The 60,948-nt window shown below is 35.0% G+C and overlaps 3 protein-coding genes and 1 pseudogene across 4 annotated transcripts; 1 reads left to right on the top strand and 3 right to left on the bottom strand.

The window, feature by feature from the left end:
* Positions 1–4,441: 4,441 nt before the first annotated feature.
* LOC143542368 (BTB/POZ domain-containing protein At5g60050-like) lies at positions 4,442–7,459 on the bottom strand. The gene is made up of 2 exons (XM_077034969.1): positions 6,843–7,459; positions 4,442–5,454 (listed from the first exon to the last, which is right to left on the bottom strand). The coding sequence occupies exons 1-2, from the start codon at positions 7,443–7,445 to the stop codon at positions 4,519–4,521; spliced, it is 1,539 nt and encodes a 512-aa protein (XP_076891084.1). The 5' UTR covers positions 7,446–7,459; the 3' UTR covers positions 4,442–4,518.
* Positions 7,460–11,206: 3,747 nt separating this feature from the next.
* Positions 11,207–21,421, bottom strand: LOC143542367 (phototropin-1-like). Its single transcript, XM_077034968.1, has 22 exons — positions 20,682–21,421; positions 20,259–20,439; positions 19,956–20,138; positions 17,610–17,701; positions 16,527–16,785; positions 15,771–16,026; positions 15,370–15,440; positions 15,028–15,134; positions 14,899–14,948; positions 14,334–14,438; positions 14,195–14,254; positions 14,028–14,117; positions 13,782–13,943; positions 13,623–13,703; positions 13,391–13,494; positions 13,076–13,125; positions 12,824–12,930; positions 12,218–12,352; positions 12,090–12,141; positions 11,896–12,008; positions 11,554–11,694; positions 11,207–11,468 (listed from the first exon to the last, which is right to left on the bottom strand). The coding sequence occupies exons 1-22, from the start codon at positions 21,232–21,234 to the stop codon at positions 11,367–11,369; spliced, it is 3,054 nt and encodes a 1,017-aa protein (XP_076891083.1). The 5' UTR covers positions 21,235–21,421; the 3' UTR covers positions 11,207–11,366.
* Positions 21,422–34,448: 13,027 nt separating this feature from the next.
* Positions 34,449–39,082, top strand: LOC143542365 (cell division protein FtsZ homolog 2-1, chloroplastic-like; annotated as a pseudogene). Its single transcript, XR_013136889.1, has 7 exons — positions 34,449–35,118; positions 35,339–35,638; positions 36,180–36,270; positions 37,465–37,589; positions 37,833–37,925; positions 38,035–38,102; positions 38,917–39,082. The product of XR_013136889.1 is annotated as a cell division protein FtsZ homolog 2-1, chloroplastic-like (transcript).
* A 290-nt stretch (positions 39,083–39,372) lies between these two features.
* Positions 39,373–46,022, bottom strand: LOC143542366 (putative serine/threonine-protein kinase PBL5). Its single transcript, XM_077034967.1, has 5 exons — positions 45,697–46,022; positions 44,439–44,689; positions 43,275–43,464; positions 41,968–42,359; positions 39,373–39,758 (listed from the first exon to the last, which is right to left on the bottom strand). The coding sequence occupies exons 1-5, from the start codon at positions 45,800–45,802 to the stop codon at positions 39,474–39,476; spliced, it is 1,224 nt and encodes a 407-aa protein (XP_076891082.1). The 5' UTR covers positions 45,803–46,022; the 3' UTR covers positions 39,373–39,473.
* Between the last annotated feature and the right edge of the window lie 14,926 nt (positions 46,023–60,948).

The following is a 60,948-nucleotide window of genomic DNA, read 5'->3' as shown; positions in this document are numbered from 1 at the left end:
AATAAATAGTTTACTAGCAAAGCTTGAAAATCTACTAACGAGACAAACTTGAGTTTTGAAAATAAAGTTCGAAACGAGCCGAGCTCAGCTCCGTATAAATTAAACGAGCCGAGTTCGAGCCTAATCGAGCTCGGGCTCGACTCGGCTCGTTTGCACCCCTAACCTTAAGTAATATCACAAAGCAACTTCAAATGGTAAAAATAAGAATATAAGGATATTGGATATCTCTATTAATAAATAAATTATCTTTTTTCAGCGACGTTTTCATTTTTATTTTTTATTTTGCCCTAACGAGTTTACCCTTTGAAAATACAAAACCTGATTTAACTCTTTGATACCGGTAAGCCAAAGATCTATTAATTTACAACCATGGGTGCTCTTTCCATTTTGACGCCCATGTTTAAAGATTGTGAAATGGTCCTGGCGTGGGCCCATACCTTAAAATTAGGAGACATGTGTTGAATTCTGATAGCTGAGACAATAATTCTTTTAGCGCCTAAAAGTAAATGTAAGACTCGTGAATTAATGTCTGATACAAGATGTAGATGAGGCACGAGTGTTAGTTATGTGCATTATATATTACTGTTTCTTTTCAGAAAATAACTATCCATTATTTTGGAGATGCCATGAATAACATCTATTTCTTGTCTTCCAACCCCCCTATTATTTCTGGACCCGCATTCTTTATAACTTCACATTTTCCAATTTTTTGGTACCATAGTTTTGTAGGCATTTGTTTGTACAATGTTTGTATTTATGTCAAGAGGACGTACCACAAATAGTTTATTACAAAAAGTTTTTGATAGATGCTTTATTTCCTCTTTTTAGCCCAAGGATTTGTACATAATTTCATAATTAATAATCAAATTTCAGATTGTCCGTTTCAGTTATTTTACGAACTTATAAACGCCATAAAGTTAATTAGAGTATGTATATATAAGCATTAAATATGGTTTGTCGAGTTTTAGGAAATCAAAATTTAAAAATTTCTTATAAATAAACCTCAACGTGCTCATCACTCGATTAGTTTTTGATAGTTCCACAAGAAAAATACTGATATTCATTTGTGGCGTATTAAAAATCTTCTTCATAGATCTACTAAATAATATTATTGATACTTGGGATGACGTTACTTTAGAACTAAATGATGTAATTTAGGAGTAGTGTATAGTTTGCCGTCAAAAAAATTTAAAAAGTTGATGGATTCTCAATTCTTCATATGGATCATATATCTGAAGATGATGCTATATATGTTTGTATTAAAAACACTTCTTCTTCTTACCATTTTCAAAAAGTAGGCAGTCAGTTAAGTTCTAGCTAGTCCACAATTATAACACAATGATAGCTAACTGTGCCTAATTTATGTAATATGTAGGTGAGCACAAAATGATTGAAGATTATGCTGATTTGAGGATGAGACTTTTAGGTTTTTATGAGTGAGTATTAAAGTATTTAGTACTTAGCAATCTTGTGATACAAAAAGTTTTAAGACAATCTTTCAATGTACATCATGAATGTTATGATCAGATTTAATTATGTTTTGCACTATATCTATTATTAAATTATAAGATATTCGTGTTTTGTGACATTTTTGTGTATTAAAATCTTTTTTTTTTCCTACTTTTATCTCATTTCCACGTCATCGCTGTGTAAAACAAAAATCATAAATTAAGAGCTAAAAGTTGTTCACTGAGTTTACTTTTGTTTCTCCCTTAAAAAAAATAAGAATAAGAATAAAAAAAATAAACAGGACTAAACTCTTTGTCATGTACCATATATGACGATGAATTTATAAATATGTGATTATGATGAGTGTGTTAGGACAGACAACATGACATGGTGTTATTGAAGGATTGACAGTAAGAATTAAATGAGAATAACAATGCACCTTAATTACCTCCATCATAGTGTCTTTTATTTAGTTTTCATTATTTGAATTCCAATCCATAATAATGTGGTTGAATACTTGAATTTGAACATATTTAATCTGTTTGGACCACTTACCTTGGAATTATAATCTTCGTCTATATAATTGATTAAAAAACATATTTACTCTTAAATCTATTCACCTTTTAGAAACCTAAAACATCCGATTCTTAATATATAGCTTTAATTTTATTGTTTTTAAACAGTTATTTTCTTGTGTTTAGACTACAGCACACGTCAAATTGAAGAGTCATGTTGTCTCACTCTGACAATCCTATGTTATTTTAACCGGGTCCACGCTGGCTTCGAAGTTTGATTTGGGCATTCCTCCGAGAAATTATACCTTCGGCTGCCACTTAATAGTCGATGTGTCAGCACAAGAGCATAACTCTATGACCTAACACACAGTGGGACGAAAACCTAGGTGGGCTCGGGATTCGAACTGACAACCTTGCACAAGGCTTATATCAAATTCTTCATTATTATAATCTCCCCACCAAAAGTGATACAAGTGGTGATCGAACTTTGGTTTCCACCGAAAAACCCAAATCTCCTACCACTAGCTCTATTCAGTTAAGTAATAATTTATGTTTGTGTGTATAGTGTTAGGATCAAATAAAAATGGTCCATACCCTACGGCTTAATACCTGGTCAAAGGAAACAACACACAGTAATATTTTTGTAAATAAAGTAATCACGCTACAAAGAATTACTCAAGAGTAATTATTATTACGCTAGGCTTTTAAGAGGGGGCGGGGTGGTGCGTGAGCCGGCCTCATCACCTGTGATGGCAATTTGCACACCGCCGCCGGTCATTGCTCACGCGTGATTGGGGATGGTTGCGTGATAGCCATCACGCAAGTGAGGGGGTGGAAATCGAGGAGGGAGCCGTTGGATGGAGGTAGCCGTTGAGGGGGGGGGGGTCTAGAATGGAGGACTGTCGCCGAAATTGATGGAGGACCGTCGCCGGAATTGATGGACCACCGAAAAAACAGGGAAGAAGGAGATACATCTGGAATTTAAACAGGTAGCCGTTGAGGTCGCCGCCGTCGCCGGAATTGATGGGCCGCGGTCACCGGAATTTTTTGTGTATTGGAATTGGTATTTGGGTGTGGGTTTGCAAGTGATACCGGCCGGAATTATACCAATTTGGGTGTGGGTTTGCAAGTGATGCCGTCGCCGGAATTGATGGGTCGCGGTCGTCGGAATTGGTATTTGGGTGTGGGTATTGGAATTGGTATTTTGGGTATTGGAATTGGTATTTGGGTGTGGGTTTGCAAGTGATACCGGCCGGAATTATACGACGGCAAAGTGGGTTTGGGTGGGTGTGGGTTTGCAAGTGATACCATCACACAGCCACCCCTACCAAATTCCATCAAAATGTGATGGATTTGGGGTTGGTGATGTGGCACACCACAATTGGGTGCGGTGTGTGAGGAGGATTGACCACCCCCCCGCCCTAAGTAGCGAAAAAGTTATCACGCTACTTCAATTTGGATGTAGTATTACATAACTAAATTACTCTAGAGTAATAGGTTTTTTGCCACTTTAAAGCTTTAACGTAATAATCTTCCTGTATTTCACACACATAGCAAGTTAAAACCTATTTGGTGTTTTTATGGAAATACATATAAATCCGTGTTAGCATCACACTCGGCACAAAATTGTTATGGACCAATGGGATTTGTGATAAATAACTCGTTGAGTGAGTCAATCTCTAAGAAAATAAAAAGGAATCTAGAGAAGAATTTAGAGAGTTGCAGAAGAGAATAAGATGGGACAATTTTCTAATATATTCCATAATGCAAACAAGTACACTATAAATAAGAAAACAATGAAAACTAATTCAAATCTAGTTCCTAACAACCAGGAAGAGAACGTTGGCATCCCATTATTCTCTCTTGGACTTGCTCAATTTATTATTCAAATAAACAAAAGAAAATAAACGTGCATTTAGCATGCATGCATGCAAGCAATTAGCCAATGGGCTTCTTGGGCTCAAGCAGCTTGTTGGACTCATGAATATCATCTTTGAATTTCTTAGGAAATGGCCCAGGTACATAACAAAAATATAACCAACAATTAATTCACACTTCACCATTTACTAAGTAAACAAAATAACCTACTAATAAGCAAGAATGCAAGATGAAGCAAATCCAGTATAACAATTACATTTTCTCTTTAGTAAAAAAAAAAGGTCAAAAACCAGGTCGAGTAAGAACCGGTTTCGGGTTTTTATTGGTTTTCGGGTAGGGTCGGGAGGTTTTGACCGGGTATAGGTGAAACCGGTTCCAGCGGGTCTGCACACGCAGGTCGGTTAGGGTCGGGTCAGGTCCAGAACCGGTTTTCTTTTGCTCCTCTATCATTAGGTGTTAGATCTCCCAGTTCCTTCTCTTCTTTCTTTTTCCTCATCAAAAGAATATTGCTGGATTATTTATAATTATAAACAAAAGTAGACAATGATCTCCATAACAGACCATAATAAAAATAAAATTAATAAACAATGTAAAACAACAAACTCATTATATGTACAAAATTATTTCTCAACACCTACAAAAATCAACACAAAACTTACAAAACCATTAACCATAATCAACTCGGGTAATCACACACGGTTATCTGCAACTGCGGCTCCGCCACCGGCTGCCTCACAAACGCTCTCCTCCACCATATCTCAAACGCCCGTTGTATATTCGGGCAATCATCCCCCTTTTCAAGAAACCGACTGAACCAACTCATCAAAAACGCCTCTTGTTGCAATAACGGTAACGTAAGAATAATATTACTCAACCCCTCTTCAATCATTCTCCGGTGCACCGTTCTTGAATCACGTTTCATCCAACCAAAATCATCGTATAACGCGTCCAACCACGTCGACAACAAACTCACACGTGTCTCTTTTGGTAATAAAATGTTACCTCGACCAATCGCGATACATAATTGTGCAGTAATACGGCTTATCTTATGTCTATACATTATTGGAACTTTTGAATGAAGCGTCGCAAGCTCATTTTGCTCGGACCATATTTGAACAAACTCCTCGCTTATTTGCTTTTTGATTAATATATCGACAACCCATTCGAGATTATCGGCTACACGACCTATTTCACTCATGACTCCTCGGTTTTCATCATTAGACGTCGCTTCAAATAAGCAATTAATAAGGGAATTAAGACACTTGTGACATATGGTGTAAAGCGTTTCTTTCGAGAGATTATTTTGGGGATAATTTTGATCCGATTCTTGTTTGAGTAATCGTGAAACTAGGGTTTTCATTTCTTTACGGGCTTTTTCGTCTTTTGCGTGTATGACTCCCGTGACGAGCCTCGAGAAGATGTCATCGAGTTTTGAAGATGTTGAGGGGTGTAATGGTAATCTTTGCAAGACTTCATGAGTGGTGTGAAGATGAAGTTCACTGAGATTTGATATTATTCTCTCTTCTTCTTCTTCTTCTTCTGACCATGGTACTGCTTCTAGATATTCTAGACATGATGATATTCCATCATCAAATTTTAATGCATCACATACCTATAAAGATAGTAACAGATTACCAATAAGGGTAAAACGATCATATCACATCGACCTAACTCTAATGCATCATACTTCACACGCCTACAAACATCGTCAAATTAAGCAACTGGTTGGCAGTTGACTTACTGGGTCAAAATAGATCATGTTCGGAATCTAAGTTAGCATGAATTGTGTAATTCTGCACCTAAATTATACAATTCTACATCAATTTGAACAAATATTATCTCTATCATGAAAACTAACTTCGATGAATCACATATCCATAAAGATAAATAAGAGATTACTAACAATTAACAAAGGTAAAACAGTCATTCCACATCGATGTAGCCTGAATCCAAATTTCTCAAAATATTTCTCTAAACATGTTAATTTACCATATTCTTATCACAATTCACACCAGTGTTATAAACCTGTTAGGCGCTAGACGGGCAGTAGAGTACCTCTTTATACGTAAATTTTCAAACTTATCACAATTCACACCAGTGTTATAAAACTCACTAGGCGCCATACAGACAGTGGAGTACCAACAACTGACAAGCGATTAATTGGATTGGAGCTTTATATGTAAATTTTCAAACTTTATATATAACTTTTCAAACTTATTAATCGAATTATATTAATAAGTGAAATTTCAAATAATTTATAGATTTTGACCGGTTTTGACCAATTTTGACTGCCTTGGACCAATAACCAATTTTAAAGTCCGATAAGTTGAAATCTCATTGGCAGCCCAGCGATTAATCGCCACCAAGAATCGATTTTTACAACACTGATTCACGCACCTACAAACACGATCAAAATTAAACAACCTAGTTGACCTGTTGGGTCAAAACAGACCATTTTCAGAACCTAAATTAGCATGAATTGTGTAATCCTACACCTACATTATACAATTCTACATCAACTTCAATAAAAACCCTAACTTTCCAATCAAATCTCAACTAATCAAACCTAATAATAATAATAATAATAATAATAATAATAATAATAACAAAATCAAGAAACAAATAATTTTCAAATAATTCAACGATTTTGACCGAAAGTGGCTGCAGTTTTACCAATTTTGACAGCCTTTAAGTTATTACAATTTTAGAGGCCGACTAGTTGAAATCGCACCAGCAGCCCAGCGATTAGCGATTATTTGCCACCAAGAATCGATTTTTACAACACTGATTCACACACCTACAAGCATGATCAAAACTTAACAGCCTAATTAACTTCTAGGGTCAAAACAGACCATACTCGGAACCTAAATTAGCACCTACATTATACAATTCTACATCAATTTCAATAAAAAACCCAAACTTTACAATCAATCTAAACTAATCAAACCTAATAATAATAATAATAATAATATCAAAATCAAGAAATAAACAAGCACGTACCTTTAACAACCCCAGTATCTTAACCACACCTTCACCCACCATCTTCTTAACCGGGTCATCACAATACATCAACACCAGTGTTTCCAGATACACCTCCACGTCATCACACTCACATATCTCAACCGAGTGGTGGGACCCAGATCTCCTTCCCAGCTTCTCCTTAAAGAACTGACTCCGTCCAATTAACACATCCCGGTGCACATCCATCGACACACTGAACCCATCTCGAGAGCTAATCGTAAGCTTCACGTCACCATACCCTAACCCCGAATTCCTAGGGTTTTGAAACGGAGCTGTTGAGAGTATGTCGGATACCCGTTTTTCTATCTGGGTTCGGGTCGATTGGACCAGATGGGTCGGTTTGGATGAGAGGGTTTGTTCCTCGGACATCATTTCGAAGAGGGTTGGGCTGGGTCGGGTCTGGGCGGGTCGGGTCGGGTCGGATGGGGAAGATGGGTAAGAAGGTGATGATTGGGTTGGTGGTGGAGAGAGGAAGTAGTCGGAGATGAAGCCGTGCTTGAGCATCGTGGAGACTGCTTGCTGTTTCGATTTCGTGTTGGTGTGGGTGTGGTTATTATTATTATTATTATCGGAGGATGCCATTAATGGAATGGAAGCTGTTTTGATTGATTGTTTGAAGGTGGAAGAAAGAAAGGGTGTGACAGTTGGAGGCTTTTGTGTGTAGGTGTTATATTATTGGTAAAAAAATGGTGACATAAGATATGAAGCCATATGTGTGATTTTCTATTTACATGTTTCTCTATATTATTGGAAATAGAAAAAGGTAACATAAGTGTTAAAACTTTACCGTATTTAACGGATCTAAAAGAAAAGTTCAGAAATAACCCAAAAAATGTTGACAACAGGTTTCGAACTTGCACAGGTAACGTTCAAGTATATGCACTTCGACACTTCCAGATAGAGTTATTAAACTACCAAAACAATATACATACTGGTTTCCTAAAATTGCTAAATATCTGCACTTCGCTGACAAAGTTGAGCTTGGGCTACCCCTCAAGCCTCTTAAATCTGCCTTTGAGAGCAGTTGATTATTTAGTCTAATGACACGGGTAATGAATGACAGAGCTTGGAGTCTTTGAGGTTATAATTTTGATCGGACTCCAAGGAGTTTTACCATAATTGTGTGAGTTTTCTCAAGAACTAGGTGATGTGGTGATGATCAATGCACTGATATACGACATTTTCCTATAGGGATGTGACAGTGTAACACCCATACATTGTGGCCGTGCGACTTTGTCGTTATAAAAAAGTTTAAAGTTAAACTTAAAGTATAGAATGTTACACAATCTTCTTATACAAGGTTTGAACTTATGTTCAATAGCTAAATGAGCTTTATGTAATAGACGAGTTCGAAAACTTAACATTTGATTTTGTTTTTCTATCTACAACTAGATAAATATTTAACCTTTTTTTAAAAAGTTTGTTTTTTTATGTTTGGATACAAATTATACTTAAATTTAAGTTGTATTCCAACTAATGTAGTTTTTTATACTGTGGGATTGAAAAATAACTTGTGTCGAATATAACGGTTTTCAATAAAAAAAAATTATATCGAAATGTAAAAAAATGGATATTTAGTTTTTTAGAAAATATATTTAAAAGGCATCCGGGTATTGTGAGAGTTAAACATGTACATATTATTAAGCAGGTTGTACCATTTACTCTATGCACCATACTCTTTACCCACGTATACCTACCTTGACGTGTAAGCTATCACCACCACATATCTCATTAATAAACCGACTGACGCGTCTCTCTTTCTCCTTCTCATTAATATAACAAATAAAAATAACCCGTCGATCGTCTCTGTGGGTTTTTATTTCATCTGATTGCTAGGGTTTGAAGCTCTACCTGAGTAGTAATCGCTGAAGGATAGAGGGTGTTCCATCACGGTCGTTGCTTCAACTGATTGTTGTACATTATGATGATGTTACTGTTGCCGGGTGTACTTTAGGAACCCTAGGCGGCGGTGGCAAGAACGACGGATGTCGGCGTCCAGTCGTTTCTCATGTTTAGGCAACGCGTATTGATGACCAGTGATATACGTCTATTTATGCTTCTCGAATCCCTTGTAAAGTTATGTTTATTTAATGTTTTAAGTTCATTTAAGTTCGAGTTTTGTAATCTTTTATTATTTAAGGTTTTGAGTCAAGTTTTATCTATTTATTATGTTTTATATCTTTTGGTGTCTTGAGTGTTAAGCTTTAATTCTTTCTATCATTTCATGTGAAGGTTAAGTTCGCGTTTTGTTCGTTTTACTCGTCAATGACTACATGATTAGTTCACTTAGAGTTTCGATTTGTTTTCATGTAGATGGTGGCTTTGGAGTCAAGGAAAAGAAGTTCTAGAAGTCTCATCGTTACTTGGAGTTCAAGAAAGGGACTTAACATGAATAAACAAGAAATAAAAGCATAAAACGAAAATTCCCTAAAAAGGGCGCCGCGCCGTGCCTAGGCAAATGCCTAGGATGCCTAGGCCGGGCGCCTAGGCCTTCTGGTCAGCCAAAAATTGCAAGCCCAAGCCCATTCTCGCTTATATAAACATCTTCATTCCCTAGCCGATCCGAAGCTTTTTGGCAGCCGATTTCAAGAGTTTTTCCAAGGTTTTGAAAGTGATTTAAAGCTAGGAACTAAGGAGGATCGAGAGAGCTTTCATCCGGGTGTTCGAGGATCAATCGCAAAGGGTTTTATCGCTCTAACTTTCGTTCCTTGTTCATTATTCTTGATGTCTTTCCTTTTTGTTTTTAAGACTTGTTTAGGATTGTTTTTAATAATGATTCTAGGCTAGACTTCATGTCTATCTAGGTTTGAATGAACATGTTTGAGACTTGATTCTTGCTTTGGACTTATGCTTTGATTATGGTTTGTTGATTTAATAGTAAAAGACTTGATTTTGCTTTCACGATGCATATGAATGTTTATTATCTTGATTGATTGTTAATTATAGCTTCACATAGATCTTTTATCTTTTGATTGTGTTCTTTAGATTTAGGGTTTATATTTAAATCATTACTTGGTGTTTTGATTATTGTGATTAAATGGGCCCATTAGATCATAGAAGCTTGTTGGTAGTTGGTTAAGGTTTTAAATGTTTTACTAAATTCCAATAGCTGTAAGGTGAGGAGTTGTTCATGTGTCTTGGTCAATTGCATGCTAGGATAGTAGTGACAATATTCTTGCTTATTGTGTTGATCCATGTTCATGATGTCATGTTAGTTTATCAAGTTATTTAGGGTTTAGTGTTTCGTAAGATTGCTTGCTTTAGATACTATTAATTAACCCTAATTGATGACTTTGCGGAAATCAATTCAACTGATTGCTTAATAATCTAATAATTGTTCTTTGGGATTTCATTTGATTCAGTCAAAGGTCCTTAGGGTTAGTTAGATGAACACGTTTAGAAATCAGTTTCCATAATCATGTTATTTGTCCATTGCTTGATGATTGTTGATGCATGGGATTCTTACCTAGGTAGATTCCTTCTCTGATTGGTTTCAATCTTGTGTTTAGTTGCTCGTTTCTCGTTAACTTGTTTATTTACTTTCTTAGTTTAATCTTAGTTTAATATTAGTTTAAAAATCCCCCTTTAAACATTAATAATAAATAGTCGTGTCGTAAGTCGAGTCTAATTAGTTAATTACGTAATTTATAGAGTCCTGTGGGTTCGATATTCCGGACTTACTTAGCTTTAGTACAATTGACCGGTTCACTTGCCCGTGTTTTGTGTAGTTGAGTCTTAAGTCTAGTTTTTATTACTTGTTAATTTAGTTAATATTTAATTGACTGTTTTAAGCACATCAACCAGTCATTTCAGAGGCTTTAAGGCTGTGATGATATTTATTATCTGAGCCCCCTTTCCGATTTTCCTTTCAGATGAGGTGTTAATTTTTTGTTATTGTGTTATTTATTGTCTTTGTTAACGTTATGCTGCTGTGATGTTGGGTTCAATTTAAGTTTGTGACATTTCAACTTTTTTAATTGTTTGGTATTCTAACTGCTTGGGATGTTTACATGTAAACTTGATGGCTACATATCTGTAGGGTTTAGGGTACAAAAACTCTAGGGCCTTTTAACCATCGAATGAAGTCACAACCTGTTTTTGAAAAAATATACAATTTGGCTAACCATGAGTATATATATGATGCAAATTAAGATCAGTACTGAATTTGCACTTAACATTGTACGTATGTATATAAAACTAAGTTCCGGCCAACTTACTGACATGGCTGCTCCAATAAACAAATGACTATATGAACACCTCTAACACAAACTAAGCATGGCATCAACTCGGCCCGCAGCAATGCGTGGGTTCGATTACTTGTTAATATGAAAAAGCCAAAAAAATACAAAAGATTACATTATTGCTTTCATTTATTTGTTTAAGCTATGAATTACAAACTAAAAATACCAAGAATACAAAATTCACAATTTGAACCCTTGTTTGAGTGTCATTTAGAAATAAAATTAAGCAAAGGTTAATACACACAAAATGCTTCCACAAATCTCAGAAAACATTATTCACCAAGTCTTCAAGTCCAAGGTCAACCTCTTTGACTTTTCCATTTTCATCTACTCCAAACACAGGAGTCTCCAGATTAGGAGGGGTCTGAAATCATTCAAATAAAATGTATGTTACAATTTAATTAACTCGGTTTTTAAACGCGTATGGGGGATCCATGTTGTCTAATTACCTGACACCGAACTAAAGCCCAATTGACACCACGAAAGAAGTGGTGTCGTTTAACTTCACTCGCACCTTCTCGTGAACCCAAGCGGTTCTTGGGATCTCTATGCAACAATCTATAGATCAACTGTTTGGCTGGAAGGCATACCTGCATTACATCCAAAATGCTTTTAGACTAATTTTGTTATCATAGGTCCTTTTAATATATTAAGACATGAAAACACTAGAGGTGACAAATGGACAGTATGCAAAACATTTTTTAACATCCGACCCCTCATACCAATCAATATTGTTTGTTTTGTTAGTGACAAGTTCACAATAAGAGCGCACGTATAAGAAAAAGACATACCGATATGCTACCAGAAAACTTAAGATCCTTATGAAGAACGTTAGCAAACGTTCTTTGCCTCGTCTTCCCTCTAAACGGCGTGTACCCATAAAACATTTCGTATAGAAGAATACCTAAAACCACAACCAAGATGTTGCAAGTTTTATAAAACTATACAAATCTAACCAAAAATATATACAAAAGTAGAAATATACCAAAAGCCCACCAATCTACTGCACTAGAGTGTCCAACACCACTTATAATCTCCTGTGAAAGTAAATAAAACATCTTAAAATTATTGTAAACTTAACAGGAAAGTTAGGAAAATGATAACCACACGAACCGGTGCAATATACTCTTCGGTTCCCACGAACGAATTTGAGGCCCGAACCGGTTCGGCCATGAATATTGGAGGTTGTTGACCCTTTTTATGCTTTCTCTTTTTCTTCTTCTTGTCACTTACTTCAGGAATTAATAGCTGAAATAAAGAAAATAGAACTTAATTGTATAGTAAATTAATAAAACACAATCTAGATTAGTTCTAATGATTCTTTTCAGCTTCTAGTAGCAAAGTCAATTATAATAATTTTGTGTATCTTGTAATATTTAGTTTGGCATGTGAAAGAGTTGTAACTATATTGTGGTGAGAATATAATTTCACTACTTAAAAACCGAGCATTAGTGACGGAGTGCTATTTAATTAGTCGCTAATTTGCGACTATATATAAGTCGCTAGTTTAGTTCCAAATTCGGCTGCTAATGTCAAATGTCCGGTTTTCTGTTTTTTTGTTTCATTTTATTTGGTTTTAAAATTTTTCACTCAAAATAAAAAAAAATAAAAAAAACATAACCAAAAACTGAATTACCAATTCAGTTTCGGCTTTCGTCTAATCAGTTTTAAACCGAATAATTACGTTAGAAACTAAAACCAAAGAGGGATTAGCGATACCTGAGGGTTGCAAGATGTCAAGCAAGAAAGATCAAAATCTGTCAACGCTATATGTCCGTTGGTTTGTATCAATACATTTTCTGGCTTTAGATCTCTGTATATTATACCTGCATTGCCAATTTAAGATTCAATATATATCGGCTTTAGAGAACAGTTCATATTGGTACATATAGTTCATATGTCCGTTGTTTGGTCGCAAAATGAAAGTTCATGTTTCATTTCACATGCAAATGATAATACACTATGGTCTACCTTGACAATGAAGGTATTCTAACGCCACAAGTACCTCCGCAGCATAGAACCTGAAGTAAAGAAGAAGAAGCAATTTATTTTGGCTTTAGTTAATCACGCTATACGCAAAAATCTTCATTAGCGACAAAAGACTTAGCGACTTATTGGTGACCAACTTTTGTATTTGGTCACTATTGGTGACTACCAATTTTCAGCCTTTGGTCACACAACAATTTAGTCACAACAGAAGATTAATTTCTTTAGTGTAGCTTCAAAAAGTTTGATATAATATATAGTGACCAATCATCAAATCTAGCTCAACTTCAATTTGTTTACCTCACAGCGTCTTCCTTCAAGACCTTCATCGGTTGCCTGTCTAGAACCATAAACAGTTCTCCACCGGGACAATAATCAGTGATCAAACAAACATGAGTTGGTGTCTGCAAAGATTACCATTTGTTACGAATTTATGAGATGTCTGTAAGCTAAAGAATTCTTAGAAAAATGTAACCTTGACAATGTTTTTAACACATGAAAGATAAAAACTATGAAAACTGTCGCAAATAACCTGAAACGAAGCGTATAATGCTGGAAGAAAAGGATGGTCCAAGACATCAAGGATCTCTCTTTCCGCACATGCTCTATGCACCTATTTAATTTATGACGACGTTTATGTCACAAAGTTGTTTTTTTTTTGCGACCAAAAGAACAAATTCTATGTTTTTACCTTGTTTCGGTTTATCATGACACTTTTGTCCATTGCTTTCATCGCGAAAAATTCCCCTGTTCCACATAACTCGACCAAATGAACATTACCCGTATCACCAGACCCAAGAGGCTTTACGGGCCTAAAATGCTTCAATCCCAACTCTTCTCCGCTCTCAATGACCTACAAAAACCGCAAATCAAATCATTATGTTTATCAAATGAACATGTAATTTTAAAAGTCTAACACATTTTAAGATTATGTTACCTTTAAAATGGCCTTCCATGCTGATGTCTCCCTTCTATGAGGCTTTGGGTGAACCCTATTCGAATGTTTCGCCCATAGATCATTCGGGGACTGTATAATATGATAAAATTCACATCAATTATATGTTTTTACACGCGAATAAATTGAAAATGTGCTTTTCTTGTTACCATATTAGCATCTGGAAGTTCTCGTACAGCTTCATCGATGTTTTCAGCGGTCTCTTTCACCTAAAATGGACAAAACGCGATACTTTATTAACATGTCTACGAATACAGCAATAAGTATAACCTTGAAAATTATAATTACCAGAATTGCACCATCTTTAGCAGTAGTTTCAGGGATACAATTTTCTAATGGCTCAACATGTTGACTTCCATCTAATTGTACCCCAATGAAGTATTGTACTTCTCCCTACACAAAAAAGCGCATACGTCATTATATTTATCTTCTTGAGGACGAGTTTAAAATTACGGAAATGTCACATAATAGTAACCAAGTTTCATTTCTCTAGTGTCACTTGAAGTTTTTTTTCTCTAAAGTCAATCAACTTTCTTTTATAATTTTAAAATTTTTAAAATTAATTGACCTGTATGAAACATATATAAATCTTGATTATTATTTAGTAATATATTTTTGTCATAATTTGACTTAAATTTTGTAATTATGAAATTTAGTACTGTTTAATTAACTTTTTGTTCACTGAAGCCTCATATGTTCCATTTAGGTTATTTTAAAAATTGCTACACTTTAAAGAAAGAGTAAGTTCAAAGTAACAAAAAGGTCTAGTAACTTTAGTTAAAACTTGGTTATTGTTGTGCGAACTTTACATAATCTAATGATACAATTTTTGCGCGTTTCTCTTGAATCGTACCTTTTGATCACGCATAGGTTGAAGATGAAACAGGTTCCAAAACTTTTTGCCTGATTAATTGTCACAAAATAGATTTAGCAGCAAAAGTTCAAAGATAGACATTGTATTTGTATATCTAAGTTCATATACCGGTTTTCGTATAATTGATAAGTTGTACGGTAACCTCTGTTTGGTTATCGATTGCTTCTCTGATTTTCTTCACGGTTGACGGATCAGTTTCAGGCCCTTGAAGAAACCTTTAGTAAATATAACTGAAGGGTTAAATACACAAATAGTAATGTACTTGCAAAATTGTTTTATTTAGGTATCTAGTTTTGTCGCTATTTAGTCACTAAAAGCATTTTGCTTTTCCTTATTAGGAGTTAATAGCATATAGTTTTGCATTGTTTCAAAGTACAATTGTATTAGGTATATTAGATCATACAATAGCAACTGAAATTAATTAAATATAAATAAATAAATTCAATGTACCTGCAATTTCTTCCCAGGATTTCTTCACGACTATACTCAGTCAACTCTAAGAAGCTATCGGATGCAAAAATCTAGTGATGAAGATCGTTAAAATTTTAGAAAATTTTTATTTTGTTAAACGTGGTAAATTGTACTATATACAAAGTTGTTTGTGACGGCCATACCATCGTAAAAGTCTAGCCAAAAATTTTTGCCAAAACTGTCGTCGCTAACTTTGCGACAAAACACTGTTGTTAGATTAGCTATAGAACTCTGTCGCTAATTAACAGCAGTTTTTTAATCGCGATTTGCGACAGTACTTTCATTGTTAACATCATTAACATTGAACTAATTTTTTTGTCTATTTAGCAAAGAAATTATCATTAATGATTTTCTTCTAATAATAAAGGTGCAAGACTTACAATGGGATTATCGGGAAGTCGTGGATCAGTAATGACAAAGTTTTTCTCAATACGTTCAAGCGTTGTCGCTAAATCGATACCCTTTCTCATTTCCTTCTTTCGTACTTTGTCGTCTAAACTTTCCGGCCTCGAATAATCCTTTTTATCCTCAAAATCATCCTCATCGTCACCCTCACCATCAGTATCCTGAATGTTAACGTCTCCATCAAATCTATCATCAAATTCTTCGCTACTTTTTCGGTTTTTCTTCTTAATCCTAAATCAAAATCATGTAAATTAAACATAACATTCAGGTACGTGTAGTCGTTTCATCTGTTCAATTTTTAGTTCGGTTTTTAATTTTATTTGGTAATAATTAAAACCGAACCAAATAAGAATTTGGTTCAGATTTGTGTAAATAACCAAATAAAGTGATTTCAACTTAATTTCATCTAATTGACTTTTTTAGCTAAAATATAAAATTACTTCTTTACTTATAAATATTCTCTAGCTAGTTTGTAATATATAAAGATAAGTTAATTTGGTATAATATTTTTTGTAAGTAACTAGTTAAAAAATTTACTACATAAGGATAAGTTAACTTGGTATAACTTTTTCTTAAGTAACTAATATAATTAATTTAAAGTACTGTACAAGGATTAATTATGTTTGCCTTTTATTGGTTTCGATTAGCTTTGGTTTTCTGATTGTTTGGACTCAAACCAAATAAAAAACACCCCTAGGTCTACTTTCACTATTTAAGATATTTCTATGTACCTGATAAAAGAAAGTCGTTTTGTTTTATTCGGCTTCTTTTCTTGGAGCTCGGCTATCGGCTGCATCATTGTGATGGTTCTGACACCGGTGTGTGAGTTTCGTCTATTAGGTGGTGGTGGCCGAGGAAGCATAGTTTCTGCTGATTTTCTGCGGCCTAAACTTAAACCGTCAGATTTGTCTTGGTCACTAAACGATCTAGGTCGTTTCACCGCATCCACTAGCTCGACTACCGAACTAGTTGCCATGTCTTTTTGCCTGGCTGCAAGATTTCCATCAAATCTCATCAAACAAATTTACTAAATTATAAAACACTTGTTTATGGGGCGACCAAACGACAGATTTTATTAGCGACTGACTGCATATCTAACATATCAATATGTAGGGGTGTTCAACGAATCGAATTTCGAATATTCGAATTTATTCAAATCTAATTATTCAAATTTTGAAATTTTGAAGCTGGATTCGAATTCGATTCGAATTCTAAATAGATTCAACAAATTCGATTCGATTCGATTCGAATTTAGAATAGCAAATTCGAAATTCGATTCGATTTGATTCGAAAATGAAGTTCGAATCGATTCGAATTCAGTTAAAAAATATATTTCAATTTCAAAACCTTTATAAATTTAAGTTTTTTAACAACAAAAAAGTACAAGTCTATGAAATAAATAAATCATTTAAAGTTATCACATCATAAATATTCAAAATGGTAATATCCAATTACATTAATTATTAACCAAAATGATAAACTTTCTATTGTTAATCTCTATAACTCAAAAGATTTATGTAGTTTATCTTTACATAAGTATGTATATATATAATAAAAATAAAATGTATAATTTGAATTCGAATCGAATACGAATTTATGATTATAAATTTGTATTATTCGAAATTCGATTACTAAAATCGAGTTCGAACCCAATCGAATTCGAATGACTACAAATCGAATTCGAACCGTCAAATTCGAATGCGAGTCGAATCGAATTTCGAGTTATTCGAGTCCGATTCGAATGCTGAACACCCCTATCAATATGTATACACTTTTTTTTCAATATAATTATAGCCAGAAGTTTAAAGATGTACCATCGTATCGAATCAAGGATTCAGGCAACCCGTTAGGGCGTAGCAGTTTCTCTTTTGTTCCTTCCGTATGCTTGCTCACCTCCACCAGCATTCTACATATAGAACACAAAAATAACGGAATATAACCAGATGTGCTATTCAATAACAAGATCAAATGTATAATTAAGTTTGTATTAGAGTAATTTAATTTTACATTTATTTGTTGTATCGAACTATCTTAAAAAGGGCAAAAGCAAAGGACAAGTTGTCGCTATAGACAGCTTGCAACGGACAAGTTGTCACAAACCATTTTCGACAAACAAAATCGTCGCGCAATAGCTTCGACAAACAAAACTGTCGCAAAATGTTTTCAACGAAAAAGTCGTCGCAAATCTGCTTTCAACAAAGTCTTCGTAAAACAGTTTGCAAAAGCAAGTGACAAGCTGTCGCGATAGACAGTTTCCAGCAAACAAAATCGTCGCAAAATAGTTTACAACAGACAACCATTCAGATCTGGAGAAGACAAATACCATTCTCGCTAATAACCTTTTGCAGTTACAGGCCTAGAAAAATACCCTTGTCGCTAATTATACGTGATGGTTTTGCTAGGGTATATATATAGTTTCATACGTTTTATTTCATATCACAACACTAAAATGGGCCGCGCCCAGACGAACTGTCGCAATTGTTTGTCGGACAGTTTTTTTCAACCATTTGCAACAATATTTATAAAACTAAAGTAGGTTGCTTTTTATCCATGTTAATGCCATTGTATGTTTTTCCATAAGCTTTTTATTCCCGGGGTTCTCAAGTTCGAATTCAACAAATTGATCTATGATCGAACTTGTTATGACCCTTTGAGAGAGGCATCACTGTCACTAAACTCACGCAGTTAAAAAAGAAAGTTTCTTGTTGTAATAATATGCTTTTCTGTACAAAAGTCCCATTAGTTTTGTTTAGTGATCATAATTTGCAAGTCAAGTCTAGACTACTGGACTTATTGATCATCTAAACATCAAGTGCACGTGGCAATCACGTGAATGGAACAGTAAATAGGATAAAACAAAATAGTCACAAAAACATTATTATAAAGTTGAAACAAAAAGTAGTTGCACCAAATAGAACCACACGGGAAACAAAGACTAGACCCAAATACTTGGCCCATGAAGCCATCAATACCAATCACTTGTAACATCACTCACAAATGTGGTTCAAATGGTCCATAAAAGATAGGACCACCATGTCCCTCCCACATCCCCTTAACTAATAAAACAAAAATTTTTGAATTATATAAAAGAACTCGATAAAATTATGAGTACGGGTGGATCTGGTTTGGATAGCACGTCGTGTCAATCACCTCGCGCTAGTTGTCAATAGATAACGCTAGCGGGTATGTTAACTAGTGTTTTTGGATATAAATCTTTTATACGACAAAATGATGTTGATTTATGGTGGGATGGACTTGATAGGACATGACTCTAGAGCAAGAATTGCTCTGGATCAACTATTGAATATGAGGTATCGGCCATGTGTTACAAATATTAACGGTTTATTCATGTGTCACAATCATATACCCGATGATAAACAATGTGTATGGTATCTAGATCTAAAATGATCAAATTAAATGACCTATATAAGGTAGATGCCACATATATCCTCTAAAATACCCTACCCTTGAGGTGTACACATCAAAAGAGGTCATAACCCGGGACCAAAAAAAATCTTCATAGTAGAGAAAGGTATAATAGTTATTTTTATTTTAAGAAATATCAGATTCAAAGATATGATCTTCAGGTCAATATGTTTATAAAAGGACTCAAAATGGTGAGAATAAACGCAAATCCTAAAACGACCCAAAAAGCATTTAAATTTCACAATTTATTTTATAAGCCGTATTAAGTATTTATTTGTAGGAACTCAACCTTTTGCCCTCATATTTAAATCGACAAAAAAGATCTTGTAAAATTTTAACGTAGTTAATCAAAACCATCCATATATTACATATGTGGACCGGAGTCAAGATAATATATACTTTATATGGATTTAGTTAGCTTTTTTTGTTCTTGCTAGAACCTAATGAAAAATTATAACGTCCGACTCCTATAGGGATGGATGTATAAGAATTCACTTATCCCAATAACAATAAAAAAATTTGACTTTACAAAATCAATACAACCAACTCGGTTTATATATATTATAAGTTTATAACTACTATACAAATAAGTATCACTGATCAATATTTGACAGAGTCGTCAGTGATCGATACTCAACCATTTTGTAGTGGATGAACTAACAAAAACCTGTTATAAAATTTGACTGTTTTGATGAATATTTTCAACCTTTGACAATCAAATAAAAGAAACATACCCGATGAATTTAAGGATGTTGCCGGATTCATCTTTGATGGGAGAAACAGTGAGAAGGTTCCAAAATGGGGACCCGTCTTTCTTGTAATTGAGGAGTCTGCCACAATATGTTGCACCCTTTTGCAAAGCTTCCCTGATTTTAGCCACATCTTCCGGGTCTGTGTCTGCACCTTGCAAGAACCGGCTGCAACCCGAGTTAACCAAGCTTAAATGTTGGACCAAGACGTTTACGAGAATACAATCTCTAAACCCTAAACCCTGAACCATAAACTGAATAACAACAAAAGTAGTTGTGAAGCGTTACCAGTTTCGACCGATTACTTCTTTAGAAGTATAACCCGTCATCTTGAAGAATCCCGCACTTGCGTACAATATCGGATAATCCGGTCTTGTGGCATCCGAAACCACAAATGTTTGTTGAAATGTTGATAATGCATCCTTCAAGTCCTCAGAAACCCTTGGGAAGCCTTTTTCTTTACCTACATCTTTGTTTTCACTCAAATATATCAAATATCTCATTCTAATTCAAATTTGATTAAAATTAATAATCACTTTATTACAAAATTAAATCATTTTTTTACAAAAAAAAAAAGAAAGAAAGAAAATTCTCAAATAGACATGAATAGGTTTTGGATCAATAAGAATCCTTAATTCATAATTAAGGATTGGTTAAACGTACCCCAATTTAGGATGAGGTACGTTTAGCAGAACCTTTAATAATATTTACCTAATCCTTCTTCCGAAATATCACTCGAACTCTTAGCCGAGTTACCCGAATCCCTTCGATTAGCACCCGGTTTAGCATTCGGATCCTCACTGGAGGTTCTAACTTTAACCCCTTGCGGTTTCCCCGTCTCGGAATCCGTTTTCAAAACCAGCCCCCACTCAGCCGCCCGTTGCTCCGCCACGCCCACAATTCCACCAGGGGAAAGTGGGGCTGCCCCAGTCGCTTTTGAACTCTGACCAAACAAAGGCGACTGGGGCGGCATCATCACTAGCGGAGCATCATACGAATTAGGATCTTTCAAAGCCATCCATGACTTTATTTCATCAGTTGGAAGTCTCCCTGAATGAGAAGCTGCTAGGCTAACGTTGACCTCCGTTGACTGTGGCGGTTCGGGGTTGTTTTGTGGCGACTCGGCCCAGCTTCGCCACGTCGGTTGTGACCGGAACGTGGTGTCATAGGTTGTTGGGTTGAATACTTCAAGTGAACCTCGGATGTCTCTTTGAACTTGTTGGAAAACCGGTGATGACTTTTGTGCATGTTGGTTTGACTCCATATTTTGATCACTACATGATCAACATGCAAATATTGAATTTGATATATGATTTGATGGTGTGTATAAATATGTCTAATTGAAATATGTGAAAGAAATTAAATACAAATTTTTAAGGGGATAATGAGACTTTGAGGAACTGAAGTACACGACCAGAGTGAAAGATATTATAGGATTCGAGGCTACATATGATGATGGTAACATGAAGTGAGAGAGTGTTAAGAGTACAAGGGTAGTTTTATCATTTTACAAGCAAAATATGTTTAGGGTTTACTTGAGGACCATAATATTTTCGAAAGAAGTAAGGATAATTTGAGAAAATACGTTAAAAGACAAAAGTGTCCTTCAGTTGGATCCACTCATACATGAATCGAATTGCAAAGTAAGGATAATTTGAGAAAATACGTTAAAAGACAAAACACGTTATATGGAAACTATTAATGGATCGAATTGCAACAAATTCAGCACTGTCATACAGGGGCATTGTTTTCGGGGATCAGAATTGTAGGTTTTGTGGAGTATTTGCGAAATCATCGGAACATCTTTTTGTTCACTGTAGCGCAACTAAATGGGTATGGTCAATCATACATGAATGGGTTAAGCTACCGAATTTGACCAACTTTGATTCGGTAAAGGAGTTGTTCGAATTCCCAAGTAAGCATTAAGTAAATAAAGCAGAGTGTCTAGCAGTTCAATCCATCTCAGCGGTTACGTGTTGGATGATTTGGAAATCAAGGAATGATCTCATTTTCGATGGTGTCCCCTTCTCAGAATCTAAAGTGGTGAACAATATAAAAACGGCTTCCTTTTTGTGGGTAAAGTATCGAAGCAAAAGTTCTGGCCTCGATTGGGAAAAGTGGTGTAAGTTTAATTTTGTTAATTTTCCATTGTAATTGTTCTCTTATATTGTTTTTGTTTTCCTTGTATGGCTTGGACCTTTGCTTCTTGTAATGGTCCTTTTGGTTTTTATTGATATTGGCTTTTCAAAAAAAAAAAGTTGGATTCACTCATTGGTAGCAATTTCTTGATCAGTCATTTTAAATTTGTCTTCTGTAAACATACAAAGTATATATTCGTGAAACTGTGTATATAAATAGAGAATGAAAGTACATTTTTAGTCACAAACAGTGAATATTTTATTTGCACGTGAATAATATTAGCTAGGTATATATTGAACTTATACACCATATCCATATGTAGCATATCAAATGAGATTAAATCATTGTTGACAAAAAAAATCATGACTAAAAATAGATATGCGACTATTAGTTACCTATCTAATGGCAAAATGGGTATTTATTCATTTTTGGATTTTTGTAATTATAAATATCTCAGCCTTCTATGTAACTCACTCAATCAACCAATAAGATAGTGTCACCTTAAAAGTACACAAATCCATATACTAACTATTAAACACAAAGAGGGAGGCGGTTTCTCGTGTGTATCAGTGTACTCGACTCCACTACTTAGACCAAGCGAATAAACGAGCCCGTCCCCTGTCATAACTATATTAATATATACACTCCAACGACAAAATAATGAAAGTTAGGATCACATACAGTCATATATTTAATTCTTTCAGTTGTAACATTTAATATGAAAAATTGTCTATAAAATTATTGAAAAGCCTAAATCTGCTCATTTGAGGGTAGAGTACCTTCTCTTTATAGAAAATGGATAAATGATTCTTTTTATTAATTTTAGAAGTCGGTTTGTTCCAAACTTTAAAAAACTATAGAAGTGAAAGTTAACTTTAAATAAACTTGTGACCTAATTAAATATGGTTTATTTTATAAAGTTGTTTACAATTTAATATTTATGATACATGATCATCTTTCTCACTAATACAGCGGTCGCAAGTATGTCGCAAATTAATTAAATGTTTTTATCGTTAATTTTATGACAGTTAGTTGTGTTAACTGGTTGTTAAATTTGCGATTGTTTTGGTTTTGTAGTAGTGTCTTCATGTCAATCTTCTATATATGGAAACAATAATATGACAATATACTTCTGAATTTGTAATAATGAACTTAGAAAAGAATATTAAAATAGTTATAAAATTATAGAAAGCAGATGCTACTATTATTTGCGTGTACAATAAAGTTGCTACAGGCCATGTGTATATGCTACCCTATGAGATTGGATGTGAGTATATGAAATAGAAATTGGATATTTTAAACTTACATGAGAAATCATATTTATTGAATCTTTTATTATTATTATTAATTGAATATATAGAAATTGGATATTTTAAACTTACATGAAAAATCATATATTGAATCTTTTTTATGTATATCCGAAGGACACCCGAATGTGAATGTGAATGTGAATGAGCATAAAGGATTAATTACGCTTATCAATAATTTGTTAAATAATATGCACATAATGTAAAAATTTTCTTGTAGACAGTGCCGGATGTTGAAGTAAGACAAGTAACACGTAAATTTTGGATGAGAATGGTAGTCGAGGATCCAGAACCTTTTTTATGGGATTATCGGAAATTTTAAGGTTGACTGTCTATTGCTATAAGTGATAACATTTTTCAGTTCAATTCGGGTCGAATCATATAATAAAAAGGTAAAGTCAAATCAAGTAACAATTTTAAAAACATATATGATGGATTAAGAATCGTGGCATGATCAATTGATCATCGATATTTTGTTACAAGATAAATTCAGATTTAATTTTTAACAGTTTTCAAAACCCAAAACTTTGTTTTGAGCCCCAAACCGACCTTTCTACACTTTCTTTTACATTTTATATATACATACACACCAGATGTTGAAGTAAGACAAGTAACACGTAAACGCTAAAAAGAAACTTTTACGAGTACAACCAAAGTGAAGATAAACCAAAATATATATATGAAAGTGAAGAAAGCAGTTTACCTGTACAAATGAAAGTGGACGACTTCCAAGTGAACTTGGATTACTGATCACCTTTATCTTGAGTAGTCAATATCTCTTCAGGTGGTTTATATGATCACCAGAAAGAGTTTTAAAATGGAGAAAACGAAGAGACATAGATATGAAAGAAAAGGGTGGCATAGACATACAAATTCACATGCTTCCTACGTACACCATTTCCAATCCCATCCATCAATCACTCTTATCTTCTACTAAAACTATCAATGATCCACACACGTATACATAAGCATTCTTTATTCTTTATTAAGCGGGTCAAGTACGACACGACATGATCAATATGGTTGATGGATATTAAACCCAAACACAACATATATATTTTTATAACTAATAAATGCGTGTTGTTTAATATGTAAATAGGTTACACGACACGTGTAATATAATTACATTATTATCTGTAAGATGGCGTCGTAAATCTAGAAAAATCAAAACTTATTTTTGTTTTAAGTTGGGTCGTTTCAAACCCGTTAATCATTATAACTAAATGATCTAGTTACATTAAAACTTGTTAGGTAACATTAGACAGGATAATTGGAACATGAACATATGTTAAAGAGACCCCAATTTTGTAGTCTCAAAATTGGGTGTCAATATCACATGTATAAGTTTGGTTCACATTAATCCTTGACCGATAGAAAATATGATATATGAAGTAGAGGTGTACAAAAAAACCGGTTTCACCCGAACCGGTTTCCAAACCGACCCAAACCGTCAGTTTCAGGACCGGTTCCCCTTCAAATCTATCAAACCGGTTTTAAAACCGAACCGGTTTGGGAAAAACTGGTTTGAAAACCGGTTTAAACCGGTTTGAAACTGGTTAAAACTGGTTTGAAACCGGTTAAACCGGTTTATAAACCAAACCAAACCGGTGTGACCAGGCCGGCCTATCTTGCTTCTAAACCGGTTTATAAACCGAACCGGTTTGAGTCAAACCGGTTTTGACCAGTCGTTGACCAAACCGATTCGGTTTATAAACCGGTTCGGTTTGGATTTCAAACCGGTTTTGTACACCTCTAATATGAAGCCCGACACAATCAAATGAAAAGAAAGTTTAGGTCAAGCTATGGTTAACTTGCTTGAGGTGAAATTCGTTCGTTAAAAAACTATTTTTTATGGAGGGAAATGATTTAACATAAAATGAAACTCGTTTAGATTGATGTGGTGACAATTTCATAATATTGCCACTTTCTAAATAGGCTCTTTTAACATCTAAATAGGAACTTGTTTGTAAAGCCCTTCAACTTAAATGGGGTTACCTTTTTTTTTTCTTGAACGATCGAATTTTATTAACGAGACTAGCAAGTCACTAGTCGTAATAAAAAAACACCAAGTTTACACCCAATTACAGCCTAAAACACAAAACTACAACCCAAATTATTCAAATTGAGAAAGAGCATCACATCTCCCGATCAAACCCAAACCATTTTACCCCTATTTTTCACCCATAAGAACGAGAGTCGTTTTATGTCCTCTTTGATTCAATGATACTACTAATTGACACCCGTGAGTAATTGAATACATACTTTATCGCATTCCCTAGACACCAACATGCTGAGAGTATATTATTTGGATTGCTCGCCTTTGTCCGCCGTGTTCTTTTATGCGAAAATGTATTTTTAGTAGAGTCTTTACCCCGAATACATATATCGATTGAATACCGCACCAACGACTAATAAATGCAACATAACCAAAGCAACATAGCAAGATATTAAAATATGATCAACCAACTCCAATAAATCCTCGCATTTATTAAATGGGTATATCAAACTTGTTATTATTTATAAATTAGTTCTTAACTTTTTTTATATAATACTAATAATGGTGTTTTTTTAAATATTGATTGTTTATAGAAATGATGATCTATAAATAAGCTCTTAATAAAAAATAAATTACTTAAAAGTAAGTACTCGCATAAACAAAAGATTTTACGACTTTTCTATATGTATTGTAAACAATAACATAATGGTTGAACACTATTTTATATACATATTTTTAATATTCTATATTGTTTTGTTATGACTTATGAAAACAACCTTACTACACATAGCAACAATGATATCATACCAAATAAACAATAATATCATACCAAATCTGAAAGGGATTTTCTGATATCATTTGGGATTATTGAAACTTGATGTTCACAAATTTGAAATGACATTATCTCCACATGCCCTATGTTGGGCCACGTAAAATACCATTTTAACCATTTGTACATTGATTGCCTTATTGGCACAAACACATGAATCCTTATCGTCATTTAGTCATTCACATTTACACATTCGAAAAATCCTTTGGACCACCATGCCACCCTTGTGTTTCTTTAACAATTTCACCAAAAAATTTTGATTCTTGTGTAAAAATTTTCATACTTTAGTTTATACATCAATAAATGATATATTTTCACTTGTCTTTTGAGTAGACTTGATCTACATTTACAAGCCCTCTTTAAAATTACTATTGAAAGTTAAATGCTAAAAGTTACAAATTCAGATTGTCTTTAATTAGATAAAGACGAATGTGTTTGTTTAAAAGTCAAGTTGAGTTATATTAGTTGTTGAGTTTGATAAATGAATCGACATAGCTATCCTATAATCCCATTGCGTAAACATTTACATGTTATGATTCACCCTTTTGATGCAATTAACGAATAGGGTCGTCTAAGGGTTGGGTTATACGAACATGCAAACCCGACAAATCGCTAATGTAAAAGGACATGAGCTAATGAACTACGTGTCTCATTAATTTATAACTTCTATATATATATATGAAAATCAGACCAACTTGTAACTTTGTTAGTATTCGGTGTAAGAAAACATAAACTAATAATTTATTTACAAAAGGAAATTTTCATATTTTCTTTTTTGAAACACTATAATATGTCATATTTACATAATTAATATTCATGGTCTTTTATAACCGTGAAACAATATGTATTCAATTTCTTGTTTGAAACGACATGATCGGTTTATAACCATGAAATAATTAATATTCATTTAGCTTACCCACGAGACGGCCCTGCAAATTGAGTTAGATCTTATTACTCCCTAGTCCCTCCTCTTTGATTATACATATCAATTCTCTCATAGTTTTAACTAATTTTTAACGTTTAATTTACGTAAAGTTGTCATATACTCATATGAACTTGTACTTTCAAATGTTGTTATTTGTATAAAATTAAAAATTGATATGTATACTTGTATAGTAAATGAAGGTATTTAAGTAACTATTTTTTAGAAAATAAAAATAACAAAAAAGAGTTATTATATATATTGGTCGTGAGGCAATCACATCAGTCCCCAAGCCCGTGCTGGATTGCTGGCCGTTTTCGTTACTTCCTTTTCTTATGTACCCCACAGCCACCTCACTACCCCTTCTTCATATTAAATATAGGGTCATGCTATGCATACACCAGCCCCTTGGTGTAGGAATAAGGCTATATGGCTCGTATAGGCCTATACGAGTCGTATAGCCCTAATTTATTGACCTGCGTACGGACGTGTCAGTGTGGCAGCTTTTTGCAGTCTATACGAGCCGTATAGATTTTCCAGCTCGTATAGCCTACGTAACTCGTCTGACCTAACAAGCCGTATAGGGTACATACGACTCGTATATACAGCATGTACTTTGACCAGAGATTTTTAATTACTTTTCTTGTCTATACGACTCGTATAGATAGTATACGACCCGTATAGACCAGGTATCATATTTTCTTTCTCAAACCATAACTCATATACGTGTCAACCAAAATGGATTGCATTACCACATCTAAAAAGTCGTTACCCCGAAACGCTCATGTTGTACGTATGTTGTTATGTATATTTTTATTTTGTAACCAACTGGGTGTTGCTTTTAATATTTTGTAGTTTTAAAATTGAAAAAAAAACTATACGAGTCAAATACACCCTATACGAGTCATATAGTCCTATACGAGCCGTATAGGGGCTATACGATATAAAAGAATAAAACCTGACACTTCTGCTTGAAAATGACTTGACCATGTACCTATACGAGCCGTATAGAGCCTATACGACTCGTATAGGCTACCCTGGTGTATGTATAACCCAAGCCTAAATATATTGCTTTCTTTTTCTTTTTTTTTTAAATAAAAAGATAGCTATTATTATGATTTATGTAAATTACAAACTTTTCTTTAATTTTTTTTGGTGTAAATCACGTTATTTTACTCTCACGGTAAATCATTTATGGCTTTTGTTAGATTACAAACTGAACTAGTTATGACTGTTTTGAGTAAACATCTGGTTTAAGTTGTTAACTACGGTTTACGGGTTTAGAAGAACAGCAATCCTAATAACCAATCATTTTATTCGTTTATAATATTTATTATTGTTTTAGAGTAATTTTATCATTTATAACAAAGTAAAGTGACATTTTTGTCCCTGGAGTTTGGTTACTTATGTGAGTTTGGTTAATATCCTGTTTAGTTGAAAAAAAATGTGAAATTATAATATAAGTAACTCCTGTAAATTCTCTTGTCTATAGGAAGTTAAGAATCTTCCCATAAGTTGGTGGGAAGTATGAATTCTTCCAACTTGTTGCATGTCCTTATAAACACGTCACACTCACCCTTCAACTCCCCCCCCCCCCCCCCCCCCTTTTCATTCTTCATTCAATCATTCTTATCATGCAAGATGTAAGTGATGAGAGGCAGATAAAATCGCGAACTTGCTAGGCCACAAAGGTTCAGGCACACAAGGTAGAAATCATGATAGTGTTCGCCTAGGACAAACTCATGATAATATGTTTGCATATTTGGGTTGGTGTAAGTTTGAGTAGTCTAGGTTTAGTTTTAGTGCGTTAGCATTACCAATCAGAGTACCTTCAACGATGGATTTATCCATCGGTGGTCTCTCAATGAAGGTAGGATACCTCGACAGTATGTTGGTGAAGGTTTGTGAGAAATGATGTGGATAAGAGTCATAGACTTCATCTAATTATGTAAAACAATTACCAAGAGATCACCGACAAATAACTCTGGTATATCAGTAAAGGATCAACCAATTAACGAATGATTTTCACCAGTAGACTAGTTTTCCCCTAGTTTTCCATAAGCTTTCATCATGTTTTAGGAATCCCTAGTGTCTCCTCCCTTACATGTTGATTCGTTTGCATCTTAGTGATTTGTTTTTGTAAGGCAGTAATATACAATATGCATGAGGTGTTAAACAAATGATTTTCAGTTTGTTAACGATAAAAAATACATTATACAAAAAGAATACTTCAAAGAAAGACTAGGAGGTCAATATCTCCCAATGTTGTAGTTGTCGGGATCACCAACAACGGCATAATGGGAATCACGAATGGTTCCATCCCCACCTCTCTGCTCCACAATTTAAGTGCAAATTTGTGATTGTGAAGACGGTTGAGTTGGTATTCTTTCTTGGTCGGGTGACTACAGTTAAAATTGTCGATACAGAGTTTTGAAACATCAAAATATTATATTTGTGAATTAGTTCCCCTATATTTTTAATTTCTATGCATTTTGTGAAGAAAATACATTTATGTGCTTATGGGACATGCCACATGCAAGTGACATGTACACGAGACCATAAATAAACTCATACAAACTAGGATATTCGTCTCTCATCATATTAATCTCATTGATTGTGTTTGATTCTATCGTGTAAGATTAAATATTGTTAGGTGCAAAAGGCCTTGGATAAGTTTGTACATGAAGTGTGTGTTTGATTTTGGCCCAATTTGCACCAAACTTGTAATGGATAATTTAAGCACGTCACTACTGATTATTTATCACTATAATATGAGACTGGATCTTAAACATATTACACCAAAATTTACTGGTCTAGATTTATAAACAGGCATGTAAACAAATCGAATAAATATATATTGGGTATTTTGAAAAACTTTAATCAAAACAATTGATAGAAGAGGAATTAATGAACATGTTTTCTTGTTCACATTCATTCCTTAAGAAATGAACGTGTTAATGTTCGTTTATGTTTATTAGTTAACAGTGAAATAAACAGTTCATGAACGTAATCGGATGAACATAACTAAACATAGATGGGCGAACAATTAATATTGATCCAAAACCTACTATAAGAAAATGTAAACATGAAGGTGTTGGGCCTAAAAAATATTAACAAACGTAAACTTATAACATAAATGAACGTAATTGAACAAACTAGACATGTGTTTATATACATCTGTTTAACAAAAAAATTGTCCTCATGTTTGTTTGATTATTAAATAAACAAACATAAACGAACTTCTCATTGTACGGTTCACTAAACATATGGTTTGTTTACAAGCCTATTTATAAAATTTTGGGTTTGTCATTGCAACGTGCCAAATTTTATCAACGTCTTGATATAAATTTTCTCGAAACCAAGTCATCAGACTGGCCACTATGGTGAGGGGCTTCGAAACCCCTCCCCAGCGCCACGTGTGCACTAGGGGGCTTCAAAGCCCCACCCCAAAGATGCCCCTCAATGGTGACGGGGCTTCGAAGCCCCTTAATTTTTTTTTCTTTTTTAATTTAATAAAACTAACAAACTTAATATAAAAACCTAAATAATAAAAATCAAACTTAATTAAACTAAAATACATAAAAAAAACATACAAATAGAAAAAAAAAAATACAACTAATTTTCGGCGTCCGAGTCCTCGTTTGCGTATTTTGCCATTATCTTTTCTTTCTTTTTCTCCAAAAACGCCCGCGTGGCCGGATTTAGATGCAAGAGATCCTTTGCGAGGAGCTTGAAGTCATTCTCTCGTTGTCGTTCTGATTTAGCCTCCTTTCTTTCTTCATGCATGGCTTTGTATTCCGCATGCATCGTTTTTCTTTCTTCGTGTATTATCTTGAGTTCCTCTTTCGAGTGTTTTTTTTTCCTCGCGAAACTCTTTAAGTGCAAGCTCCAAGTTGTCAAACAGCGCGCTCGTCGTAGGAACTCATCGAGGATGCCGTTCTAGACGAAGACCCCCCGCCTCTAGCCGCCGCCTTGGCCCTTTCTCTTCCTACCGGACGTGGCAACTCATCCGGTTCATCAAAAAGAAAATCGGGATCACTCTCGTTTAAGTTAAACTGAGAACGAGCATCCGACGCAGCTTGAGACGGCGATTGATCGGCCAAAGTAGACGTTGTTTTTGACCGTTTGAACGGTCGCGGTGAAGATGTCGGGATCGGATACCACTTTGGCGAGCTCGTGCATTTCTTCCAAATTTCAAACATCGCCATGCCGAAGTGGTGACCATGAAGGCCCTTGTATTGTTTCAACATAGCCTCAAGAAGGTCGGCGTCGTTCGTGCCGCTTTTTGTGTTGTTATTAAGGTGAGTGTGAATTGTGGAGAAGTGGTTCATTTTTAAAACCATTGCCTTCCATTTGTTGGAGACGGAATCATCCCCGCGTTAGCGACCTTGACCCGTTATCTCAAAAAACTTATCACGTATTTCTGCCCGAAATATCGCGGTGCGTTTACCGTCACCTAACACCGAGTCTCCGGATGAGTCGATCCACGCTTGCGCCAACGCCGCTTCCTCATCATCTTCCCACTTCTTCCTGTCGTACAATTTGGTTGGTGTTTGAACGGCAACAACCTTCTTTTTATGGCTTCACTTGCAACGAACTTGGGGTTCGTCGACTTGGCTTTCGGGAATTTGGGTTTCCACAACTTGGGTTTGGGGTGGCGGAGGCATAAACGACATTGACATTCGATAAAACATATCGTTTGGAGGCATTGCGGTTACATGCTAGTTGGCAAAGTAAGGGTTGGTAGGGTCATTGTTTGCGAGTAAACTAGCCCACCACCTTTGAGACGGATCCCACGGGTTTGGGTTGGTGTTCGGGTTTTGGTTAGGGTTTGAGCTCGAGCTCGTGTTCTGGTTTGGGTTTGGGTTTGGGTTTGAGCTCGAGCCGGTGAAATTTGAGAAAGGATTCATGGTAGAGAGTTGAGAGTTTTTTGTTTTGAAATTTGATAGTATTTTGTATTTGTTTGTGTATAGAATGATAAAATGAGTTAGTATTTATAATAAAATAATTAGTTTTTTTTTTTAAAAAACTAGCCGTTCAAAATGAAAGTTGGGGGGGGGGCACCAAAACCCCACCAAGCGCGCCGGCCGTTTGAACGCTGGAATCAACGGCGCCCAAGGAACAACCGCGCCCTACGGCGGTGTTTCGCTCCCATCACCCCATGCCATCTCAGCCAACCCCGCCCCATAGCGTATAGTCTAAGGCCATCCTCTATGGTGAGGGGCTTCGAAGCCCCTCCCCAGTGCCACGTCAGCGTCACGTGGGCACTGGAAGCCCCACCCCAAAGATGCCCTCTATGGTGCGGGGACTTCGAAGCCCTTATTTTTTTTGTTTTTTTTAGAAATTTATATAAATATAAATAACTTAAAATTCTCACCCTTCACTTCACCTAACCTCAACCACACACTGTTCATCATCATCATCATCATCATCATCATCATCATCGCCGGCCGACTCCGACGGCCACCTCCACATCCTTCGCAAACTCACACCCTCTCTTGAAGCTTTCTCTCTCTAAAACCCTCTCTCAATTCCTGCCCCTCGTCGGCCGCCTCACCACCGACTCCGACGGCCACCTCCACATCCCTTGCAACGACTCCGGCGTCGAATTCCGTCACGCCACCACCACCCAATACCATGTTGACCAGATCTTGTTGGACTCCATCTAATTTGAAGGGAGGGGGCCCATCAAATTTCTTCATCCGCGCCGGCCGTTGCAACGACCGGATTGTTGGCGCCCACGTTCCAACCGCGCCCCACGGCGGTGTTCCGCGCCCACAGCGCCCAGAAAGACCACCCCACCGCGCCCCATAGCAGGTGGTCTAATAAGTGATACATAAGTAATTGAAGCACAAACATACATGTTATTAAAGCCACCCCACATGTAGTTCCTTTATTTCTTTTTTTATAAGTTGACGTTGTTTACCTTTCTTGTTATTCTAATAAAATAACATAACGTCTCAAAAAAGTTCCAAATACACCCTTGTGCTGTCCTTATTTTTATCTACCTTTCGATTAAAATTTCTTCAAAATCGAACAGGTCAAATATAACTAACTGATATTTTTCGTTCTTTTCCGTCACGCACTGAATCAATATCCTATCACAACTTTATTTCTTGAGTTTTATCTTCCGGTCCCTATACCATGTGTTAATAGCATACCTATACCATAATGAATCAAACGGATACCGACCGAATCATAAACTTTAACAACCTAATCCCAACTTTAACAACCTAATCCCAAACCCAATTCCCAAACACCCCCAAAATCACTAAAGTTGTCCATTTTATTTCTTTTTTGACCCATTTTCTTTTCTTCTTTATTCTTATTCATTCTGTAAATGGAAATCGGTGCAAGTTTCTGTTAACTACGTTTTACTTCATCGCCAATTATTATTATTGTTCTACATTTAGGTATGTATGTTTGTTCTTTCAACTCCTGTATACATACATACATACATACCCATTTATCCCCATTATTATTGTTCTACATTTAGGTTAATTTCTGCTTTTAAGTTCAATACATTGTTAATTGCTTAATTTACAGTCCCATTTGAGCTTTCAAATTGCTAATTTTGGTTAATGTGTGCTGGTATTAGTAATGCCACATTTGGGGGTTTTACTGCTTACAGTGTATTTAGGTCTTGAATTAGTTTAACCCGAACACGACCCGTATTTATATTAGTGTTAAAAACATCAACTTTAACGTGCGCACACTTAAAATTGTGTAACCCGAACACGACCCATGTAACCCATTTAACGGGTAGGCGGGTACTTATCAAGTTTTTGACTTTTCAATCGGGTTGTTAAAATACTGGTTAAACGGGTCAGTGGGTCGACCTGTTTAACTAAACGAGTAAAACTTGTTAATGGGTTGGCGGGTAATAATAATCAAGTTATAAACTTGTTAATCGGGTTGGTGGGTTGTAAAAATATGGGTTAAATGTATTGTAAATTGGTTAGTAGGTTGACTCATATAACTAAACAGATTGGCAGCTTGACATGTTTAACTAAATGGGTAAAACAAGTCAACCCGGGCACAACCAATTACCCATTTATCTTAACGTATCAAACGGGTTGGCGGGTAATAATCAAGTTGTAAACGTGTTAATCAGGTTGGTGGATTGTAAAAATATGTGTTGAACGGGCTAGTGAGTCGACCTGTTTAACTAAACATGTGTGGCGGGTTGAACCCTGTAAACAAGTCAACCCAAACACGACACACTATTAAACTTAGGTTCAAGATAAATAAGTTAAACTGGTTGTATTCAAGATTCAAGATTCAAAATTCAGTTTCTTTATTTTGTTCTGCAGGTAACCCGTCTCATTACAATCGCGTAACACAACTACCTTTCGGTTTCCAAAGTCCATTTCTCGATTTGAAACAATGACAACATGCACATTTCCATTATTAACACCTTTAGAACCTCAAAACCTTAAAAGACCATCAACCTTAAAACAAACCAACATTGTTTCATACACCCCCAAAAACATAATCAAATGTTCTTCAACAAACAAATCCAACAAAAACGACCCGTTTCTTAACCTACACTCGGACGTTTATCTTCTCAAAGGTGATGGAAACAAAACCATTATTAGTAATAATAAAAATACTACTAATAATAATGATATTACTGAGAGCTTGAAAGATTCAACGAGGCCCGTTGGGTACAACGCTGCCAAGATTAAGGTGATTGGCGTTGGTGGAGGCGGGTCAAACGCTGTCAACCGTATGATTGAGAATGCTATGACGGGTGTTGAGTTTTGGATAGTTAATACGGATGTTCAAGTTTGAGAATGTCGCCGGTTTATCCGCGTCAACGGTTGCAGATTGGTCAAGAGTTGACCCGAGGGCTCGGGGCGGGTGGGAACCCGGATGTTGGGATGAATGCGGCTGAAGAAAGTAGACGTTTGATGGAAGAAGCTCTTGATGGGTCAGATATGGTTTTTGTTAAGGTAAGTGTTTTTTTGTTATAATATGTATATGTTATTAGTTAACTGGTTTCGTGCTGTTAATTTTTAAAATTTTTTTTCATATTTAATCTTTCGTGAACGGTTTAACGCTCGAAAGTAAAAGTTTTGATATTTGTTTATACCTACCGTTTTAGTTTCATTAGATGTTCAAATTTTGTGATTTTTATAATAATAACACTTAGTTTGAAAAATATGTGTGTAGGCCGGAATGGGTGGAGGAACAGGTACGGGTGCGGGCCCCGTGATTGCCGGGATAGCAAAGTCAATGGGTATTTTGACCGTTGGTATCGTGACAACTCCGTTTTCTTTCGAGGGTAGGCGAAGGGCAATTCAGGCACAAGAAGGAATTGCATCGTTGAGAGAAAATGTCGACACGTTAATTGTCATTCCAAATGATAAATTATTGACCGCAATTTCCCCATCTACCCCTGTAACCGATGCGTTTAATCTAGCCGACGATATTCTGAGACAAGGCGTTCGTGGCATTTCAGATATTATCACGGTACAAAATTCACAAGCAAATTGTTAAAAAAATTGGGTTTGGTTTAAACGGGTGAACTTCTGACACGACACGAGATACGTGGGTTTGGTATAAACGAGTTCAGGTTGAATCATGAACTTGCTTAGTATAACAGATCGTGTTTGTGTCAAAACCTGGCAGGTTCGCGAGTTGACCCGTTTAACCCATTTATTTATTTATTTTAAACGTGTTTTATTATGTAATAAATTAAATTGGTTGGGTAACTTATGCCAAAGTTTAAAACTAAAAAATAAATTGACGTAAGATTTATAGTTAAAATGTAATTGTTTAATATACGCTTGTATCTTTTGTTGCATAAATGTGAGTATAAAGTTATAGTATGTGAAAACAATATAGTTTGCGTCTGGATACGAGTGGGATATTACTGGGTGCGTTTATTTGGTTGTTGAAAATGGAAACAAATGTAAAGTTTGTTTCTATTTCACAGAGTTCATCCTATAGCACGTCTATATACAATCAATGAATCATGATTCTTGTAACACGAGTTATGTTAAAATTGCAGATACCAGGACTGGTTAATGTGGATTTTGCTGATATTCGAACAATTATGGCGAATGCGGGCTCGTCATTAATGGGGATAGGAACTGCAACTGGTACGTGGAAAACATTTACTCGGTTTATAATATTGGGATTTCATGTTTCTTTAGAGGGTTTTGATTGTTATAGAACTTTATTACTCCATCTGTCCCATTAAAAGTGTCCATATTTCCTTTTTTGTTTGTCCTATTACAAATGTCCACTTTCAAAATTTATTAGCCAATTTACAAGTTTACCCTTAGACACACACAACTAACATTAATTAACAATATTGATGGACCCAATTTCCAAGGGCATTATTGTCATTTGGTAAGCAAAATAAGTATTCATTCAATCTACCTTGAACTTTGTGTTTTTCAAACCATGACACTTTTAATGGGACGGAGGGAGTACAATTTTTTACGACATCATTATAACCAAGCTTCAAGCCTCCAATTGTTCATTGGTTTTGAATTTAAATGTTAAATTTGATGTACATATATTTATGGTTGATATTCAATAGTATGATGCATACGTTTATAATTAGGGGTGCTTGGATGCGCGTTTTCAAAGTGTTTTGTCAAAATCAAAGTGACTAAGTGAGATAATAATTCATTAAATCACTAACTATCCAACTCTAGCTATATACGTAGGGGTGTAAGCGGGCCAGGCCGGCTCGTGAGCTACTTGAGATAGGCTCGTTAAAAGTTCCAGTCGAGCCGAGCTTAAACAAGCCCTAGCCTGAGTCTGAGCTCGAGCCTTAAAATAAGCTTGTTTAATAGAAGCATAATTTATATATCATTTTTATATAATGTAATAAGTAATATTTATAAATAGAAATCAATTAAAAAAAGTATATACACTAAATAATAAATGAGCCGAGCTAGAGCTCAGCTCGTTCCCACCACTATCCATGCGTGTACTAGGGCTGTATATGACTCGAGCCCGAGCTCGGCTCGTTTAACTTTTACTCAAGCTCTGCTCGTCAGTAGTGTCTCAAGCTCGATCTCAGCTTGTTTATTATTTATTAATATTTTTATATATATTGTTATTCTTTTTATATGTATTTATAGTTTTATATAATAACAATTATTATGCAAATATATATTTAAAATATTAAATAATAGGCTCGTTACACCCTTTACATATGCGCTTCACCAAATCTAAATATTTGGACATATAAAATTCAAAACTCAAAAACCAGAATCAGTTTATCTGCACATCCAAACACCCCGAAAGTTTGAATTCAATTGGTGTGTGTTTGGTTACAGGGAAAACAAGGGCAAGAGATGCTGCATTTAATGCAATTCAATCACCATTGTTAGATATCGGTATCGAAAGAGCTACTGGAATTGTTTGGAATATCACTGGTGGCACGGATTTGACTTTACTTGTGGTCTCTCTTTGACTTTTTCTTTTTTAAAATTATCAATATTAGTTATTTATTTGGTTATCCAAATTTAAAAGCTCATCTTTTATACATTTATAATTCCTAATATCCCGTTACTGTAATTATTGACATCTTTAAAAGATTCATTATCAATTTTACACCTCTAACTAACCTGTTTTGACTTTTTAAAGTCAAAGTCAGTGTTCATTTTGGAGTTTTTGGTCAACTAATGGAATTATGGAATTGCAGGTGAATACTGCAGCTGAGGTTATATACGATCTTGTGGACCCCAGTGCAAACTTAATCTTTGGAGCCGTGATTGACCCGTCAATAAGTGGTCAAGTAAGTTCATGTTTTAATCTAATACCACAACGGTTTCAAAAGTGAAAATTTTTTTTAACGCCTTTTTATTATTTGGTTCTAAAAATTTGATAAATAAATGTCGATTTAGGTGAGCATCACCCTAATAGCAACCGGATTCAAGCCACAAGAAACTAATGACCCGCCTCCCCAGGTAGCGTTCAATCTTGATTTAAAAAAAATGTTCATTAGGACTTAGAAGTAGTGGTGGCTAAATGGACGGGTCAAACATGTTGGGTAATGGGTCAAAATGAATAGATGTTTGGTGCAGGTCAGGTTGGGCTGACCAGAAACTCTTTATCCAACATGTCAAAAATGTTCACAGAATATAAGGGTAGCATTGTCATATTATAAGGTTAAATATAAAATTCTAATTTTTTTTAAAAAATATGGGTATAATTGTCATTATAAATTGTTTTTAGTGAAATTGGATATATATGTTTTTAATGTAGTGGGTCAGGTTGGGTTGACCAGGGTCTTTTTATTTATTTATTTTTTTTGTTGTTATTTTAAGTAATAATCGCATTTTAAAATAAAATGATAAAATAAGTGGGATCGGGTATATAACGGTAGAATTATCATATTATAACTTTTTTAATGAAATAGATTTTAATTAGTTTTTAGGGGTAATTTTGGATAATCAGGGACTATCCGTGTTATTAATTCTTAAATTTGAAATTGTAATCTGTACGGTTGGGTTGACCAGGGTCTTTTTATTTATTTATTTATTTATTTATTTTGTTGTTATTTTAAGTAATAATCGCATTTTAAAATAAAATGATAAAATAAGTGGGATCGGGTATATAACGGTAGAATTATCATATTATAACTTTTTTAATGAAATAGATTTTAATTAGTTTTTAGGGGTAATTTTGGATAATCAGGGACTATCCGTGTAATTAATTCTTAAATTTGAAATTGTAATCTGTACCGAAAAAGTTCAATTACATTTGTCAATTTGGTGTAGCTGCAGGCCGGGTTCAACTGTAACCAACCGTTGGTCAACACCTTTTTCAGAAGTCAACTCAGTGGAAATTCCTGAATTCTTAAGGAAAAAAGGCCGGTCCCGCTACCCACGGGCCTAGTATATAAACCGCAACATGGTTGTAAAATTAGAATATGCTACGGGCCAGGTTGGGTTGACTCGATAAGCGTTTCGTTTAAAACATTTTTCTTAAGAAGTTATTGTGCCACCTGATTTTTGAAACAAACAAAAAATAAGAAACAAAACTGGTTCAAACCGCCAAACCAAACAGTTACCTCTGTAACGGTTTGGCCTAAAACTTTTATAAAAACCAGCCGAACGAGAACACAAGAACATTGATAAAGCAAAATTCACAAGAACTTGATAAAATTATGTAAGACTTTATTTAACATAAACTTAAAGAAAAAGAAAATATTACTATATATCATATCATTATTCACCTTTTCTATCCTAAACAAAGAAACCAATGTCAAAAGTTTTATCAACGACCTCGTTTCGATGCCAAAAATAACCCGAACGCCATTTCATATGAACAAAAGAAAAAACTACCCCTCCGTTTCTACGGGTTCCTTTTTATCCATGGACCGTTGACCACGAGAAGGCCTTCTAGAAGTTTGAGCAGGGTTGGCTGAGGGATCATAAATTTGTGAAGCAAGATAATTGAGTGCGGTGACCACATCAGCAATTAGTGGTCTCATATTGGGTTGTTCTTGAACACACATTGCAGCAATTGCTAGTGCTTGATACAGTCCTCGTACCGGATATTGACCTTCTAAAACCGGGTCCGCCATTTGCCAAAATTTCCGTCTGTCTTTAAATAACGGTCGGGCCTATACAGAAATTATTCATCAATTATTATTGGAATTTCGAAAAAAAAAAGACAATTATTGAGTCTATTATCTGAATAATAATTATTTAATATATATATATATATTAATAATACAATTATTGTATATAAGTTTTAATGAAAACACATAAATTATATAATATCATATGTCATATATAAAAACTATAATTAAAATATATGTATAAATAATAATTTCCGTCTGTCTTTAAATAACGGTCGGGCCTATACAGAAATTATTCATCAATTATTATTGGAATTTCGAAAAAAAAAAGACAATTATTGAGTCTATTATCTGAATAATTATTATTTAATATATATATATATTAATAATACAATTATTGTATATAAGTTTTAATGAAAACACATAAATTATATAATATCATATGTCATATATAAAAACTATAATTAAAATATATGTATAAATAATTATAAATGTATGGAGATTAACTGACATATAATAAACAAGTGCATCCCGGGCAAAAGTGCTAAAAAGAACAAGACGGCTTGTGAGCTACTCAATATCGGCACGTTAAAAGCTCAAACAAAGCCAAGCTTAAACAAGCACAGGCCTTAAAATAAGCTTGTTTAATAAACAAGCACGAGCCAGAGCTTCTCTTTTCGAGCTCAATCTGGCCCGCAAACCTAAACAAGCCTATTATTAATATAATTTTGAATCAATATAAATAAGTTTATATAATATACATAATAATGATTAAAAATTAACTAAATAACATATATTATGTTATATATAAAGGTTATAATTACAAATAATATAAAAAATAGTTAAAAATGTGTTTAAAGTAAATTTATAAATAATAAACAAACTCGAGCTTGAAAACACTACTCACAAGCTGCGCTAGAACTTCAACAAATGAAAAGCTCAAAACGAGTTGAGCCTCTCGCAAGTCAAATGAGCTAAGCTCAAACCATAACGGGCCGAGGCTCGACTCATTTACACCCCCTACAGATTAAAAGAAGTTCTATGGAATGTAGCAATACAGGACACTCAAACTTAATTACTATTTAGTGACAACTTCCTCAGATAACGTACTACTAAGGTTGCGGTTAACAAAACTCAATACAAATTTAAAGTTAGCTTATTACACATAAAAATTTATTATCGTTTTAGGAATGACAAATGTGACTTGTTTAGCTACAAACAAGTATTGCAGGTTGTGCTTGGGTAAAATGGGTTATAAAACAAAATGATGAGCAAAAATTTATAAGTTAATAATAATTCCAAAAAGTACAAAAACAAGCATCAGATGCTTCAAATAAATGTGGCCCCAAAAACCTCGTAAGTTTGAGAGTGAAATATTTGGATCCCTTTAAATAAAAACAAATCACAAAAAGAGATTCCCAACGGATAAACTTTTTATCAACTTCTTCCAAAATTTAAAAAAACATAAAAATTAAATTTCATGACTTTGTTTTCATTTTTTTATAAATGTTTTATTTCTTGTTTCATTCAAAAATATATTTCATGATATTATACATTATTGTTTCTTTGTTTTCATTTTTTTAAAAAAAATAGAATACATACTTCATGAAAAATATTGTTTCTTTGTTTTCATTTTTTAAATATAAATAGAATACATACTTCATGAAAAATATATTTATTTATTTTTTCACTTAATACAAAACAAGAATACAAACTTCATGAAAAATGTTTAATAAACTACTTTATACTCCAACCAAGTGCGCATCCGGTTTCGTTCATACCAAAATTTGCATCACTTTTTGATCATTTAATAAACTTTTACTCAACAAAATAAAAAAATTAAAGTAACCAAGGTACTTTTCTTTTTCAAATAATTTTAATATATATGTAACCGAATTTGGTAACAAGAAGCCAAATACATATTTAGGTATCCCCCATTTTTTATCAAATTTATTCCCTAAAAGGGATAAGAATTTATTCTAAAAAGGTAAAATAAACTCCAATAGTAGTATTTCTTTCAAAAAAGCATCTGAAATTTTAAAAATAATAATAAAAAAAAAAAGAAACCAAATACATATTTAGGTAGGTATCCTTAATAGAAGAAGTTAGATTTTTTTTTATTAACAAACAAAAAAAACAATCTTTTTAATATTAAAAAGCCAAAAGTAAACTCCAATGATGATTTTTCCTTATAATAAGCATCTTAAATCTTAATAATAATAAAAACAAAACAATAATAAAAAGAACTTACCCAAGCAACAAGATTTTGCTCCTGTGTACTTCTTGTATTATCAATCGCTTTTCGACCGGTAATTAGCTCCAATAAAACAACTCCAAAACTATAAACATCTGATTTGAAAGTGAGTTGACCAGTCATTGCATAATCAGGAGCACAATAACCGTAAGTGCCCATCACTCGGGTCGAAACATGAGTTTTATCTCCTGATGGGCCCACTTTTGCCAACCCGAAATCTGATAGTTTGACATGATAATCTTCACCTAATAATATATTTGAAGCCTTTAAGTCCCTATATATGACCGGTGGATTCATTTTGTCATGCAAATACTCTAACCCTCGTGCTGCACCCGCTGCTATTTTCATCCGAGTGTTCCAATCGAGCCGTTTCATGATGGCCCGATGACCTAGCGTAAAAAATCAAACTTTTTTTATAAAAACGAGTCAACTCATAAAATTATATTTTGAATGAGTAGACATCTGGTTTATATAATTTTATTAAAAATTAATCTGTAACCAAAAACCCGAACCGAAATAACCAAATCCAAACAAAAAACAAACTTTAAGTTCGGTTTCGGTTTTGCATGTAACTAAAACCAAACCAAATTAGTGAACTTTCATTTTTTAATTTTGATATTTAAGTAACTTATAAAACTTTAATTATCTTGGACCCAAATTCATGATTTTGGCGAAATGCTTTTGGACCCTAATGGCAAAATGAAATTGAAGCAAAAACCGAAAAAACTAAAAAGCGGTCTTTAATAACTTAAAAAAATGATATTTCAGTTTGAGCCTAAAACCGACCAAACCAACACGTAACCGAATAAACCGAACCCAAGCAAAAAACCGACGGTTTGGTTTCATGTTTTCAAAACAGAGCTTCATGTTTTCAAAACTGAACCAAACCGAACCGAATTCATGAATTTTCATGTTTTGTTTTGTAATTTAAATAAATTATAAGAATTTAATAAATATTTATTATAAAAATTTAATAAATATTTCAGTTTGGGTCCATATTCATTATTTTAAGTCTTCTTTTTCGATCCAAAAAATCAAGCCTAAATAGCAAAACTGAAAACAAAAAAAAAATTAAACCAAAAAAGCTTAAATTAGACGGTTTTCAAAAACAAAAATTTCAGTTTTTGGTTCAGTTTCAATTTGAAAACATAAGGAAAACAACAAAATTTTGAGAAAAAGATTTTGTTTTATAGAAAAAGATATTAATAACTTAAAAGAAAGATAAAGGATTTATAAAAAGAAATTGTTTTATAGAAAAAGATTTTGATAACACAAAGAAGTTTAAGAGAGTATTATGTGAATACCATGTAAATGATCTTCTAAAGAACCCAAAGGCATGTACTCATAAACCAATAATCTTTGATCTCCTTCAGCACAATAACCGATTAATTTCACAAGATTCGGATGATCCGCAAGTCCTAATGTCAAAACTTCAACAATAAATTCCCTTATCCCTTGCAACCCGTTCGGATCCAATTGTTTTATAGCCACAATCTGAAAAAATTCCAAATGTTCAAACTTTAGTATAATATAAAGAATTGAATATATTAGCCCCAAAAATAAATTGTAAATAATTTGTAAATTAAGAACATTATGGTTTTAGTGGTCTTTTCGTTAGTTAATTGTTGAATTTATAACCAAGTTTTGCTTTCTTTAATTAAATTGAATTTTAGACGTAGACTTTTCACAACAATTTTTAAACGTAGACCGGTTGGGTAAACCCGCAAATACTTATTTTGTGCATTTTAATAAAAAAAATTAACACGCCAATTAATATAGTAAAAACACTATCAATACAATAAAATCTAAATCATTAAATAAAAATTAAGTTGGTTTTATGCGTTGAAAATACCTTTAAGCTAAATTTAAATACGATATTATCAAATTAATTAACTTTGAATAAATCAGTTTAGATGATTGTAACTTTATGTATTAAAATGTATGAACCGGTTTTTCTAGCTAAATCTTTTGTTTTGGCCCGTTTGGGATGTAACACAACCCAAATCAACCCTTACAAAGGTAAACAGTCAAAATTTATACCGCTAAAAAAATAAACATTTATAAATTAGCATGCCAATTAATGAAGTAGAAGCAATATCAATATAACAATAATCTAAATCTTCAAAAAAATTAGGTGTTTTATACGTTAAAATTAGACTTCGTTCGACTTTCAATCCGTTTTGACTCATTTGCAACATACCCTTTAAGTCTCTAACCTAAATTACAAAAACAATATTGTATTATCTTATCTCAAACTTTGAATAAACTGATTTAAGTGATTGTAACTTTATGCATTGAAAAAAGACTTATTTTTTTGCTAAAGTTTTTGTTTTGGCCCGTTTGAGATATAACGTAACCACAACCCAACCCAAATGAACCCGATCAAAGTATATTGTCAAACTTTATACCTCTTAAATATAATAATAATAATAATAATAATAATAATAATAATAATAATTTTGACTAACCTGATCAGCATCTTCCAGTTTTCCTTTATAAACTTTACCAAATCCGCCTTCACCCAAGAAATAAGCAGCTTTGAAATTATCGGTTGCAGCCACTAACTGTGCGTATGTAAATGTTTTTGCTTTGTTGTTCACACGACTTCCCTCTAGAGTAGGCTTATTCTTCTCAACCGATTCATTATAAACCGACGTTTGATCAGAACTTTGTGCATTCTCGTTCTTCACTTCATTACGCTGCTCGACTTTTATCGTATCTAAATCATATAAACGAACAAATTTATATCAAATGTGCTAAACTGTAAATAGTAAAATAATAACACCAAAAAGTCTAGAATTTTTAAGAAGTACACAAGAAGGCACTTAAAGCACTAAAGGTAACAAAACCATCATTATCTTTTGAAAGGAAAAAAGAGAGGATAATAATCATTAAATTTTCAAATGAAAAAAGTTAATAAAAACGCGTTCATGTTCTATTCATCCAACTATTTATAGAGTGTTTGGAGGTGCGTCTTGAAAACGATATCATTATCAACTAATGAAACTCACATAACCAACTATAACAAAAAATAAAAAACTATATAATAAAAAATAAAAACATATATGCATATAACGGTATTTGAATACACAACAATCACTGTGAATCTTGAATATCAAATATCCTGTGACTAGCAGCTTCAAGATCAAAACTTTTTAAAATCTTGAATCTATTAATGATGTCACTAATGACAATCAAAATAAAACTACATACTTTCACCCAAATGATCATTTTTACAACATTAAAAAAACAAATAAATATAAAATAAACTTTTTTTAAAATATTGAATATCAAATATCCAGTTGCTAGCAGCTTCAAGATCAAAACTTTTTTAAATCTTGAATCTATTAATGATGTCACTAGTGATGATCAAAATAAAAATACAAATTTTCATTTTTTACAACATTTAACATCAATTAAACAAAACAATCTTTCAATCAAAGATCAACAATTCACAACAAATTAAACCATAAAAATCCCTAATTTACAAAAAAAAAATAAAAAAAAAAAGTTTACAAATTCTCCTAATTTATTATTTTTACAAAACATTAAACAAACAAGATCCTCACAATCAACAAAATTTCAATCAAAGATCAACAATTCACAACAAATTAAACCATAAAAATCCTTAATTTACACACAAAAAAATAATAATAAAAAATAAAAAATAGGGTTTCCAAATTCCCCCAAATTGGATATAAAAATTGGATGATCTTTAAGACATACCATCAGCTTTGATGTTCAATTGATCCTTGTGGGTGTTCTCAATTCTCTTGTTTTTTGATGATTTTTTGGCAGATGAATCACCACCTGTGCAAGGGAAACAACCCATGCTTCTTGTTTCTTGAAATTAATATAAATTGTTCATTTAATAATTATGTGATTTGTGATGTGGGTTTGTAATAATAATAATAATAATAAGATCAAAATGGGTGTTGTTAATTGTTGGAATTAAGAGGATTGAAATGGAGAACAGAGAGAAGGTGGAAAGGTTATTGCAGGTTTAGTTTTAGACATAGGAGAAGTAAATGGTGTTTGTTATATATTTTTGTTTTATTATTATTATTATTTGTTTTGGACCTTTAAATAACATGAAAAGATTGTGAGAGTCCCTTGAGTATGTGGAAAAGTGAAAGCTTTACTCTCTTTTAACTGTTTTATGTTTCATAAAAAAAATGTGAGATTTATCGGGTCTCTAAATAGGGCGTCAGGGCGTATCGGAAGTATGTTTCTAAACGGGTTTCTGATCGTGTATGGAAAAAAATGACATGATTAGTTATAGTGTCATGTTTGTGTCTAGTAGTTTAGGAAGTCGTATTTTATCATGTTGTGTTTAACATGTTATGACAACCCTATGAAGTAGGAAATACACCTTTGAGCAGCTGATGTTACTGAACTATCTAAGTTGTCTTAGTTTTCTGACTTGTTTTATGATTAGTTAGAGATCATGTTAGATTGTTAGCATATGCATAATTTTGGAGCTGTAATCGAAACCTAATGTAATGTAACGTAATGACATCCGTTTGTTAATGGATTGATTATGATTATTTGATTTATCAATCTAAGAACAAGTTGTTGATCACGATCTAGTAAGTGGTGTGTGTGTGTGTGTTCTTGATAATTTAGACCAATCATTAATTAGATCACAAGTAATTCGAGCATTTTTAAGAAATTGAGAAAATAAAGAGATTTGATGGTGGTGATTAAACAAGACACCAAATTCGGTGTGCCAGTTTTCCAATGACTTGCTACCATTGGGCAATAATAAGTTCCTACGAATAAAAGAGGTTACTATCAACGAATAAATCAGTACTAACGAAAAGTCCATATATTACTTTAAGGGAATACTAAATAAAAATTTGAGCAACATTGTGTAATCTTTCTTTGTTATTTATCTCATTTGATCAAAATACAATGTAATGTTTAATCCTCACTACTGAACTTATTAGGATTCTCAAACTCATTTCGATCAATGGCGTTCTTGGTTGTTATAAATTTAAGTACCAAAGTAGATCGCTCAAGTGGAATTACCAACATATACATAAAAAGTACAACCATTAAAAACAAAAAATCATAAAGTGTTGCTTTATTACTTACGAGAAACAAGTTTTTGGATGTATTTTGTCATCACCCCCACAAAAACAAACTTAAAGGATTAAACAAGGTGTGCAAATGTTTAACCACTTAAATAAGTTGTGTAAATCATCTATTAAAAACTTTTTTAAATCATTTTAAACATGTATGTATCATGAATCAATGAATCATTATTATCAAAGATAAATTCTTTTACATGACATGATTTAAAACACAAATGAAAATAATCAGATTTTGGATTCACATATAAAACTTGTCTATAAACTAGTCAAGCCAAACTTATCATAACTGGTTCGGAAGAATTTCATTTATATCACTAAAAACTTAGCGAAACTAAATTATCATATATGCATCCAATTTAAATAAATTTCTAGTTTATTGTTATTCAGTACTGTTATTCGACACGCATAAATATATAAGTCGGTTTCAGGTTCTCCAATACAACCATAAACCTATTCATATATTCATACTTTATCTTCCCAATACTATAGGGGCGAGATACAACAAGATATGTTAAAGGTGCAAAATAGTTTCAAAGAGAAAATCATACCTTTCTCACTTTCTGGTGAAATTCGGCAGAAAATAAAAAAAAAGGTTTTATAGGTAACCAACATTAGAGTGCCACGTCACAAAAAAATATATAAATGTCGGTCAATTCATTGACTCTTCTACCAAGCATTTGAGGTACGCGTATTTGTTGAGAAAGACTTTACATCTGACATGGCACGTATTTATAACTCCTTCTAGGATATTTATTTATTTATTTATTTTTAATTTGAACTTAACTTGCATATGAGACATATATATACAATGAGGGTTATTTTGAGAACCATTGTGAGTTTTAAAAACTTTAAGAACTCATTTTAAACCACACATTTAATTAAATGATTTGAAATATGTGGTTGAGATTAAATTTAATTAAAAAATAAAGCGGAAGAGAGAATAAGTATTTTTGATAATTACACAAGTTTAAACGTTAGTTACACATGTGTAAAAAGTCGATACGGTGTGTAAAAAAATACTGTAATTTTTTGTACATCACTTACACTTAAGTATTACACATGTGTAAAAAAAATTCGAAAAAAAAAATTGTTACGTTGAGTTCTTTCGAGTTCTTAAAACTCAAAGTGGTTCTCAAAAGAAATCAATCCCATATAGATATAGATATATATATATATATATATATATATATATATATATATATATATATATACGGTAAGAGACTAAGAGAACTCTTTGCAAATTGAGAACTTTGAGAACCATTTTGAAACACTAAAAACACATTTAAAAAAATTATAAAACAAAAAATAATAAACATTTTAAAAAGGTAAAAAAACGAAAATTCTTATATTTCATTATGGTTTCATTAAAAAAAATTAAAAAAATATACAAAAAAAATAAAAAAACGTCGTATTATACACATATGTATAATTTTATATAATCTTTGGTTACGTAATATACACATATGTACAGTATCATTTATCTTAAATTATACACATGTGTACAAAAAAACATGTAAATATACATATATGTATATATTATACATATGTGTATATAATTTAGCTAAAATGAGTTTTTTTTATGAAACCGAGATGATAAAATAAGAATTTTGATTTTTATACTTTTTTGATTTTTGTGTTTTTTTTATTATATGATTTTTTTTTTTTTTTGGGTTTTTTGTGGTCAAAAATGGTTCTTATAGTTCTCAATTTCAAAAAGGTTCTCTCATGATCCTGATCACACACACACACACACACACACACACACACACACACACACACACACATATATATATATATATATATATATATATATATATATATATATATATATAAACTACATTGTCTTGCTAAAACCATCTAAAAACAAATTCATGACTAAAACCATAACTACTTTTTTTTCTAAGATACTGAAGAAACACTAAGTGACCCGGGGCAGATTATAGATAATCTGGGGGCTAAGTAATGTTTCCCACGAGGATGAGGTTCAGCAGAGAAGATTGTTCTTCAGATGACCTGCAAAACAGACACCGTAAGCTCGTCACTGAGAATGGGGGGGGGGGGTTCCTCCTTGTGACCACCCTCCGGCGTGAGAATCAGACTAGATTGCTCTGAATATAAGTGTATATTAAGAGATTGCTAGATAAGATGAGATATCAGATGATCCCCTTACCATTCCAAGGTGTTGGAGTATTTATAGCCGAATGTAGGTTTCCTAGAAGGTACGGCTGAATAGTATTCCTGTTCTACCAACAGTGGACTACGCACAGGCCATGCTGGTTGGTGGATAGGCTACGGCTGACAGTAACAAGGTCGGCTGTACACTGTTCCTTTACTGCCGGCTATGCACTGTTCCACCAACTGTAGGCTGCGCACGTCCTATAGTAAGGGTTGGTGAGTAGGCAGCGGCTAATAGTGACAAACAGTACTAGAGGGTGCTCCTCCTCGTACTGTTGTCGGTGAGCTGTCACCCTGTGATTGGTTCATGGGCTGTTCTGGTCAGATCGTCTGTTCTGCCCATACCTTAGTAGGTATAGTACAAAAGATCTTCCAGAAGCATACGGACTGGCTCATTTAGGCGGGAGTATTCCCGCCTTGCTCATTCCTTCATGTGACTACTGAAGTAGCTAGTGCCTTGTGCGTGTAGCCTTGCTGTTAGTGCGGGTAGCCTTCCCTGATGGCTTGTATCCGCATCTGCGGGAACAGGCGGGGTACTTCACCATTGGGAGGCTTTCCCTGCGGGTACAGCTGGCGTACTGCGCGTAAGGTTTTCTCTGAGCATGGTGGGTCCTGCGGGAGCAGTTGATCGTTGCGCAGACGTCCCTGTTCAAGGTGAGTCTTGCGAGTCCAACTGGGCTCTGCTGGGACCTACCTCTTCAAGTCCCCCCAGTCCAATGTTCTTCTCATGAATTGTTAATAAGTGAGGTGAACTTTTGGACTAGCAAGGGGTTTTGAAAAGGGTTTTTAGTTTTTAGGTTTTCCGTGGGGATTCTTCCCGCGGTTTTCCTGATGTCACGCAGAAATTCCCGACTTTTCTGCTTGATCTTTGGGTATGAAGCGGGTAGGTTTGTAACCTCCTCGCAAGTCAGGAGCGTTGAGTCCCACTTGTGTGGATTCTCCATGGGGTTTTGGTAGTTTTCAACATATTGATCAATTATGCTAAAACCACCAATTCCATCTTGGAGTTTCAAACAATATAGTTCTCGACGTTCCCGTCATGCAGGGATGTTATTCTCGTTTCCGCAAGCATGGCCCAGAAGATCTTTCTTGGTTTGAATTCCCTGCAGAGTGCTAAGTATGTGAAGGGTTTTGCCTTGACACTGTACCCGCACTCGTCTTACAGTTACTTTACTTCCAAGGTATTCCTGGCGTCAATTCCCTACGGGTGCTGAGTATGTGAAGGGTTTTGCCTTGACACTGTACCCGCACCCGTCTTATGGTTACTTGGTTGCCAAGGTAAGGGGTATTTTCTCGCTTACTTTTGAATCTTTTTGAATTTTTTTTTTTTTTGAAATTCGAAGAGTTGGTGAAAGGATAAGAACAGTCCAAACCTCTGAAACGTCGTGCGACGGTTTCTTCTGACTGTGTCAGGACGTGCAGGAAGTTATGGTGACGTGACAGTACCTGGTTATTCCAGACGCTTTTTCAGGCGCGTGGGCCCGATTTTTCGGACGCGTGGCCGCGAAATTAATGGTACGCGTCCTTTCAACAGCTGTTGCCAGCTTGCTTTTTGCCACGTGTCATAGTTTCATTGCACCTTCGATTTCTCTCTCCTCCGCATTAAATTCATCGCATTAATTGCGATTAGTATATAAAGGGGGAGAGGGTTCTTTGTAATTCACACTTTCACTTTTCTCTTCATCTTCAGAACGATTTCCGGTGAATACTCAACTTTTCAGTCGAGCATTTTCTCGAAATCGTTTTCTTTCATCTGCAATATGTCTTCTCGTGATCTCGAATCTACAGCCCAGGAGGCTGGGGTGTTTGCCGATGACAAGAGTACTGCTGGCGAGTGCCAGTGTGCTCTGCCTGTCGATCTATATCAGTACATCGTCAGGAAGTTCATGCTCGAGTCTCTCGAGCCTGAGTTTCCTGAACCCCATCAGACGGTGTACGATGCCCCCAGAGACAAGATCGGGGTATATGCTGCATTCTTTGTTTATGGGAATCTTAGGTTCCCATTGACAAAGTTTGTGTACCGTGTCCTGGAGAGGCACGGTGTGCACCTGACCGAGGTGCACCCGATGGCGATTGCCAAGATTTGGCACTTCGAGTGGGTGTGCCGGATTCTGGGCATTGAGCCCTATGTTGACCGCCTGATGACCTTCTACTCTTGGAGGTGCATCCAGGGGTGGTATACGCTGATAACCCGGATTAAGGGTTTGAAGATTTGCGCAACCGAGCGCAGTCTTCGCTCGTGGAAGCGGGAGTTCTTCTACATCTTCGCTCGCGCCATCCCCCTTGCCATGAAATTCAAGAATGGGCAAGCACTTCCCAGCCTTCACGCCTCCAACTACCAGGAGGCGGAATGGTTCTCGAAGATATCCCGAGTCCAATCTCCGGTTTACCGGTTTGCGGAGTCCGGGATGGTGATGCTTGGGATGAGCCGGGTGTGGAAGGATGCGGATGCGCGAAAGATCCCGATCGTCCTCGAATACGGTTCGAACTCTGTTCCTTACGGTATGCTTTTTTTCTTTTTGTTGATTTAGAATATCTTCTAACTTCTTTCCTGTTTATTTCAGAGGGGAACGACTTGCAGTCGCTCATGTACCCGCGGGAGGCTGACGGTCCCGCTCGGATGGGTACTCGCGCTCTAGACGAGAACGAGTTGCCCATCCTAGAACAAACGGCGGATCGGTTCGTGGAGGTCTACCCGTTAGGCCACGAGATCCTTTGCGCCAGACGGCCAGGTAAGGCGCTATTCAACCCTCGACCCCTCAATGTTGAAACCTCTGCTGGAATTCCTATAATCTTATGTTCTGATGAGGAATCCGCAGATGGTCATCCGTTGGTGCGGAAGAAGAAGGCTGCCGGCGGGAAGGGGAAGGAAAAGGTGGCCTCCACTGCCGATCCGGTGCCTCGGTCTGATTCGGAGACCGAGAGCGAAGAGGTGGCGGGGAATCCCGGTGGTGATAAGACCACCGCTCCGGAGGCTGCGACGATTGTCACCTCCGGAGAGCCCAGGATGACAACGGTGACCGGCGTGAAGAGGCCGGCTCCATCGGGTTCATCCCCGCCCGTCCGCACTTTCAGGCTCAAGAAAACCCGTAAGTACAAACTTCCGTTATCTTTAACTTCATAGTTTTCCATCATTAATACTTATCTTCTTTGTCCCACGGATGGCGCCAATGAAGAAACACTAAGTGACCCGGGGCAGATTATAGATAATCTGGGGGCTAAGTAATGTTTCCCACGAGGATGAGGTTCAGCAGAGAAGATTGTTCTTCAGATGACCTGCAAAACAGACACCGTAAGCTCGTCACTGAGAAGGGGGGGGGTTCCTCCTTGTGACCACCCTCCGGCGTGAGAATCAGACTAGATTGCTCTGAATATAAGTGTATATTAAGAGATTGCTAGATAAGATGAGATATCAGATGATCCCCTTACCATTCCAAGGTGTTGGAGTATTTATAGCCGAATGTAGGTTTCCTAGAAGGTACGGCTGAATAGTATTCCTGTTCTACCAACAGTGGACTACGCACAGGCCATGCTGGTTGGTGGATAGGCTACGGCTGACAGTAACAAGGTCGGCTGTACACTGTTCCTTTACTGCCGGCTATGCACTGTTCCACCAACTGTAGGCTGCGCACGTCCTATAGTAAGGGTTGGTGAGTAGGCAGCGGCTAATAGTGACAAACAGTACTAGAGGGTGCTCCTCCTCGTACTGTTGTCGGTGAGCTGTCACCCTGTGATTGGTTCATGGGCTGTTCTGGTCAGATCGTCTGTTCTGCCCATACCTTAGTAGGTATAGTACAAAAGATCTTCCAGAAGCATACGGACTGGCTCATTTAGGCGGGAGTATTCCCGCCTTGCTCATTCCTTCATGTGACTACTGAAGTAGCTAGTGCCTTGTGCGTGTAGCCTTGCTGTTAGTGCGGGTAGCCTTCCCTGATGGCTTGTATCCGCATCTGCGGGAACAGGTGGGGTACTTCACCATTGGGAGGCTTTCCCTGCGGGTACAGCTGGCGTACTGCGCGTAAGGTTTTCTCTGAGCATGGTGGGTCCTGCGGGAGCAGTTGATCGTTGCGCAGACGTCCCTGTTCAAGGTGAGTCTTGCGGGTCCAACTGGGCTCTGCTGGGACCTACCTCTTCAGATACTAATTACATTCTCACTATCAAATAAGTATACAAATTTGACTTGTTATAGCAAATGGAAAAGAAACTTGAAAAATAAAGTTGTGATAAGCTCAAAGGGCTACTCACACACGTTTTAAATCAATTAAAAATCATAAAAATGAATATAGGTGTAGGTTCTAGGAATACATATATTGGTACCGATGTTTTATTTTTGTTGGGATCAGTTTAATTTGCCATGGTAGCAGTACTGGAACTTGTATAACTTAGGATACCAGATAGATACTTTGTTTAGAATATAACTTCGTTTTCAACAAAATGTATGCTGGGATACTGAGAACAAAAAAACTATAAAAACCATAAAATGAAGGTTTTTACCGATTCCTATAGTAGCGATGTTGTTTAAGTCATAATTAGTTCGAATCGTTACGGTAACGACACTCGTATAGATTACGATACCAAAAATTACTCTATTTTAAATACAACTTTGTTTTCAAAAAAAAAAACATACATAATTGTTAAGAAAAAAAGTAAGCATAACTACGTAATTTTTTGTTTAAAAAAAAGTAAAATAAAAGCTAGTGAACATATGTTATAAGAGAAATATCTAATTGAATGATTAATAAATAAGTTTGGTGCCGGTTTTTACTATTAACCACCGCTATTTAAAGTATATGTAATGCATAAAACAATTACGTAAAAAATAAATAACTATAAATAAACAATAGTTTAATAGACATCATTCCGAATTTTCCTCCAACTTTATTAAATTACATTTCATACACTCAACTTACCTTACTAGTCAATAGCATCGTAACCATCATTCCTATCCTCAATTTTTGACACACAACGTCTTCATCAAGTACATACAAAACAACAACGATTGAGGTGTGACTACACGATATAGAACGGAGAAGAGACCACAAAGATGACGCGTCATTTATTCTTTTTCATTCTTGTAAACGGGTAAAATGTTTAAACCTCTTGTGCAAGACGTGTGAAAGAGGCTTTATGAGCTGGCACACATTTATTTAATAACAAGAGGTGGAAAGCGTTTCAACCCAAAAGAAATCCATGTTATTATCAAATCGAAAGAACAAAACCGTTTTTTTTTCAGACTTAGAAACTATACGTACAATTAACTTTAATATTTAAAATATGTTAGATATTTTTAACTTTGTTCATTTTGAACTTTTTACACATGAATCCAAAATTTATTGTAAATATATTGTTATCTAGTGTGTCAACTACTTATGTTAAAGTCAAGCTGATTTATCACACATCATTATTTTTTATCATTACATGGTACGAAATATAGTTGTGGACAAATAACACTATAAAGTTGGTGTGCCCACTATATGTTATCCTTACAAAATATTTAATGTTCCATGGTAGCAAAAATATGAACCTTAAAAGTTATATTAGAGTACCTCTTTGTCACCATCAAGTTTGTAGAAGTGGGCCCTTTTATCCGTAAAATAAAATGTATACGTACATAAAAATACATGTTGGATATATAAGAGAAAATTTGTTGTCTTCGTTGAGTCCAATTACAACTATTATATGAACACTAGAGATGATGGTTGATAACGGTTGTCACTTGTCATGGGCCGACTATGGTTTCATCATAAAAGCCTTTGAATCAAAGAATACAGAGTGGGAACGATAGCAACACTACTATTATTAAGATTTATTCGAGACAACCGTCAATCTCCCAAGAACACAATAGAAGAGGGGAAAATAAACCCAAATAATAATTCTTTCTTATTCTTTTTTCTTAAAAGAGATTACAATATATAGGAAAACAAAAGACATAAAAATAGAAAAGATAAACAATATAGAAATATAATTTGACTACAATAAGAAACTAAATAAAATATAAACTTATAATAATAATAATAATATTTTTATTGTAGGATCGTATCAACTATGTTGTTCAAGCAATGACTAATGTACCGAAATAGGACTCTAGGAGTGCCCCCAAAAGGGTAAAATTGATGAAAACAATAGCAGTGCCATCATGCTAGTGGTGCGACATGTACGACCCTAACGGATTGAGGAGAGGCCACAACGATGGATACAATTGGGTTTCACATATTTTTTTTATCCTCATACGAGTCAATTTAGATTAATATCATGTATGACATTCGGATAACAATGGGTGTTGAGTTCCGGTCAAATCCTCTTGGTTGCAAAATATTACCCAATTCAATACCCAACACATATATGTTATGTAAACTCTACATATATATTGTATCGTTTACACTGTTAAAGAGTGTCCTATGTGATTTCAATTACGAGTTTATTTATTGACGGACCCAAGGACATATTCGTCAGTTGAACATGCAAGGGGTATGCAATAAACTCCATTCGTATTAAGATTATTGATCGTATATCGGAAATATAGTAACTATAAATGATAGTTTATAGATCAAAGCCAACTATAAATGATAATGTGACATTGACAATAAGTGTAACTCAACCATTACTCTATCGTACAATATCTTTAATTCCACATCTAGATTTTAAACACCGTCTTAACACGGCATGTCTCTATCATCATATTTTTTTCATACAACTCATATGAATGCTTCACTAATATTCGATTATAAAACAACTCGATTAACCTATTATGCAGTAAATAATACACAAATTTGTTGACACGAGTCGGATATCTAAAGTATTTTTATTTACAAAATAACTTGGTATGTTTTTCAGTTAAACGTTATAAATATCGCAATTACACAGAATAGTCTAGAAGTTGATAGATTACAAGTGTTAATATGATATCAATATTCATAGCTTTCAGTGACTGTAAAATAATTATCAGTTATCAATTTCTTCCCAATTTTATATATTTTCTCTAGATCTTTTAACATGAGTCATATAATCTAGATTATTGTTAAATATGATTTATAATAATTTAAAGTTATTAGTTAATTTGTAAGTCGCCAATTTTTTACACGTACATAAGTAGTTGTAAGTTTAGTCAACGACCGACTCACACACGGCTTATATTTATGTATTGATTATTACATAATATATTTTAAAAGCTTCTTATACTTCCAGATGTCTGCCGATGTCGTGCTCAACATAAATTCCAACACGTGCACCCACACAAATCGTCAAATAATATTTATGTCTTTTTCTTAATTTGTCTTAATTTAGTGCAAATAAAATAACATAGTGTGGAAATTATTATAAAGTGAGGGTTTTTTATAAGTTAAAAAACTATAATGAAAACATAATGTTATCACATACATGGTTAGAGCACTAAACTAGCTTGATAATAATAATAATAATAATAATAATAATAATAATAATAATAATAATAATAATAATAATAATAATAATAACTTGCTCGAAGTCAACTGGTGTAAATTCTAAAGTAATGTATTTCAAGCTGACATGAGCTCGCTCAAATAATTTTAAGTTTAAGTCGACCACTAAACTAGCATAAAACCTTAGTCAACATGCTACATCTTTTCCTTCATTATGCATTAATTTATTTTCGCCCGCTATGTCTCTTTACTCCCTTTCTACATGTTAGAGTACTTTCACCGTCTAGCCCATCATACAAAGTGTGCGCTCTTTCTGTTTCCATATAGTTATCGTCTCTGTTTTCATGTAGCCACCACTATAGTACCTTGACCATATATTATCTTCTCTCACACACTCCTATGTCTCATCTCTTGATTGAATTCTCTCTTATTTTTCTAGTTCTATGTTGTTCATCAACGGGTCGATTTATCCTTGGTTCATCGATTCTTTATTGAGTTCTCTTGCTTCGTATCTAGTTTGTATCTTCTTTGATTATAGTCAGTTTCTTCTTCAATTTCTCTCCGTCTTTTCAGTTTTGTGTTGCTTTTGTTTAAAGATTGTTAGCGCGCAATAGCTTTTACGTATACTTTTGAGCTCAAATACAAACTGAGTCTTGACTCGCTAATAACCCTAAAATCATCGTGGCATATTATACATTAGTCTCTTTACGTTAGACTGTTAGTGTTCATTTTTATCTAGATGCCATTTCAATATTAGGCTGAGGGGTGTGGAGCGCTAGAAAGGGCGCAAGAGGCCAGCCGGTCGCGCCCCGGGGCGCGAGGACCACACCACCGAGGCGCGAGAGGGGAGCGAGAGGGGCGCGAGCGCGGAAAAAGAGGCAGGCGCAAGGGGTCTCGCGGGAGCTGTTGGGCGTAAAGGGACTTTGGGAAATGGGAAAGAGACGTTGGGGTGTTATAAATGAGCCGTTGGCTCTTTTAGTTAATAAAAAAAAAAAAAAATTTTCTCTATATATATCTATATCAAATACAAACCAACAACAATATAAAACATACAATTTTCTCTCTATTAAACCTATATCAAACCCAAACCAACACCAATATCACATACCAATATCACATACCACACCCAAAACCCAAAATCACCCCATCTTCCAAACCTTTTTTTAAAAACATGGCTGGAAATTGGTACCCAAACCTAGATTCAGATTACAGTTACGACGATTTATGGTCGGCACCGGACCAAGCGATGTTTTATTCGGGGTCGCAACAACCATCCGGCTTTCAACCATCCAACATACAACCGTCTCCTAACTTTGTAGTTCCGGAGACACAAGAACCAGAAGGTGAAGCTGCGGGACAAAGAAGACGCGTCCACCGGAAAAAACAAATTGCAACGGACGGGTCGGGTTCGGCTTCGACCGGAAGGACGAAACGGAAAATCACTCCGTGGTCATCGGATGAGAAGGAAGCCCTGTGTCGGGCTTGGATAGTCACTTCTGAGGATCGGCGTTGCGGTAATTGTTTTAACGTTTTTAAAAATGATTTTTAATAAAAAAGTTAAATAAAAAAGTTAAATGACTTACAAATTTATTTATGCATTTTGCAGCGGACTACCAAAAGAGCAAGGTCTTTTGGACAAAGGTTAGGGAGACGTTCTATTCGCTCGTTGGGAGTACAGAGCGGAACGCCGATATGATTTCGGGTCGGTGGACCGAAATCAGAAAATTTGTCGGCTTGTTTACTAATCTGTTCAACAGGAACGCCGGTCGTATGAGACCAAGTGGCAGTGACGATTTGGCGGTTTATAATTTCACTGTCGAAGAGTGGAGGCAGGAGTGCCTGCGGAGGTATGGGACGGTGAAGACGTGGGACGATGTAAAGGTGTGGGAGAGGTTGAGAAGGTGTTCTAAGTGGGTTGAGCTGGTGGCGCCGGACGTTGATGCAGAAGTAGGGCCGAAACGGACTAAAACTAGTTCGTCTGGAGCGTACAACACTTCCGCCGGGTCGGATTGCCGGGTTGGATTCGACCTAAACGTTGCTGGGGAGGAAACGTCTTCACCGCCGAGGAGGCGGCCATTGGGAAGGGACGCCAGGGGCAAAAAACCTGCTGAGGGGGAAGCCGTAAACATCAACGATCTTGTTGAATCCCTCAATAAATTCAACAAAACCATGGAGGTGGTCTCTAATGACAAAAAGGAAAAAAAAAGAATGAGAGATTTGGAATTCCTTACAAGAGACTTCAGTAACCTAAATCCGGTCGACCAAATGCTGATGGAAAAACAAAAGGAACGTATCCGGAAGAGGTTGATCGAAGAAGACCAAGCCGAAGAATAAGAATAATGTTTTTTTTTAGTACTTTAATTTTTTTTTTAGATATTAATGTGTTTTTTTAATTAATGTGTGTTTTTTTAAATAATTTATGAGTTTTTTTAATAATACGTTTTTTTAATACATTTATAAAAAAATAAAAAAAAAAACCGCTCGCGCCCCTCCACACCATGCCCCGGGGCGCGAGCACCACTACCAACACCCATCTTATCAAGTTTCTCTCTCTGCCACACGTCACAATATTATTGGCTGGCGCCCCCACTCGCGCCCCCCACACCCCTCAGCCTTAGATTTTTATTGTAGTTTATCATAATTTTTTTCATCAAATCTTTACTGACATGCTTTCAATCCTTATCACAATGATTATATTGTCTTGTTAATAAAACAATTTGATATAATTTATTTACATTCAACCACACGTCCATGTGGACCATGTAACCTTTATAAAAAGTATATAAACAATACAAAAAGCATTTTAAGAGGTCAAGCATTGGAACCACGTTATATAACCTACAAATGGCTCAACCACATATATTATATATTTATATATTGCAAGTAATTAAAAAATAATTTATTGGTCATTATAAAAACAATTTGTCCATAACGAGAATATGTATATTTTAAGCATTTGGCACTAAAAAAAAATAATATCACACAAATATATATCTATTTAATAATGCCTTTATTAATGAGATTTTGCACACCTTAGGTTTGTGGTTTAACACTTCAACATCCGATTTTCAAAATAATGGTTTACAATTTTATCCTATTAAACAGTAAAACTCAGGCGTTGGTAAAATATGAGCGTTGTCGGTTTCGAACGTTAAACCGACGAGTCAACGCGAATTCATCTGATTTCAATTATGTTTATTACGGTACCAAAATAATAACAAAAATAAACAAAATAAAAATAAAAATTAAAGTTAACCAATGGAGGTGGCATCGGTCGGTAAAACCGAGGCGCTGGTAAAACCTGAGCATTGTTGACCCCGGGTGATGAGGCGGTGAGTCTAACTATGCGAATTCCGTCGATTTCCGTCACGTTCATTACAGTACGTGAACTAAAACAAAAAAAAATAAACTTGGCGTTAGTTAGGTTACCAATACTAAAATACTAAAAAACAATAAAATAATAAAAATGACTAGACTAATGAGGTGCCACCAATTAACCTAATCAAGCTTTTACGGGCTTACGGCACCAACATTCAACTTTTATCAAACATAGATAATAATGTAATAAATCGTCACACTCCATATCTGATCTCAGCATATATATCAAACATTATCCTAGATTAACGGTTTATGTGGATGGAGTTGTTGATTAGATGGAAACCTAATTAACAATTAGCCATAATATATTGCTACGTGTGACTAAGGGGGTGTTTGTTTTTTCTTCAAACATCTTCAAGGGAGCTAATGTCTGCAGGCGCGCAGACATTACCCTTGAAGACTGTTTGTTTTTTTTCTTAAAACAGATCTGAAGTTATCTTTTTTCATCTTAAAAGAAAAGCAAGGAAATCTTGCTTAAAACATCTTCACAAAAAAACCCTACTCTTCTCCCTTTGCAGCCACCCTCTCATCCACTGCTCCTACCACCGTCCGCCAACACCACCACCCACCGTACGCCGCCACCACCACCCCCGTACCCCGCCGCCACCGTCCACCACCATCCACCGCCACCACCACCGTCCACCACCCACCATCCATCACCACCACCGTCCACCACCCACCATCCATCACCACCACCGTCCGCCACCACCACCACCATCCATCACCGCCACCACCACCATCCATCACCCACCACCACCACCATCCATCACCGCCACCACCACCACCATCCATCACCGCCACCACCACCGTCCACCACCCACCATCCATCACCACCACCGTCCACCACCCACCATCCATCACCACCACCGTCCGCCACCACCACCACCATCCATCACCACCACCGTCCACCACCCACCATCCATCACCACCAC

This window comes from Bidens hawaiensis, unplaced genomic scaffold, assembly GCF_021521415.1.
Source record: "Bidens hawaiensis isolate Kalapana, Puna unplaced genomic scaffold, B.hawaiensis_p1.1 tig00012834_1, whole genome shotgun sequence".
NCBI classification, from domain to species: domain Eukaryota; kingdom Viridiplantae; phylum Streptophyta; class Magnoliopsida; order Asterales; family Asteraceae; genus Bidens; species Bidens hawaiensis.
Note: the sequence above shows the minus strand (reverse complement) of the source record. Positions and strands in the feature narration are given on the sequence as shown.

What these genes read in the sequence shown, in the direction of transcription:
- LOC143542368 (XM_077034969.1), bottom strand. Translation starts at nt 7,445, where the DNA reads ATGGCATCCTCCGATAATAATAATAATAATAACCACACCCACACCAAC. An exon ending in AGATACTGGGGTTGTTAAAG is followed by an intron (nt 5,455 to 6,842) that starts GTACGTGCTTGT and finishes CTATCTTTATAG; the next exon opens with GTATGTGATGCATTAAAATT.
- LOC143542367 (XM_077034968.1), bottom strand. Translation starts at nt 21,234, where the DNA reads ATGGAGTCAAACCAACATGCACAAAAGTCATCACCGGTTTTCCAACAA. An exon ending in ATCCTTGATTCGATACGATG is followed by an intron (nt 16,786 to 17,609) that starts GTACATCTTTAA and finishes GAAATCTTGCAG; the next exon opens with CCAGGCAAAAAGACATGGCA. An exon ending in CATGGAAGGCCATTTTAAAG is followed by an intron (nt 13,944 to 14,027) that starts GTAACATAATCT and finishes CGGTTTTTGTAG; the next exon opens with GTCATTGAGAGCGGAGAAGA.
- LOC143542366 (XM_077034967.1), bottom strand. Translation starts at nt 45,802, where the DNA reads ATGGGTTGTTTCCCTTGCACAGGTGGTGATTCATCTGCCAAAAAATCA. An exon ending in ATTGAACATCAAAGCTGATG is followed by an intron (nt 44,690 to 45,696) that starts GTATGTCTTAAA and finishes TATATGATTTAG; the next exon opens with ATACGATAAAAGTCGAGCAG. An exon ending in AGCAAAATCTTGTTGCTTGG is followed by an intron (nt 39,759 to 41,967) that starts GTAAGTTCTTTT and finishes ATTTCTGTATAG; the next exon opens with GCCCGACCGTTATTTAAAGA.